Genomic DNA, 72,089 nt, shown 5'->3' with positions numbered 1-72,089 from the left:
TGAGTTTTTAACACGAACGGTTTAGAGTTTAGGGTATAGGGTTTAGGGTTTGGTGTTTTGGGTTTATTCCATAAACCCGAAACACCAAACCCTAAACTCTAAACTCTAAATCGGGCTAAATTTTACTTCACAAAACATGGAAAAAAAAACGTTCACATTCTTTACGAACAATATTATCTTGAATGTTATTTTTGTCGATCGTTTTCCCGCCTAAATAATAAAATTCATCACGAAGTGTCTTTTCTAAATGTTCATATGTTCGTGTGATCTTGATGCCGGAAAAAAAAATTTCAAAAAAAACGAAAAAAAAATTTGCTTCCCCCTGCTTCCCCCCAATTGGTTACTTCCCCATTGATCCTATCAAGGGGGAAGTAACCAATCGGGGGGAAGAAATTTTTTTTTTTTCATTTTTTGAAAAAACTTTGTTCACGAACATTATAGATTGGATGAAAATATGAACATTTAATAAAGACACTTTGTGATAAATGTTTTTATTTTGGCTGGAAAACGCTCGAAGAAGTAATATATAACAATTATCTTGTTTTTCGAGCGTATGTTGAGGTTTTAGATATTAGGGTTAATAGGGTTTAGATATTAAGGTTTAGAAATTTAGGGTTTAGATTTAGGGTTTAGATTTAGGATTTAGATTGAGTTTTTAACACGAACGGTTAAGAGTTTAGAGTTTAGGGTTTAGGGTTCGGTGTTTTGGGTTTATGGAATAAACCAAAACACCAAACCCTAAACTCTAAATCGGGCTAAATTTTACTTCACAAAACATGAAGAAAAAAAACGTTCACATTCTTCACGAACAATATTATCTTGAATGTTATTTTTGTCGATCGTTTTCCCGCCTAAATAATAACATATCGCCTCCAAATCCTATCAATTCCGATCAACTCCGTCATATTCCGATCGTCATTTAAAGGTCAGTCGTTCTCCATTCATCTAAAAATGACCAAAGCTAATGAAACTTTCGTAGAGAATGTAGAGTCCAACATAGGCCAGAAAAACATCGACCACTTAGTTAAGCAATACCCCCCTCTAGCGGGTTACAATCCGGTACCACCACTGCCTAGCCAGCGAGCCCATCAACCACCAGAGAATAAGGTGGCGATCTACGAACATGCTTTTAAGCATGGTAATTTTAGGGTTCCACCCTCCGACTTCTTTTTAGGCGTACTAGATCATTTCAAAGTAGGGCTAGGGCAATTGCACCCGTATGCTATAGGCAAAATCGTTCTATTCGAGATGTGGTGTGTTGCACTCAACACAGTACCATTGGTGAAGGTTTTTTGCCACCTATTCCGCTTAGCCAGCCACCATAAATCTTGGTTCACCTTCTTCGCACGCCAAAATTTCACAAAAACCCCGAAATCGAATGCGGGAAGTTGGAAAGAAACTTTTTTCTTCGTCGACCAGACCGTAGTAGGCACTGGCTTCCCGCAGACGCTCATTTGGTGCGAGAAGGTAGAAAAAGATGTGAACAAGATGCCAGCGTTGGATGACGAGGAGAAAAAGTTGTTGAAGCAGTGCGTCAACGCACAACTGGTGCACCGTTCGTATGGTAATGTTATGCTGCGGTTGGGGAAGATCTCCGCGTATTGGCCTTGGGAGGATGTGCGGCCGGCCATAGTTAGCCCCGATGGAAAGGGTAGGAATAGCATAAACGCGTACTTACATAAATTTTTGTATATTTTCTAACGCAGGCGTTTATTGTTTGCAGAGATGAGGATGAAGAAGGTGCTTACCGCGGAGGAGATTGCTGGGATCTCTTTCCGCAAGAAGGATGTGGACAAACAGCTAGAGCAGGCAGCTGCTAGTGAACATGTGGAGGAAACGCCGGCGGAGTCAGGCAATAAACGCAAGGCGGCTGGGACGTCCGAGGCTCAGAAGAAGAAGAAGATGACTCCTAAGCAGCTGGAGGACATGCGCAACGACAATTTTGTTGCCATCGAGCCGCGGTCCGCAGACCTACCTCCCCCCATTAATGGTGAGCGTTTATTTTTTCGCATGTATACCGCGTAGAAAAATCTGCGTACTAATCTGAGTATTTTGCAGAGCATGTGGAGGAGACGCAGCCAACAACACCGCGGGTCAACCCCGAGCTGGAGGCCACTGCCACATCCAAAGACAAGGCGATACCCGTCGAGTCTGAGTCTACATTACCTCCTCCGCAAGGCAGCTTCCGTGTTGCCAACCTCCGCCAACTTTGCCAGTCCTCTGCAGAAAATGCTGCGGAGCAATCTGCATTCTTGCAGCAAATCTTCCCAGCAGAGTTCCGCGAGCAACTGGCCGCGCTGCCGTTTAACCAGGCGCTCAAAGCCTTTGTCTAGAACGGGCTGGTATTCTTTGGGATGTTTGCGGATCAAGCCCGTCGATCCTCCAGCCTATACGATGTTGCACTGCGCAAAGAGGTGGAGTTGGGTTTGCTGCAGGCGGGTGTAGATCAGGTCAAGAAGGACAGGGACGCTGCTGAGGAGGCCCGCAAAGCTTTTGAATTGACTGCGGCCGAAACCAAGACCCTCTTGATTCAAGAAAGAAAAAAGAATCAAGAGCTTGTGGGTGCGGTTGATCAGGCAAAGGGGGAAACTGAGCGAGTGAGGCTGGAGTTGGAAAAGGTGACGAGGGAGAGGGACGATGCGGTTACCAACCGCGAGCTGGCCGAGGCAGATATGATAAAGCTGCGTACCGCACTCCCCGCAATTGCGCAGAAAGTGATGGACTCCGAGCCCGTGTCCGACCGGTTTAATGCCTATGTCGATGCGGTCAAGGACCATGAGGTGAACAAGGCTGTGCGGGAAGTGATCCAGGCATGCGGCCTAACTCCACCGTTCCCCGACATTGTCCAAAAGAAATTAAAGGAGGGAACGGCCGCGGCGCTGCTGGAGGCGGAAGAGGAAATCAAGTCCATCCCTATCCCTTTGATCAATGCGTTTGCGGCTGACCCGACGATGCCGCTTGATGGGTTTTTGAAGGAGGATTACTAGAGTAGTTTGTGCCGTAAGCCCTAATCTTAGGCAGGTAATTGTAAATGTATTTTGGAGCCCTAAGTCCCATGTTGGGCAGGCATGTGAAACAATTACTTATGTAATAATTTATTTGGATGTGTATATATGTTTGTCTGTTATGCATGCGTGATGTCCTTGTTTATATATCGCGAATCAAAAAAAATTATGAACCGCATGCGCATGCGCATAGTTAACCACAACTTATGCGTATGCGGATGGTACTGCGTAAAATAAACCAATATTTTAACTTACCTTTAATAATTTAGACTCAAAAGCTACTGCGCTATTGCTTTGTCATGTACTAGAGGTGCACTATTAGTTGTATGGTAAGCAAACGCAACTAAAAACAAACCAATGTTTTTATGCTTAGGAGTTCCTCAAGCAAACCAATGCGAGAGCGATTACGCACAAGCAAACCAATGCTTGTATTTTTTTTTTTAAAGTCGACTTTGCAGCCATCTAGTCTGCGTGGCGCTTGGCTAGGGGAAAACCAATTCCCTTCGCCTGCCGTTATTGTCTAGCCTTGTAACCAAACAGGCTTCTGCCGCACGGGGGCTAGAGGACACCCCTTAAGTAGGCAGGAACCGCATACAAAAAATATAAATGGACAACAAAAGTAGGCGCATGTAATTATTTTTATTTGGCATTAATTATGATTACAACTGCGACATATCCGAAAGGATGAAAAATACAAAAAATAATGTGCTAAACAAATTGGAGTGATCAAGTCCATCTAGCTACATGTAACATTTTTTCAATAACGTCGCATGCCAAGTGCGTTTCACAGGTTTGCCATCTAATGTCTCTAGATCGTATGCCCCGGTGTTGCTTGCTTTTGCTACCCTGTATGGGCCCTCCCAACGAGGTCCCAGTTTCCCAGTATCTTCCGCATGACTTGCATCGTTCTGGCGCCAAACCAAATCACCGCACTTATAAGTGCGTGAACGCACACGCTGATTGTAATACTTTGCGATTTTCTGCTTGTTATTTGCTTCGTTAACAGCCGCAGAGAGTCTGCGTTCTTCAAGCAGATTAAGATTTTCCCTCAGAGCTTCAGAGTTATTTTGCTCATCAAAGTTTTGTATGCGGAACGTTGGTACCCCAATCTCTGCGGGTACAACAGCTTCTGACCCATAAACCAAACTAAACGGAGTCTCACCAGTGCTTGCTTTGGGTGTGGTTCTATGCGCCCATAAAACCTTTGGAAGCTCATCCACCCAACCAACGCGGTCATGACCCAACCTTGCCTTGATTCCAGCAACTATATCTCGGTTGGTAACTTCGCACTGGCCATTCGCCTGCGGATGCGCAACTGAAGTAAAAGTTTGCTTAATATTAAGCTCCGCACACCAACTGCGAAAAGGATCGCCGGCAAATTGTGTACCGTTATCACTAACAATTTCATTGGGTATGCCGAATCGACAGACAATGTCTTCCCATACAAAATTCCGCACTCTTTTCCCTGAAATTGTTGCCAGCGGTTTCGCTTCGACCCACTTCGTGAAGTAATCGATTGCAACAATTAAGAATTTGACATTTCCTGCGTGTGCAGAGTATGCGTAAGATAATGACGTAAGTAGCATATTTAGCAAATGAATGGCAATATTACCTTGGCCTTTGGGGAATGGTCCGACTATGTCGATCGCCCATTTGCAGAATGGCCATGGTGAGGAGACCGGTATCATTGGATGCGCAGGTGCCCTGCTGATAGGTGCATGTATTTGGCATGATTCGCATTGCTTGACAATACGCGCCGTGTCTGCGTACATAGTAGGCCAATAATAACCTAACCGCATGATTTTTGACACAATGGACCTGTGTCCCGAATGAAGGGCGCATGCACCCTCATGCACCTCGCGTATAACTTCCTCTGCCTCTTTCGGACCTATGCACCTTAAATGCGGTCCCAAATAGTTTTTTCGATACAAGACGTCACCCTCAAGGGCATAAAGCGGTGCCTTTGTGCGGACTTTCTTCGCATCAGAGGAGTCCGCGGGTGAAGTGCCGTCCCGTAAAAAAGCGATGATGGGCGTCATCCACGTTGGGCTTGATTCCTCAACCGGTGCCACTAGAGGCATCATGACAATAGATTTTGCGTTGAGTTCCTCTATTAGAATTTTCTTACCCATATGATCAAAAGCCAAGGCAGCTAGTTTGCTTAGCGCATCCGCCTTCTTATTTTGCCCCCGCATTACGTGCGATATTTGAAAAGCCTCGAACTGGTCAGCGAGATTATGAACAAGCGATAAATATTGCTGCATAGCAATGTCGTGCGCTTCGAAGTCTCCGCAGACTTGATTGCATACTAGCTTTGAATCCACGTAAGCGTGCAAGATTTTAACATTTAACTTATGCGCGATGCGCATACCTGCTAGCAGAGCCTCATACTCTGCTTCATTGTTTGTGACAGCAAAATTAAACCGCAGTGCGTACGTATGTTCCTCACCGCCTGGACCTGTCAAAATTACACCTGCGCCTGCGCCAGATGCGCTACACGCACCATCGGTGTATAATTCCCATGGTGATAGAACAGGTGCGGGCGGATCTTGATGTTCTGCTGACGCTTCGACATCCGCAGGTATTTCTGCTAGGTAGTCAGCAAGTATTTGACCCTTAACCGCACTGCGTGAAGAAAAGTTTATTTCATGTTCTCCCAATTCGACTGCCCACTTGGCCATTCGGCCAGAAATCTCGGGCTTGTACAGTACCTGAATGAAATAAAATGATTGCGTTAGTCAATGCGGTAACCCCGGTCATTGCCGCAAAGTAATCATGTACCAACCTGTTTGATTGGCTGATCAGTTAGAACCACAATCGGATGTGCTTGAAAGTATCGGCGCAAACGCCGCGCTGTATGGACAAGCGCATATACTAGCTTCTCTATTGGCGAGTAGTTTACTTCGCTTGATGTCAGCGTCTTGCTTACGAAGTAGACCGGCATTTGTGTCTGAGAAAACCTCAGCGTTAAAGTTCTGCGAAATAAATAATGCAAGTAAATTGATAGGTTACCTTTTCGCGGTCTGCGATGAGAACTGAACTGATTGCTTCCTTTGATGCCGCAAGGTACAGCGTTAACGTCTCCCCAGGGACTGGCGCAGTAAGTGTTGGTAACTCTGCAAGCACCTTTTTCATCTCCTGAAAGGCTGATTCTGCTTCCTGAGTCCAGACAAAATCCTTTTTCTTCAAACAGTTTTTCAAAGTGTTAAAGAATGGTAGCTGACGCTCTGCGGCTTTTGACAAAAACCGCGTGATTGCTGCGAGCTTCCCAGTGAGACTCTGCACATCTTTCTTTGTTTTCGGAGATGGTAAATTATCAATAGCTTCAATCTTTTTGGGATTAGCCTTGATACCCCGCGCTGTCACCACATGACCTAGAAACTTGCCTTCCTCCTCTCCAAAGCTACATTTAAGCGGATTAAGCTTTATGTTGATCATTCGCAGAGACGCAAACGTTTCTAGGATGTCTGCGAGCATGTCTTCTTCGGTGTTGCTTTTGATTACCAAGTCATCGACATACGCTTCAAGATTTCTGCCAATTTGAGGCTTGAATGCTGCGTCAATTACACGCTGATAGGTCGCGCCCGCGTTCTTCAAGCCGAAAGGCATCTTTGTGTAACAATAAATACCCTGCGGCGTATGAAAAGCAGTCTTGTCTTCGTCTTCCGCAGCCATTAGAATTTGGTGATAACCTTTGTATGCGTCCAGAAAGCACTTATATCTGAATCCAGACAAAGATTCAACCTTCCAGTCTATCTCCGGGAGAGGGTAATTGTCTTTAGGACATGCTTTGTTAATGTCTTTAAAATCAACGCACATTCGCCAGTTACCATCAGCCTTTTTCACCAACACCGGATTGGCAACCCATGTTTGATAACGCACTTCGCGTAGAATGTTTGCTTTGACAAGGTTGTCTACTTCTGCGCATAGCCAATCACTGCGGTCTAAAGCCATATGCCGCTTCTTTTGTCTAACAGGTGTGAGCGATGGATTAACATTCAATTTATGTTCCGCAATGTCCCACGGGAAACCTGTCATATCTGATTCGCGCCATGCGAAAACATCTGCGTTTGCGAACAATATACCATGTAACTTAGCCTTGGTTTCAGCTGATAAACCTGCGCCGATTTTTATACCCTTATCTGGATGCAAGCGATTAGCAATGACCGCACTGCTTGCAATCTGCTCCCCGACGCTAGGGATGTTAATTTGCACAACTGACGCACATATCTCAATCGTTTGATGTGACGCCATTGTGGCAACTCCTCCCTTAGTACGAAACTTAATCAAACCGTGCACTACCGAAGATATGATGTTAAAACGCCGTATGAAATTTCTTCCCAGTAGCGCATTATATCGCGAAGTCGAGCGAACCACATAAAAGTCAACTAATTCGTTCCTTATTAACTGCGGATTCTTGTCATCTTCGAGCTCTATTAATAACTCTATCCGTCCCACGGGCCATGAGCTTTCTCCGGAAAAACCAGACAGCGTGATATCAGACGGACGTAGTTGCGCCTTCACGTGTTCGGGAAGAAATTGATAGCAATGCTCGTACATAATGTCAATGCCGCTCCCAGTGTCGACATGCATGCGCTTGACCTGCACCCCGCAAGAAGGAATGCGGCACTTGATAATGATAGGTTCATTCACCCTGTCAATTGACATCACAGGAGGGAAAGTGATTGGAAGAAGTTCCCAATCCTGATGATCGTTATACTTTCTTCGCTGACCTAATTTCTCTGCGTCAACCATGTTAATGGTTAAATCAGCATTTTTGGCCTTATCCACTTTCTGCCACGCGAAGGTTTTAGTTTTTGACCCCTCTTCTGCGGCTTTCCCTTTATCTTTCTTTGGCGGTTTGAGGTGATCCAACTTACCCGCACGGAGCGCCTCCAGTACCCGTTCCATCAAGTTTTTACACCTATTCGTATCGTGCCCGTAATCATCGTGAAATTCACAATACTTTGTCTTATCCCGCTTACCAAATTCTGTAAGCGGAGTTGGGACCGCGAAGGTCGCGCATACTGGCTCCGTCGCCAAAATTTCTTTGGGCGTTTTGGATAAGCTTTTAAGAAGCGCATAGTTCTGATTGTTGATGCCGCGCTGATTATTGCTTCGATAATTGCCATTAGATCTCCCCTTTTCACTTCTGATAGGACCGCCACTATGGTAACGCCCGCGAGAATTATTTCCGCAGTTTTGATCTCGTGAGCGGTCATCATCATCCTTTTTTTTCATTTCGCGAGCTGCTTGTGGGAACATCGTTATCTTCGCCACTCCGCATATAATCGTGACATTCTTTAAGCGCCTCAGCGTAAGTTGTTGGCACCGTATGACGCAAACGCTTGACTAGCGTTGGGTGCCGTTCTGAATTGATGCCATGTATGAGTCCTGATATCTGTTGTTCTGGCTTGAGATCTGGAATGCGCAAACATTCATTAGTATACCTTGTGAGATACTCTCCCAAAGATTCCTTGGATTTCTGCGTAATATCATGGCATTCAATGTGAGTGCGCTTGCGTGGTCTTTGATTCTGATACTGCAATAAAAACTTTGTTCGCAGATCCATGAATCCGGCAATACTGCCCGCCGGGAGTTTATTGAACCATTCGCGAGCAATGCCCTGCAAGGTCATTGGAAATATTTGGCACGCAACCGGATCCACCCAACCTTGAGTGCGCATTGCACCCTCAAAGCGCTGTAAAAAGTCATCCGGATCGGACAAACCATTGTAAGTACCTAGCGTACCAGGTATCTTTGGTGCTGCTGGAAACGGATATGCAGTTATGTGCGGAGGAAATTTGTCAAAAGTAGTCGGTAGCTCGAAAGGTGGTTTAACAGGATCCCCCTTTAAACCCGCAAAGAAACGCCGCATCATGTCCTGAACGAAGTCAGGCTGCGAAAATAAGTGAACCATGTCAGGGGGTGCGGCCTGCATAAATTGCCCTGCAAGATTAGCCTGCCCCTGAATATTTTGCCAAGGTTGACCCTGCATCTGCGGATATACCCACGGCTGCGGTGTTGGAAAAGAGGGATTACTTGAAGATGCCGAATACACAGGTTGTAAGGGGAGCGAGACCTGTGGCGCAGATGCCTGCGAAAACTGAGGATACACACTCAAGAGCCCAACCGTTTGTGCTGTGCTTTGTTGTTGCGCTGTTATTGGCGCCCAATGAGAGTTTGCGTCTGGAATGACACCAAATCCCCAGCTGTTAAGTAACGCCTGCGCATCCGCAGGGGTTAAGAATTGAGAAACTGGGCGCGGTGGTTGCCAAGGTTGCAGGGGTGTAAACGACGAGTTTTGCTGAATAGTCTGCGTCTGCAGAGGTATCGAAACAGTGGTACTGTAAATAGGTACCTGGCCGCAGCAAACTACATGTGGTCCCATGGTTTCGCCACCAGCGTTTATCGGGATAACCCTTGGATCCACCGATGAAAAATCCAACCGCGTGGTTGTGACTGGTGAGTTTGCTCTTGGCGGTGTAACCCCATCCGGATATATCGGCTTAAACCGCTGAAAGGGTTCGCCGGATACAGGTGGGGGGTACATTGTGTACCCTACTTGAGAAGCCGCCTCCGTAGTCAAAACTGGCGTTTGCTGACTACCAGACGGCGCGTGTTGAATTGCTGTTTGAGTATGCTCCGATGATTCCTCGGAAGTCATGATACTGTTAAAAAGAAAAAATTCAAAAAATTCTGTAAATAGCGAATCATAATTCAAAACCTAAAAAGAAAGAACAATTAAACAGTTTTGAATTAATTCGACTCTCAATGAAAGCACCACTTGATCATGCATATTTTAACCGAGGGGTCTTAACATGCTTGCTCAACGTAAAGGAGGGGTTTAAGGATCTTAGAACGTGGCTCTCCGGTCCGGCTACCGTGAATAACCCTGGTCGACATGATGATGTCGGCGGGGTGGCCAAGTGATTAAGTCCACCTTCGATGACGTCCGTCGATCAGAAGGCCCCAAGCAAGGTTGTAGGTACCAGTTAATAAAGAACTAACCTGTTAACCTTTAGAAGATGATAGAGGATGTAAGTTACGTAGGATGTGTGGTAGAAGATGGCTACATAACGTGGTATGTTGCTAACGACGATTAGGGTTTGTATTTATAGGCAAACCCTAATTCTAGAACCGTCATAGGATAGTGATAATCGTTTCCATAACCATCTCCCCCGAATCACGGATATAATTATGGAAAAGATATTTGCTTGTTAGCTAAGCAACCGCCGTAAAGGGACCAGATACGGATCCGCATGCCGCATGACGCATGAGAGCACCCCGCATACGCACCATAGCGCATGCCCGTGTGTATGTTACATGCGCATGCGGGCTGCGGTATCATTAGAAATGATAGATCTTTAACAACTATGCTTTTTGGTGAAAATAGGTTTGTTGCAACTAATATTCCCAGTGATTTCTTGGTTCAGATTGGTGATGTTAGTTTCCATTTGCATAAGGTAAATTATTATTGTTATTATTATTATTATTATTATTATTATTATTATTATTATTATTATTATTATTATTATTATTATTATTATTATTATTATTATTATTATTATTATTATTATTAATTATTATTATTATTATTATTATTATTATTTATTATTTCGATTTTATTGAATTGGATGTTGAATTTAGCATAATCATCTTTTTGTGCCTTTTTTTCCCATGTGAACCAACCAAATTGTTAAGTATCCCCTGCTATCAAGAAGTGGAAAAATGAACAGAATCATATATGATTCAAGAGAAAACGATTTAAGCAAAGTAGCCATGGATGAAATTACCAGGTGGTGCAGATGCGTTTGAACTTTCAGCAAAATTCTGCTATGGAATTGCGGTTGATCTCAAGGCCACCAACATCTCGGGGCTTCGATGTCTAGCCGAATATCTTGAAATGACAGAAGATTTGGAAGAAGGAAATCTAATATTCAAAACTGAAGCTTTTCTAAGTTATGTAGTGTTGTCATCATGGAGAGATTCAATTGTTGTACTCAAAAGATTCAATTGAGGTCTAGCTACAGGTTATCAACCTATTGCCAATAAACTACCTAAAATGCAATACTACTGTAGCAAAATTATAAAAATATAATCTTTCGTTGAATCTTCATAGTTTGTGTTTTAAGGTGAACACAGACGCAAGTAAGATTATAAAGTGAATACAGCAAAATTTTCAAGTATATGTATACCATCTTCAAACAAAGTTATAACTGACAGGAGATCATAACAAGCAAAAACACAACACTCAAGGTCAATGAAGAATATGGCACAAAACAGTATGCAATTCTATGTTTAGTAACCACTAGAGATGCAGGGAGCAATGGATGGTAAAAATGATCCTTCTATGTCCTGCTCGCAAAATTCTCAAAGCAAAATAATTGGATGAACAAAATACACACATGCAGCATCATATATAGAACAACTAATCATGAATATATTATGTTATATTCATATTTAAACAGAAAACTGAAAAACTCGACAGCAAACTACCACAAAGCACTACATTGTTCATTATTAACCGATATTAACAGAGCTAATACAAAGTACATCTACCACAAGAAAAAACCTTACTTGAATAATTTATCAACCAGCCTTAACCTTTTCTTCGTTCACAACAGAAAGTATCGGCAAACTGTTGAGGAACTCATCCAATCCTTCAAAGAATCCATTACCTTCAATATTATCTTCATCCCCCTCCCCTTTACCTTGATTCTTTGAGGTCGTTTTCATGATAGCAGGCTCTTCACCTTCATTGTTATCGAACTCAACATTCAAATCCAACTTCCCCAATTCTTTCGATTGCAGCCTTCTTCTTGTATTAGCACCTTCATATGTATCTTTCTGGCTAGTCTCTACTTGTTGTACATTTGTATCTAACACTTGTGCTTTCTGTTTATAACCCGAGTTTAACCTTCTATTCATCCTTTTAACCTTCTTTCTCTTTCTACTGTTACACTTATTATTATTCCATTTGTAGTGACCCGAACTTTTTCATGTATATATATATTAATTGAGATTGATATTTACATGATTAAATGTTTCCAACATGTTAAGCAATCAAACTTGTTAAGACTTGATTAATTGAAATATGTTTCATATAGACAATTGACCACCCAAGTTGACCGGTGATTCACGAACGTTAAAACTTGTAAAAACTATATGATGACATATATATGGATATATATATATATATAGTTAACATGATACTATGATAAGTAAACATATCATTAAGTATATTAACAATGAACTACATATGTAAAAACAAGACTACTAACTTAATGATTTTTAAACGAGACATATATGTAAAGATTATCGTTGTAAAGACATTTAATGTATATATACCATATTAAGAGATATTCATACATGATAATATCATGATAATATAATAATTTAAAATCTCATTTGATATTATAAACATTGGGTTAACAACATTTAACAAGATCGTTAACCTAAAGGTTTCAAAACAACACTTACATGTAACGACTAACGATGACTTAACGACTCAGTTAAAATGTATATACATGTAGTGTTTTAATATGTATTTATACACTTTTGAAAGACTTCAATACACTTATCAAAATACTTCTACTTAACAAAAATGCTTACAATTACATTCTCGTTCAGTTTCATCAACAATTCTACTCGTATGCACCCGTATTCGTACTCGTACAATACACAGCTTTTAGATGTATGTACTATTGGTATATACACTCCAATGATCAGCTCTTAGCAGCCCATGTGAGTCACCTAACACATGTGGGAACTATCATTTGGCAACTAGCATGAAATATCTCATAAAATAACAAAAATATGAGTAATCATTCATGACTTATTTACATGAAAACAAAATTACATATCCTTTATATCTAATCCATACACCAACGACCAAAAACACCTACAAACACTTTCATTCTTCAATTTTCTTCATCTAATTGATCTCTCTCAAGTTCTATCTTCAAGTTCTAAGTGTTCTTCATAAATTCTACAAGTTCTAGTTACATAAAATCAAGAATACTTTCAAGTTTGCTAGCTCACTTCCAATCTTGTAAGGTGATCATCCAACCTCAAGAAATCTTTGTTTCTTAAAGTAGGTTATCATTCTAATACAAGGTAATAATCATATTCAAATTTTGGTTCAATTTCTATAACTATAACAATCTTATTTCAAGTGATGATCTTACTTGAACTTGTTTTCGTGTCATGATTTTGCTTCAAGAACTTCGAGCCATCCAAGGATCCGTTGAAGCTAGATCCATTTTTCTCTTTTCCAGTAGGTTTATCCAAGGAACTTAAGGTAGTAATGATGTTCATAACATCATTCGATTCATACATATAAAGCTATCTTATTCGAAGGTTTAAACTTGTAATCACTAGAACATAGTTGAGTTAATTCTAAACTTGTTCGCAAACAAAAGTTAATCCTTCTAACTTGACTTTTAAAATCAACTAAACACATGTTCTATATCTATATGATATGCTAACTTAATGATTTAAAACCTGGAAACACGAAAAACATCGTAAAACCGGATTTACGCCGTCATAGTAACACCGCGGGCTGTTTTGGGTTAGTTAATTAAAAACTATGATAAGCTTTGATTTAAAAGTTGTTATTCTGAGAAAATGATTTTTATTATGAACATGAAACTATATCCAAAAATTATGGTTAAAATCAAAGTGGAAGTATGTTTTCTAAAATGGTCATCTAGACGTCGTTCTTTCGACTGAAATGACTACCTTTACAAAGACGACTTGTAACTTATTTTTCCGACTATAAACCTATACATTTTCTGTTTTGATTCATAAAATAGAGTTCAATATGAAACCATAGCAATTTGATTCACTCAAAACGGATTTAAAATGAAGAAGTTATGGGTAAAACAAGATTGGATAATTTTTCTAATTTTAGCTACGTGAAAATTGGTAACAAATCTATTCCAACCATAACTTAATCAACTTGTATTGTATATTATGTAATCTTGAGATACCATAGACACGTATACAATGTTTCGACCTATCATGTCGACACATCTATATATATTTCGGAACAACCATAGACACTCTATATGTGAATGTTGGAGTTAGCTATACAGGGTTGAGGTTGATTCCAAAATATATATAGTTTGAGTTGTGATCAATACTGAGATACGTATACACTGGGTCGTGGATTGATTCAAGATAATATTTATCGATTTATTTCTGTACATCTAACTGTGGACAACTAGTTGTAGGTTACTAACGAGGACAGCTGACTTAATAAACTTAAAACATCAAAATATATTAAAAGTGTTGTAAATATATTTTGAACATACTTTGATATATATGTATATATTGTTATAGGTTCGTGAATCAACCAGTGGCCAAGTCTTACTTCCCGACGAAGTAAAAATATGTGAAAGTGAGTTTCATTAATCCCTTTTTAAATGCTTTTGCAATATATATTTTTGGGACTGAGAATACATGCGCTGCTTTTATAAATGTTTTACGAAATAGACACAAGTAATCGAAACTACATTCTATGGTTGGATTATCTAATCGAATATGCCCTTTTTAATTAAGTCTGGTAATCTAAGAATTAGGGAACAGACACCCTAATTGACGCGAACTCTAAAGATAGATCTATCGGGCCTAACAAACCCCATCCAAAGTACCGGATGCTTTAGTACTTCGAAATTTATATCATATCCGAAGGGTGTCCCGGAATGATGGGGATATTCTTATATATGCATCTTGTTAATGTCGGATACCAGGTGTTCACCATATGAATGATTTTTATCTCTATGTATGGGATGTGTATTGAAATATGAAATCTTGTGGTCTATTATTATGATTTGATATATATAGGTTAAACCTATAACTCACCAACATTTTTGTTGACGTTTTAAGCATGTTTATTCTCAGGTGATTATTAAGAGCTTCCGCTGTCTCATACTTAAATAAGGACGAGATTTGGAGTCCATGCTTGTATGATATTGTGTAAAAACTGCATTCAAGAAACTTATTTTATTGTAACATATTTGTATTGTAAACCATTATGTAATGGTCGTGTGTAAACAGGATATTTTAGATTATCATTATTTGATAATCTACGTAAAGCTTTTTAAACCTTTATTGATGAAATAAAGGTTATGGTTTGTTTTAAAATGAATGCAGTCTTTAAAAAAACGTCTCATATAGAGGTCAAAACCTCGCAACGAAATCAATTAATATGGAACGTTTTTAATCAATAAGAACGGGACATTTCAGTTGGTATCAGAGCGTTGGTCGTAGAGAACCAGAATTTTGCATTAATGTGTCTTATCGAGTTTGTTAGGATGCATTAGTGAGTCTGGACTTCGACCGTGTTTACTTGAAAAATGATTGCTTAACAAATTTTGTTGGAAACTATATATTTTTAACATGTGAATATTATGTGATATATTAATCTCTTAACGCGTTTGATATTATGTGATAGATGTCTACCTCTAGAACAAGTCCCATTGACTCACCTAATAATAATGAAGAGTCAAATGTAAATTGGAATGATTCGTGGACTGATTCACAAGTTCCCGAAGAGGAACCGGAAGAAGAGTCGGAACCGGAAGAAGAATCGGTACCGGAAGAAGAATCGGTACCGGATGAAGAAATAGAACCGGTGGGGGAAATAATAAAACGGTTAAGTAAAAGAAAATCCTCAACCAACCGACCAAGGTTAATTATGGTCAATGGTGTTTCCGCCAAGAAAGCAAAATATTGGGAGGATTACCAATTCTCCGATGAATCGGATTCCGACGAGAATTCCGATGATGTTATAGAAATTACCCCAACTGAATTTAAAAAGGCAAAAGAAAATAATAAGGGAAAGGGCATAAAAATAGAGAAATCTAATTCCAACCCCGATGAACTTTATATGTATCGTCAACCCCCGAAGTCCTTAAGTTGTAACAATGACCCGGGAACCTCTAAACCACCAGGTTTTTCTAAACCAATGTGGAAAACTACGGCTCGTATTAGGGGAACATCATATATCCTTAGAAACTTGGCAAAACGAACCAAAACCGAAGAAGAAGAAACAAGCGAGTCGGAATAAGATAGTTGTATTCGTGTGGTGTAATATATGTAATATAGTGTGCTTATGCTTTATGATATATGTAAAAATTGCTTGTATTAATAAGTATTTTTTTTATGAATCTAACTCTTGTCTATTTTACAGTATAAAAACACAAAATGGATAGACAATCCAATATTTTAAGAGACCTACCCGGAGACATGATTGATGAAATCTTGTCTAGAGTCGGTCAGAATTCTTCGGCACACCTATTTAAGGCGAGATCAGTTTGTAAGACATTCGAAGAACGTTCCAAGAATGCCTTGGTTTATAAAAGGCTTTCATTCGAAAGATGGGGGATATCACATTGGGAAATCCATAAGTTACGATGTGTTTACTTTGACGCATATATTGCGGGGAACCCAAATGCTATTTTACGCAATGGGTTAAGAAATTATTTTGACTCAATATATCCGAATATTGGACTTCGTGATTTAGAAAAAGCGGCTAACATGAAACATAAAGAAGCATGTTATGCTTACGGATTAGTAATGTTCGCTTCTCACCAAAGTGAGAACAAGAACATCGGGCTACAACTATTAAACAAAACGTTCCCACAAGTGACGGAGTCGGTAATTGGGGTAAGAAATGAGGTTTTTAGATTGTTACGGGACTGTTGGACATTACGTAACCCTCATCCCTTTGACGACGTTACAACACGCTGTCTTATCAACGGCCATAACGGTTATGTTCCACAAGACCAAGGATGGGAAGTAGTCCTAGTAAAATGAGAATGCATGACTTGTTTCTGGACGTATGAATTACGTGTCTTTATTGCCTTTGCTGAACGACTTGTGTACTAGCTAGAATTATCTTCACAACCATCTTGTATCAAATTTATTGTGTGCTATATTTCATGCTATATGTAAAATAAGCGGTATTGTAAGTTTGTAAAATATTGTGTAAAAGTTTGAACGCGAAATATTATTATAATCAGTTTTTCATATAGAATTGTAGTAGTTGAATTGTATATTAGCTACTAAGTATGAACTTAACGGGTAGGTACTACCCGAATTTAAACTTATAAAACGCTAATATGAAGAAAAAGCTTTTATAAATGAGTTCATATTATGCTACGAAATACTATTAACTACTCTTAATATTCTGTAAGATTAACTTGTTCCATTTGACTATTTTGAAGGAAATGGCACCGACTACTCGACACACCGTGAATATGAATGAAGAGGAATTCCGTACTTTTCTAGCTTCAAACATAGCCGCAGTACAGGCTGCGCTACATACAAAAAATAACCTTGGATCTAGCAGTACATGAAATCGTGTAGGATGCACCTACAAAGAATTCACTGCCTGCAAACCTTTGGAATTTGATGGAACCGAAGGACCGATCGGATTGAAACGGTGGACCGAGAAGGTCGAATCGGTGTTTGCCATAAGTAAGTGTACTGAAGAGGACAAAGTGAAGTAGGCTACGCATACCTTCACAGGTTCTGCGTTAACATGGTGGAATACCCGTCAGCATTCAAGCACTTGATGAACGAGAAGTACCGTCTCAGAACCGAGGTCAATAAGCTCAAGACAGAACTTAGAGGGTTACGAACCCAAGGATTTGATATTACCACGTACGAAAGATGATTTACAGAATTGTGCCTATTGTGTCCGGGAGCATTCGAAGATGAGGAAGAGAAGATCGACGCGTTTGTGAAAGGATTACCGGAAAGAATCCAAGAAGATATAAGTTCACACGAGCCCGCCTCCATACAACAGGCATGTAGAATGGCTCACAAACTAGTGAACCAGATTGAAGAAAGAATTAAAGAACAGACTGCTGAAGAGGCCAATGTGAAGCAAGTCAAAAGAAAGTGGGAGGAAAACGGTGATAAGAATCACCAATACAACAACAACAGCAATTACAACAATAATCGCAACAATTATCCCAACAATCGCAACATCAATCGCAACTACAACAAAAGGCCTAACAATAACAACAACAGCAACTACAACAATCATCCCAACAACAATAATAACCGCAACAACAACAACAACAACAATCAGAAGCAGCTATGCCAAAGGTGTGAAAAGTATCACTCGGGGTTCTGCACCAAATTTTGCAACAAGTGTAAAAGAAATGGTCATAGCGCGGTGAAGTGTGAGGTCTACGGACCAGGGGTTAATAGAACGAAAGGAACAAATGGTGTCGAAACGAGTACTGGTTGAGCAAGTAGTGTCGGAGCAAGTTATGCCAATGTAGTTTGTTATAAATGTGGAAAACCGGGCCACATTATTAGAAATTGTCCGAACCAGGAGAACACGAATGGACAAGACCGCGGAAGAGTTTTCAATATTAATGTGGCAGAGGCACAGGAAGACCCGAAGCTTGTTACGGGTACGTTTCTTATTGACAATAAATCTGCTTACGTTTTATTTGATTCGGGTGCGGATAGAAGCTATATGAGTAGAGATTTTTGTGCTAAATTAAGTTGTCCATTGACGCCTTTGGATAGTAAATTTTTACTCGAATTAGCAAATGGTAAATTAATTTCAGCAGATAATATATGTCGGAATCGAGAAATTAAACTGGTTAGCGAAACATTTAAGATTGATTTGATACCAGTAGAGTTAGGGAGTTTTGATGTGATAATCGGTATGGACTGGTTGAAAGAAGTGAAAGTAGAGATCGTTTGTTACGAAAATGCAATTCGCATTATACGAGAAAAAGGAAAACCCTTAATGGTGTACGGAGAAAAGGGCAACACGAAGCTACATCTTATTAGTAATTTGAAGGCACAAAAACTAATAAGAAAAGGTTGCTATGCTGTTCTAGCACACGTCGAGAAAGTACAAACTGAAGAAAAGAGCATCAATGATGTTCCCATTGCAAAAGAATTTCCCGATGTATTTCCGAAAGAATTACCGGGATTACCCCCACATCGATCCGTTGAATTTCAAATAGATCTTGTACCAGGAGCTGCACCAATAGCTCGTGCTCCTTACAGACTCGCACCCAGCGAGATGAAAGAACTGCAAAGCCAATTACAAGAACTTTTAGAGCATGGTTTCATTCGACCAAGCACATCACCGTGGGGAGCTCCTGTTTTGTTTGTCAAGAAGAAAGATGGTACATTCAGGTTATGTATCGACTACCGAGAGTTGAACAAACTTACCATCAAGAACCGCTACCCACTACCGAGAATCGACGACTTATTTGATCAACTACAAGGCTCGTCTGTAGTGACCCGAACTTTTCCATGTTTATATATATTAATTGAGATTGATGTTTACATGATTAAATGTTTCCAACATGTTAAGCAATCAAACTTGTTAAGACTTGATTAATTGAAATAGGTTTCATATAGACAATTGACCACCCAAGTTGACCGGTGATTCACGAACGTTAAAACTTGTAAAAAAACTATATGATGACATATATATGGTTATATATATAGTTAACATGATATTATGATAAGTAAACATATCATTAATTATATTAACAATGAACTACATATGTAAAAACAAGACTACTAACTTAATGATTTTGAAACGAGACATATATGTAACGTTTATCGTTGTAACGACATTTAATGTATATATATCATATTAAGAGATATTCGTACATCATAATATCATGATAATATAATAATTTAAAATCTCTTTTGTTATTATAAACATTGGGTTAACAATATTTAACAGGATCGTTAACCTAAAGGTTTCAAAACAACACTTACATGCAACGACTAACGATGACTTAACGACTCAGTTAAAATGTATATACATGTAGTGTTTTAATATGTATTTATACACTTTTGAAAGACTTCAATACACTTATCAAAATACTTCAACTTAACAAAAATGCTTACAATTACATTCTCGTTCAGTTTCATCAACAATTCTACTCGTATGCACCCGTATTCATACTCGTACAATACACAGCTTTTAGATGTATGTACTATTGGTATATACACTCCAATGATCAGCTCTTAGCAGCCCATGTGAGTCACCTAACACATGTGGGAACCATCATTTGGCAACTAGCATGAAATATCTCATAAGATTACAAAAATATGAGTAACCATTCATGACTTATTTACATGAAAACAAAATTACATATCCTTTATATCTAATCCATACACCAACGACCAAAAACACCTACAAACACTTTCATTCTTCAATTTTCTTCATCTAATTGAACTCTCTCAAGTTCTATCTTCAAGTTCTAAGTGTTCTTCATAAATTCCAAAAGTTCTAGTTTCATAAAATCAAGAATACTTTCAAGTTTGCTAGCTCACTTCCAATCTTGTAAGGTGATCATCCAACCTCAAGAAATCTTTGTTTCTTACAGTAGGTTATCATTCTAATACAAGGTAATAATCATATTCAAACTTTGGTTCAATTTCTATAACTATAACAATCTTATTTCAAGTGATGATCTTACTTGAACTTGTTTTCGTGTCATGATTTTGCTTCAAGAACTTTGAGCCATCCAAGGATTCATTGAAGCTAGATCCATTTTTCTCTTTTCCAGTAGGTTCATCCAAGGAACTTAAGGCAGTAATGATGTTCATAACATCATTCGATTCATACATATAAAGCTATCTTATTCGAAGGTTTAAACTTGTAATCACTAGAACATAGTTTAGTTAATTCTAAACTTGTTCGCAAACAAAAGTTAATCCTTCTAACTAGATTTTTAAAATCAACTAAACACATGTTCTATATCTATATGATATGCTAACTTAATGATTTAAAACCTGGAAACACGAAAAACACCGTAAAACCGGATTTACGCCGTCGTAGTAACACCGCGGGCTGTTTTGGGTTAGTTAATTAAAAACTATGATAAACTTTGATTTAAAAGTTGTTATTCTGAGAAAATGATTTTTATTATGAACATGAAACTATATCCAAAAATTATGGTTAAACTCAAAGTGGAAGTATGTTTTCTAAAATGGTCATCTAGACGTCGTTCTTTCGACTGAAATGACTACCTTTACAAAAACGACTTGTAACTTATTTTTCCGACTAGAAACCTATACTTTTTTTGTTTAGATTCATAAAATAGAGTTCAATATGAAACCATAGCAATTTGATTCACTCAAAACGGATTTAAAATGAAGAAGTTATGGGTAAAACAAGATTGGATAATTTTTCTCATTTTAGCTATGTGAAAATTGGTAACAAATCTATTCCAACCATAACTTAATCAACTTGTATTGTATATTATGTAATCTTGAGATACCATAGACACGTATACAATGTTTCGACCTATCATGTCGACACATCTATATATATTTCGGAACAACCATAGACACTCTATATGTGAATGTTGGAGTTAGCTATACAGGGTTGAGGTTGATTCCAAAATATATATAGTTTGAGTTGTGATCAATACTGAGATACGTATACACTGGGTCGTGGATTGATTCAAGATAATATTTATCGATTTATTTCTGTACATCTAACTGTGGACAACTAGTTATAGGTTACTAACGAGGACAGCTGACTTAATAAACTTAAAACATCAAAATATATTAAAAGTGTTGTAAATATATTTTGAACATACTTTAATATATATGTACATATTGTTATAGGTTCGTGAATCAACAGTGGCCAAGTCTTACTTCCCGACGAAGTAAAAATCTGTGAAAGTGAGTTATAGTCCCACTTTTAAAATCTAATATTTTTGGGATGAGAATACATGCAGGTTTTATAAATGATTTACAAAATAGACACAAGTACGTGAAACTACATTCTATGGTTGAATTATCGAAATCGAATATGCCCCTTTTTATTAAGTCTGGTAATCTAAGAATTAGGGAACAGACACCCTAATTGACGCGAATCCTAAAGATAGATCTATTGGGCCTAACAAACCCCATCCAAAGTACCGGATGCTTTAGTACTTCGAAATTTATATCATATCCGAAGGGTGTCCCGGAATGATGGGGATATTCTTATATATGCATCTTGTTATTGTCGGTTACCAGGTGTTCACCATATGAATGATTTTTATCTCTATGTATGGGATGTGTATTGAAATATGAAATCTTGTGGTCTATTGTTACGATTTGATATATATAGGTTAAACCTATAACTCACCAACATTTTTGTTGACGTTTTAAGCATGTTTATTCTCAGGTGATTATTAAGAGCTTCCGCTGTCGCATACTTAAATAAGGACAAGATTTGGAGTCCATGCTTGTATGATATTGTGTAAAAACTGCATTCAAGAAACTTATTTTGTTGTAACATATTTGTATTGTAAACCATTATGTAATGGTCGTGTGTAAATAGGATATTTTAGATTATCATTATTTGATAATCTTCGTAAAGCTTTTTAAACCTTTATTGATGAAATAAAGGTTATGGTTTGTTTAAAAATGAATGCAGTCTTTGAAAAACGTCTCATATAGAGGTCAAAACCTCGCAACGAAATCAATTAATATGGAACGTTTTTAATCAATAAGAACGGGACATTTCAGTTGGTATCAGAGCGTTGGTCTTAGAGAACCAGAAAATTTGCATTAGTGTGTCTTATCGAGTTTGTTAGGATGCATTAGTGAGTCTGGACTTCGACCGTGTTTTCTTTAAAAATGATTGCTTAACATTTTTGTTGGAAACTATATATTTTTAACATATGAATATTATGTGATATATTAATCTCTTAACGTGTTTGATATTATGTGATAGATGTCTACCTCTAGAACAAGTCCCATTGACTCACCTAATAATAATGAAAAGTCAAATGTAAATTGGAATGATTTGTGGACTGATTCACAAGTTCCCGAAGAGGAACCGGAAGAAGAGTCGGAACCGGAAGAAGAATCGGAACCGGAAGAAGAATCGGAACCGGATGAAGAAATAGAACCGGTGGGGGAAATAATAAAACGGTTAAGTAAAAGAAAATCCTCAACCAACCGACCAAAGTTAATTATGGTCAATGGTGTTTCCGCCAAGGAAGCAAAATATTGGGAGGATTACCAATTCTCCGATGAATCGGATTCCGACGAGAATTCCGATGATGTTATAGAAATTACCCCAACTGAATTTAAAAAGGCAAAAGAAAATAATAAGGGAAAGGGCATAAAAATAGAGAAATCTAATTCCAACCCCGATGAACTTTATATGTATCGTCAACCCCCGAAGTCCTTAAGTTGTAACAATGACCCGGGAACCTCTAAACCACCAGGTTTTTCTAAACCAATGTGGACAACGACGGCTCGTATTAGGGGAACATCATATATCCCTAGAAACTTGGCAAAACGAACCAAAACTGAAGAAGAAGAAACGAGCGAGTCGGAATAAGATAGTTGTATTCGTGTGGTGTAATATATGTAATATAGTGTTCTTATGCTTTATGATATATGTAAAAATTGCTTGTATTAATAAGTATTTTTTTATGAAACTAACTCTTGTCTATTTTACAGTTTAAAAACACAAAATGGATAGACAACCCAATATTTTAAGAGACCTACCCGGAGACATGATTGATGAAATCTTGTCTAGAGTCGGCCAGAATTCTTCGGCACAACTATTTAAGGCGAGATCAGTTTGTAAGACATTCGAAGAACGTTCCAAGAATGTCTTGGTTTATAAGAGACTTTCGTTTGAAAGATGGGGGATATCACATTGGGAAACCCATAAGTTACGATGTGTTTACTTTGACGCATATATTGCGGGGAACCCAAATGCTATTTTACGCAACGGGTTAAGAAATTATTTTGACTCAATATATCCGAATATTGGACTTCGTGATTTAGAAAAAGCGGCTAACATGCAACATAAAGAAGCATGTTATGCTTACGGATTAGTAATGTTCGCTTCTCACCAAAGTGAGAACAAGAACATCGGGCTACAACTATTAAACAAAACGTTTCCACAAGTGACGGAGTCGGTAATTGGGGTAAGAAATGAGGTTTTTAGATTATTACGGGACTGTTGGACATTACGTAACCCTCGTCCCTTTGATGACGTTACAACACGCTGTCTTATCAACGGCCATAACGGTTATGTTGCGCAAGACCAAGGATGGGAAGTAGTCCTAGTAAAACCAGAATGCATGACTTGTTTCTGGACGTATGAATTACGTGTCTTTATTGCCTTTGCCGAACGACTTGTGTACTAGCTAGAATTGTCTTCACAACTATCTTGTATCAAAGTTATTGTGTGCTATATTTCATGCTTTATGTAAAATAAGCGGTATTGTAAGTTTGTAAAATATTGTATAAAAGTTTGAAAGCGAAATATTATTACAATCAGTTTTTCATATAGAATTGTAGTAGTTGAATTGTATATTAGCTACTAAGTATGAACTTAACGGGTAGGTACTACCCGAATTTAAACTTATAAAACGCTAATATGAAGAAAAAGCTTTTATAAATGAGTTCATATTATGCTACGAAATACTATTAACTACTCTTAATATTCTGTATGATTAACTTGTTCCATTTAACTATTTTGAAGGAAATGGCACCGACTACTCGACACACCGTGAATATGAATGAAGAGGAATTCCGTACTTTTCTAGCTTCAAACATAGCCGCAGTACAGGCTGCGCTACATACCAACAATAACCTTGGATCTAGCAGTACAGGAAATCGTGTAGGATGCACCTACAAAGAATTCACTGCCTGCAAACCTTTGGAATTTGATGGAACCGAAGGACCGATCGGATTGAAACGGTGGACCGAGAAGGTTGAATCGGTGTTTGCCATAAGTAAGTGTACTGAAGAGGACAAAGTGAAGTACGCTACGCATACCTTCACAGGTTCTGCGTTAACATGGTGGAATACCTATCTAGAGCAAGTGGGACAAGATGATGCGTACGCACTACCGTGGTCAGCATTCAAGCACTTGATGAACGAGAAGTACCGTCCCAGAACCGAGGTAAATAAGCTCAAGACAGAACTTAGAGGGTTACGAACCCAAGGATTTGATATTACCACGTACGAAAGACGATTCACAGAATTGTGCCTATTGTGTCCGGGAGCATTCGAAGATGAGGAAGAGAAGATCGACGCGTTTGTGAAAGGATTACCGGAAAGAATCCAAGAAGATATAAGTTCACACGAGCCCGCCTCCATACAACAGGCATGTAGAATGGCTCACAAACTAGTGAACCAGATTGAAGAAAGAATTAAAGAACAGACTGCTGAAGAGGCCAATGTGAAGCAAGTCAAAAGAAAGTGGGAGGAAAACGGTGATAAGAATCACCAATACAACAACAACAGCAATTACAACAATAATCGCAACAATTATCCCAACAATCGCAACATCAATCGCAACTACAACAAACGGCCCAACAACAACAACAACAACAACAGCAACTACAACAATCATCCCAACAACAATAATAACCGCAACAACAACAACAATCAGAAGCAACTATGCCAAAGGTGTGAAAAGAATCACTCGGGGTTCTGCACCAAATTTTGCAACAAGTGTAAAAGAAATGGTCATAGCGCGGCGAAGTGTGAGGTCTACGGACCAGGGGTTAATAGAACGAAAGGAACAAATGGTGTCGGAACGAGTAATGGCGGAGCAAGTAGTGTCGGAGCAAGTTATGCCAATGTAGTTTGTTATAAATGTGGAAAACCAGGCCACATTATTAGAAATTGCCCGAACCAGGAGAACACGAATGGACAAAGCCGTGGAAGAGTTTTCAATATTAATGCGGTAGAGGCACAGGAAGACCCGGAGCTTGTTACGGGTACGTTTCTTATTGACAATAAATCTGCTTACGTTTTATTTGATTCGGGTGCGGATAGAAGCTATATGAGTAGAGATTTTTGTGCTAAATTAAGTTGTCCATTGACGCCTTTGGATAGTAAATTTTTACTCGAATTAGCAAATGGTAAATTAATTTCAGCAGATAATATATGTCGGAATCGAGAAATTAAACTGGTTAGCGAAACATTTAAGATTGATTTGATACCAGTAGAGTTAGGGAGTTTTGATGTGATAATCGGTATGGACTGGTTGAAAGAAGTGAAAGCGGAGATCGTTTGTTACAAAAATGCAATTCGCATTATACGAGAAAAAGGAAAACCCTTAATGGTGTACGGAGAAAAGGGAAACACGAAGCTACATCTTATTAGTAATTTGAAGGCACAAAAACTAATAAGAAAAGGTTGCTATGCTGTTCTAGCACACGTCGAGAAAGTACAAACTGAAGAAAAGAGCATCAATGATGTTCCCATTGCAAAAGAATTTCCCGATGTATTTCCGAAAGAATTACCGGGATTACCCCCACATCGATCCGTTGAATTTCAAATAGATCTTGTACCAGGAGCTGCACCAATAGCTCGTGCTCCTTACAGACTTGCACCCAGCGAGATGAAAGAACTGCAAAGCCAATTACAAGAACTTTTAGAGCGTGGTTTCATTCGACCAAGCACATCACCGTGGGGAGCTCCTGTTTTGTTTGTCAAGAAGAAAGATGGTACATTCAGGTTGTGTATCGACTACCGAGAGTTGAACAAACTTACCATCAAGAACCGCTACCCACTACCGAGAATCGACGACTTATTTGATCAACTACAAGGCTCGTCTGTTTATTCAAAGATTGACTTACGTTCCGGGTATCATCAAATGCGGGTGAAAGAAGATGATATTCCAAAGACTGCTTTCAGAACACGTTACGGTCATTACGAGTTTATGGTCATGCCGTTTGGTTTAACTAATGCACCAGCTGTGTTCATGGACCTTATGAACCGAGTGTGTGGACCATACCTTGACAAGTTTGTCATTGTTTTCATTGATGACATACTTATTTACTCAAAGAATGACCAAGAACACGGTGAACATTTGAGAAAGGTGTTAGAAGTATTGAGGAAGGAAGAATTGTACGCTAAGTTTTCAAAGTGTGCATTTTGGTTGGAAGAAGTTCAATTCCTCGGTCACATAGTGAACAAAGAAGGTATTAAGGTGGATCCGGCAAAGATAGAAACTGTTGAAAAGTGGGAAACCCCAAAAACTCCGAAACACATACGCCAGTTTTTAGGACTAGCTGGTTACTACAGAAGGTTCATCCAAGACTTTTCCAGAATAGCAAAACCCTTGACTGCATTAACGCATAAAGGGAAGAAATTTGAATGGAATGATGAACAAGAGAAAGCGTTTCAGTTATTGAAGAAAAAGCTAACTACGGCACCTATATTGTCATTGCCTGAAGGGAATGATGATTTTGTGATTTATTGTGACGCATCAAAGCAAGGTCTCGGTTGTGTATTAATGCAACGAACGAAGGTGATTGCTTATGCGTCTAGACAATTGAAGATTCACGAACAAAATTATACGACGCATGATTTGGAATTAGGAGCGGTTGTTTTTGCATTAAAGACTTGGAGGCACTACTTATATGGGGTCAAAAGTATTATATATACCGACCACAAAAGTCTTCAACACATATTTAATCAGAAACAACTGAATATGAGGCAGCGTAGGTGGATTGAATTATTGAATGATTACGATTTTGAGATTCGTTACCACCCGGGGAAGGCAAATGTGGTAGCCGATGCCTTGAGCAGGAAGGATAGAGAACCCATTCGAGTAAAATCTATGAATATAATGATTCATAATAACATTACTACTCAAATAAAGGAGGCGCAACAAGGAGTTTTAAAAGAGGGAAATTTAAAGGATGAAATACCCAAAGGATCGGAGAAGCATCTTAATATTCGGGAAGACGGAACCCGGTATAGGGCTGAAAGGATTTGGGTACCAAAATTTGGAGATATGAGAGAAATGGTACTTAGAGAAGCTCATAAAACCAGATACTCAATACATCCTGGAGCGGGGAAGATGTACAAGGATCTCAAGAAACATTTTTGGTGGCCGGGTTTGAAAGCCGATGTTGCTAAATACGTAGGAGAATGTTTGACGTGTTCTAAGGTCAAAGCTGAGCATCAGAAACCATCAGGTCTACTTCAACAACCCGAAATCCCGGAATGGAAATGGGAAAACATTACCATGGATTTCATCACTAAATTGCCAAGGACTGCAAGTGGTTTTGATACTATTTGGGTAATAGTTGATCGTCTCACCAAATCAGCACACTTCCTACCAATAAGAGAAGATGACAAGATGGAGAAGTTAGCACGACTGTATTTGAAGGAAGTCGTCTCCAGACATGGAATACCAATCTCTATTATCTCTGATAGGGATGGCAGATTTATTTCAAGATTCTGGCAGACATTACAGCAAGCATTAGGAACTCGTCTAGACATGAGTACTGCCTATCATCCACAAACTGATGGGCAGAGCGAAAGGACGATACAAACGCTTGAAGACATGCTACGAGCATGTGTTATTGATTTCGGAAACAGTTGGGATCGACATCTACCGTTAGCAGAATTTTCCTACAACAACAGCTACCATTCAAGCATTGAGATGGCGCCGTTTGAAGCACTTTATGGTAGAAAGTGCAGGTCTCCGATTTGTTGGAGTGAGGTGGGGGATAGACAGATTACGGGTCCGGAGATTATACAAGAAACTACCGAGAAGATCATCCAAATTCAACAACGGTTGAAAACCGCCCAAAGTCGACAAAAGAGCTACGCTGACATTAAAAGAAAAGATATAGAATTTGAAATTGGAGAGATGGTCATGCTTAAAGTTTCACCTTGGAAAGGTGTTGTTCGATTTGGTAAACGAGGGAAATTAAATCCAAGGTATATTGGACCATTCAAGATTATTGATCGTGTCGGACCAGTAGCTTACCGACTTGAGTTACCTCAACAACTCGCGGCTGTACATAACACTTTCCACGTCTCTAATTTGAAGAAATGTTTTGCTAAAGAAGATCTCACTATTCCGTTAGATGAAATCCAAATCAACGAAAAACTCCAATTCATCGAAGAACCCGTCGAAATAATGGATCGTGAGGTTAAAAGACTTAAGCAAAACAAGATACCAATTGTTAAGGTTCGATGGAATGCTCGTAGAGGACCCGAGTTCACCTGGGAGCGTGAAGATCAGATGAAGAAGAAATACCCGCATCTATTTCCAGAAGATTCGTCAACACCTTCAACAGCTTAAAATTTCGGGACGAAATTTATTTAACGGGTAGGTACTGTAGTGACCCGAACTTTTCCATGTTTATATATATTAATTGAGATTGATGTTTACATGATTAAATGTTTCCAACATGTTAAGCAATCAAACTTGTTAAGACTTGATTAATTGAAATAGGTTTCATATAGACAATTGACCACCCAAGTTGACCGGTGATTCACGAACGTTAAAACTTGTAAAAAAACTATATGATGACATATATATGGTTATATATATAGTTAACATGATATTATGATAAGTAAACATATCATTAATTATATTAACAATGAACTACATATGTAAAAACAAGACTACTAACTTAATGATTTTGAAACGAGACATATATGTAACGTTTATCGTTGTAACGACATTTAATGTATATATATCATATTAAGAGATATTCGTACATCATAATATCATGATAATATAATAATTTAAAATCTCTTTTGTTATTATAAACATTGGGTTAACAATATTTAACAGGATCGTTAACCTAAAGGTTTCAAAACAACACTTACATGCAACGACTAACGATGACTTAACGACTCAGTTAAAATGTATATACATGTAGTGTTTTAATATGTATTTATACACTTTTGAAAGACTTCAATACACTTATCAAAATACTTCAACTTAACAAAAATGCTTACAATTACATTCTCGTTCAGTTTCATCAACAATTCTACTCGTATGCACCCGTATTCATACTCGTACAATACACAGCTTTTAGATGTATGTACTATTGGTATATACACTCCAATGATCAGCTCTTAGCAGCCCATGTGAGTCACCTAACACATGTGGGAACCATCATTTGGCAACTAGCATGAAATATCTCATAAGATTACAAAAATATGAGTAACCATTCATGACTTATTTACATGAAAACAAAATTACATATCCTTTATATCTAATCCATACACCAACGACCAAAAACACCTACAAACACTTTCATTCTTCAATTTTCTTCATCTAATTGAACTCTCTCAAGTTCTATCTTCAAGTTCTAAGTGTTCTTCATAAATTCCAAAAGTTCTAGTTTCATAAAATCAAGAATACTTTCAAGTTTGCTAGCTCACTTCCAATCTTGTAAGGTGATCATCCAACCTCAAGAAATCTTTGTTTCTTACAGTAGGTTATCATTCTAATACAAGGTAATAATCATATTCAAACTTTGGTTCAATTTCTATAACTATAACAATCTTATTTCAAGTGATGATCTTACTTGAACTTGTTTTCGTGTCATGATTTTGCTTCAAGAACTTTGAGCCATCCAAGGATTCATTGAAGCTAGATCCATTTTTCTCTTTTCCAGTAGGTTCATCCAAGGAACTTAAGGCAGTAATGATGTTCATAACATCATTCGATTCATACATATAAAGCTATCTTATTCGAAGGTTTAAACTTGTAATCACTAGAACATAGTTTAGTTAATTCTAAACTTGTTCGCAAACAAAAGTTAATCCTTCTAACTAGACTTTTAAAATCAACTAAACACATGTTCTATATCTATATGATATGCTAACTTAATGATTTAAAACCTGGAAACACGAAAAACACCGTAAAACCGGATTTACGCCGTCGTAGTAACACCGCGGGCTGTTTTGGGTTAGTTAATTAAAAACTATGATAAACTTTGATTTAAAAGTTGTTATTCTGAGAAAATGATTTTTATTATGAACATGAAACTATATCCAAAAATTATGGTTAAACTCAAAGTGGAAGTATGTTTTCTAAAATGGTCATCTAGACGTCGTTCTTTCGACTGAAATGACTACCTTTACAAAAACGACTTGTAACTTATTTTTCCGACTAGAAACCTATACTTTTTTTGTTTAGATTCATAAAATAGAGTTCAATATGAAACCATAGCAATTTGATTCACTCAAAACGGATTTAAAATGAAGAAGTTATGGGTAAAACAAGATTGGATAATTTTTCTCATTTTAGCTATGTGAAAATTGGTAACAAATCTATTCCAACCATAACTTAATCAACTTGTATTGTATATTATGTAATCTTGAGATACCATAGACACGTATACAATGTTTCGACCTATCATGTCGACACATCTATATATATTTCGGAACAACCATAGACACTCTATATGTGAATGTTGGAGTTAGCTATACAGGGTTGAGGTTGATTCCAAAATATATATAGTTTGAGTTGTGATCAATACTGAGATACGTATACACTGGGTCGTGGATTGATTCAAGATAATATTTATCGATTTATTTCTGTACATCTAACTGTGGACAACTAGTTATAGGTTACTAACGAGGACAGCTGACTTAATAAACTTAAAACATCAAAATATATTAAAAGTGTTGTAAATATATTTTGAACATACTTTAATATATATGTACATATTGTTATAGGTTCGTGAATCAACAGTGGCCAAGTCTTACTTCCCGACGAAGTAAAAATCTGTGAAAGTGAGTTATAGTCCCACTTTTAAAATCTAATATTTTTGGGATGAGAATACATGCAGGTTTTATAAATGATTTACAAAATAGACACAAGTACGTGAAACTACATTCTATGGTTGAATTATCGAAATCGAATATGCCCCTTTTTATTAAGTCTGGTAATCTAAGAATTAGGGAACAGACACCCTAATTGACGCGAATCCTAAAGATAGATCTATTGGGCCTAACAAACCCCATCCAAAGTACCGGATGCTTTAGTACTTCGAAATTTATATCATATCCGAAGGGTGTCCCGGAATGATGGGGATATTCTTATATATGCATCTTGTTATTGTCGGTTACCAGGTGTTCACCATATGAATGATTTTTATCTCTATGTATGGGATGTGTATTGAAATATGAAATCTTGTGGTCTATTGTTACGATTTGATATATATAGGTTAAACCTATAACTCACCAACATTTTTGTTGACGTTTTAAGCATGTTTATTCTCAGGTGATTATTAAGAGCTTCCGCTGTCGCATACTTAAATAAGGACAAGATTTGGAGTCCATGCTTGTATGATATTGTGTAAAAACTGCATTCAAGAAACTTATTTTGTTGTAACATATTTGTATTGTAAACCATTATGTAATGGTCGTGTGTAAATAGGATATTTTAGATTATCATTATTTGATAATCTTCGTAAAGCTTTTTAAACCTTTATTGATGAAATAAAGGTTATGGTTTGTTTAAAAATGAATGCAGTCTTTGAAAAACGTCTCATATAGAGGTCAAAACCTCGCAACGAAATCAATTAATATGGAACGTTTTTAATCAATAAGAACGGGACATTTCATCGTCTGTTTATTCAAAGATTGACTTACGTTCCGGGTATCATCAAATGCGGGTGAAAGAAGATGATATTCCAAAGACTGCTTTCAGAACACGTTACGGTCATTACGAGTTTATGGTCATGCCGTTTGGTTTAACTAATGCACCAGCTGTGTTCATGGACCTTATGAACCGAGTGTGTGGACCATACCATGACAAGTTTGTCATTGTTTTCATTGATGACATACTTATTTACTCAAAGAATGACCAAGAACACGGTGAACATTTGAGAAAGGTGTTAGAAGTATTGAGGAAGGAAGAATTGTATGCTAAGTTTTCAAAGTGTGCATTTTGGTTGGAAGAAGTTCAATTCCTAGGTCACATAGTGAACAAAGAAGGTATTAAGGTGAATCCGGCAAAGATAGAAACTGTTGAAAAGTGGAAAACCCCGAAAACTCCGAAACACATACGCCAGTTTTTAGGACTAGCTGGTTACTACAGAAGGTTCATCCAAGATTTTTCCAGAATAGCAAAACCCTTGACTGCATTAACGCATAAAGGGAAGAAATTTGAATGGAATGATGAACAAGAGAAAGCGTTTCAGTTATTGAAGAAAAAGCTAACTACGGCACCTATATTGTCATTGCCTGAAGGGAATGAGGATTTTGTGATTTATTGTGACGCATCAAAGTAAGGTCTCGGTTGTGTATTAATGCAACGAACGAAGGTGATTGCTTATGCGTCTAGACAATTGAAGATTCACGAACAAAATTATACGACGCATGATTTGGAATTAGGCGCGGTTGTTTTTGCATTAAAGACTTGGAGGCACTACTTATATGGGGTCAAAAGTATTATATATACCGACCACAAAAGTCTTCAACACATATTTAATCAGAAACAACTGAATATGAGGCAGCGTAGGTGGATTGAATTGTTGAATGATTACGACTTTGAGATTAGTTACCACCCGGGGAAGGCAAATGTGGTAGCCGATGCCTTGAGCAGGAAGGATAGAGAACCCATTCGAGTAAAATCTATGAATATAATGATTCATAATAACCTTACTACTCAAATAAAGGAGACAAAGGATGAAATACCCAAAGGATCGGAGAAGCATCTTAATATTCGGGAAGACGGAACCCGGTATAGGGCTGAAAGGATTTGGGTACCAAAATTTGGAGATATGAGAGAAATGGTACTTAGAGAAGCTCATAAAACCAGATACTCAATACATCCTGGAACGGGGAAGATGTACAAGGATCTCAAGAAACATTTTTGGTGGCCGGGTATGAAAGCTGATGTTGCTAAATATGTAGGAGAATGTTTGACGTGTTCTAAGGTCAAAGCTGAGCATCAGAAACCATCAGGTCTACTTCAACAACCCGAAATCCCGGAATGGAAATGGGAAAACATTACCATGGATTTCATCACTAAATTGCCAAGGACTGCAAGTGGTTTTGATACTATTTGGGTAATAGTTGATCGTCTCACCAAATCAGCACACTTCCTGCCAATAAGAGAAGATGACAAGATGGAGAAGTTAGCACGACTGTATTTGAAGGAAGTCGTCTCCAGACATGGAATACCAATCTCTATTATCTCTGATAGGGATGGCAAATTTATTTCAAGATTCTGGCAGACATTACAGCAAGCATTAGGAACTCGTCTAGACATGAGTACTGCCTATCATCCACAAACTGATGAGCAGAGCGAAAGGACGATACAAACGCTTGAAGACATGCTACGAGCATGTGTTATTGATTTCGGAAACAGTTGGGATCGACATCTACCGTTAGCAGAATTTTCCTACAACAACAGCTACCATTCAAGCATTGAGATGGCACCGTTTGAAGCACTTTATGGTAGAAAGTGCAGGTCTCCGATTTGTTGGAGTGAAGTGGGGGATAGACAGATTACGGGTCCGGAGATTATACAAGAAACTACCGAGAAGATCATCCAAATTCAACAACGGTTGAAAACCGCCCAAAGTCGACAAAAGAGCTACGCTGACATTAAAAGAAAAGATATAGAATTTGAAATTGGAGAGATGGTCATGCTTAAAGTTGCACCTTGGAAAGGCGTTGTTCGATTTGGTAAACGAGGGAAATTAAATCCAAGGTATATTGGACCATTCAAGATTATTGATCGTGTCGGACCAGTAGCTTACCGACTTGAGTTACCTCAACAACTCGCGGCTGTACATAACACTTTCCACGTCTCGAATTTGAAGAAATGTTTTGCTAAAGAAGATCTCACTATTCCGTTAGATGAAATCCAAATCAACGAAAAACTTCAATTCATCGAAGAACCCGTCGAAATAATGGATCGTGAGGTTAAAAGACTTAAGCAAAACAAGATACCAATTGTTAAGATTTGATGGAATGCTCGTAGAGGACCCGAGTTCACCTGGGAGCGTGAAGATCAGATGAAGAAGAAATACCCGCATCTATTTCAAGAAGATTCGTCAACACCATCAACAGCTTAAAATTTCGGGACGAAATTTATTTAACGGGTAGGTACTGTAGTGACCCGAACTTTTCCATGTATATATATATTAATTGAGATTGATATTTACATGATTAAATGTTTCCAACATGTTAAGCAATCAAACTTGTTAAGACTTGATTAATTGAAATATGTTTCATATAGACAATTGACCACCCAAGTTGACCGGTGATTCACGAACGTTAAAACTTGTAAAAACTATATGATGACATATATATGGATATATATATAGTTAACATGATACTATGATAAGTAAACATATCATTAAGTATATTAACAATGAACTACATATGTAAAAACAAGATTACTAACTTAATGATTTTTAAACGAGACATATATGTAACGATTATCGTTGTAAAGACATTTAATGTATATATACCATATTAAGAGATATTCATACATGATAATATCATGATAATATAATAATTTAAAATCTCATTTGATATTATAAACATTGGGTTAACAACATTTAACAAGATCGTTAACCTAAAGGTTTCAAAACAACACTTACATGTAACGACTAACGATGACTTAACGACTCAGTTAAAATGTATATACATGTAGTGTTTTAATATGTATTTATACACTTTTGAAAGACTTCAATACACTTATCAAAATACTTCTACTTAACAAAAATGCTTACAATTACATCCTCGTTCAGTTTCATCAACAATTCTACTCGTATGCACCCGTATTCGTACTCGTACAATACACAGCTTTTAGATGTATGTACTATTAGTATATACACTCCAATGATCAGCTCTTAGCAGCCCATGTGAGTCACCTAACACATGTGAGAACCATCATTTGGCAACTAGCATGAAATATCTCATAAAATAACAAAAATATGAGTAATCATTCATGACTTATTTACATGAAAACAAAATTACATATCCTTTATATCTAATCCATACACCAACGACCAAAAACACCTACAAACACTTTCATTCTTCAATTTTCTTCATCTAATTGATCTCTCTCAAGTTCTATCTTCAAGTTCTAAGTGTTCTTCATAAATTCTACAAGTTCTAGTTTCATAAAATCAAGAATACTTTCAAGTTTGCTAGCTCACTTCCAATCTTGTAAGGTGATCATCCAACCACAAGAAATCTTTGTTTCTTACAGTAGGTTATCATTCTAATACAAGGTAATAATCATATTCAAACTTTGGTTCAATTTCTATAACTATAACAATCTTATTTCAAGTGATGATCTTACTTGAACTTGTTTTCGTGTCATGATTCTGCTTCAAGAACTTCGAGCCATCCAAGGATCCGTTGAAGCTAGATCCATTTTTCTCTTTTCCAGTAGGTTTATCCAAGGAACTTAAGGTAGTAATGATGTTCATAACATCATTCGATTCATACATATAAAGCTATCTTATTCGAAGGTTTAAACTTGTAATCACTAGAACATAGTTTAGTTAATTCTAAACTTGTTCGCAAACAAAAGTTAATCCTTTTAACTTGACTTTTAAAATCAACTAAACACATGTTCTATATCTATATGATATGCTAACTTAATGATCTAAAACCTGGAAACACGAAAAACATCGTAAAACCGGATTTACGCCGTCATAGTAACACCGCGGGCTGTTTTGGGTTAGTTAATTAAAAACTATGATAAACTTTGATTTAAAAGTTGTTATTCTGAGAAAATGATTTTTATTATGAACATGAAACTATATCCAAAAATTATGGTTAAACTCAAAGTGGAAGTATGTTTTCTAAAATGGTCATCTAGACGTCGTTCTTTCGACTGAAATGACTACCTTTACAAAGACGACTTGTAACTTATTTTTCCGACTATAAACCTATACTTTTTCTGTTTTGATTCATAAAATAGAGTTCAATATGAAACCATAGCAATTTGATTCACTCAAAACGGATTTAAAATGAAGAAGTTATGGGTAAAACAAGATTGGATAATTTTTCTCATTTTAGCTACGTGAAAATTGGTAACAAATCTATTCCAACCATAACTTAATCAACTTGTATTGTATATTATGTAATCTTGAGATACCATAGACACGTATACAATGTTTCGACCTATCATGTCGACACATCTATATATATTTCGGAACAACCATAGACACTCTATATGTGAATGTTGGAGTTAGCTATACAGGGTTGAGGTTGATTCCAAAATATATATAGTTTGAGTTGTGATCAATACTGAGATACGTATACACTGGGTCGTGGATTGATTCAAGATAATATTTATCAATTTATTTCTGTACATCTAACTGTGGACAACTAGTTGTAGGTTACTAACGAGGACAGCTGAATTAATAAACTTAAAACATCAAAATATATTAAAAGTGTTGTAAATATATTTTGAACATACTTTGATATATATGTATATATTGTTATAGGTTTGTGAATCAACCAGTGGCCAAGTCTTACTTCCCGACGAAGTAAAAATCTGTGAAAGTGAGTTTCATTAATCCCTTTTTAAATGCTTTTGCAATATATATTTTTGGGACTGAGAATACATGCGCTGCTTTTATAAATGTTTTACGAAATAGACACAAGTAATCGAAACTACATTCTATGGTTGGATTATCTAATCGAATATGCCCTTTTTAATTAAGTCTGGTAATCTAAGAATTAGGGAACAGACACCCTAATTGACGCGAACTCTAAAGATAGATCTATCGGGCCTAACAAACCCCATCCAAAGTACCGGATGCTTTAGTACTTTGAAATTTATATCATATCTGAAGGGTGTCCCGGAATGATGGGGATATTTTTATATATGCATCTTGTTAATGTCGGTTACCAGGTGTTCACCATATGAATGATTTTTATCTCTATGTATGGGATGTGTATTGAAATATGAAATCTTGTGGTCTATTATTATGATTTGATATATATAGGTTAAACCTATAACTCACCAACATTTTTGTTGACGTTTTAAGCATGTTTATTCTCAGGTGATTATTAAGAGCTTCCGCTGTCTCATACTTAAATAAGGACGAGATTTGGAGTCCATGCTTGTATGATATTGTGTAAAAACTGCATTCAAGAAACTTATTTTGTTGTAACATATTTGTATTATAAACTATTATGTAATGGTCGTGTGTAAACAGGATATTTTAGATTATCATTATTTGATAATCTACGTAAAGCTTTTTAAACCTTTATTGATGAAATAAAGGTTATGGTTTGTTTTAAAATGAATGCAGTCTTTAAAAAAATGTCTCATATAGAGGTCAAAACCTCGCAACGAAATCAATTAATATTGAACGTTTTTAATCAATAAGAACGGGACATTTCACCATTCAGTATCTGAATCGTCATCGCTAGGCTCAGAAACTCCAACAAATATATCATCAGTTTCATCATCAATATAAATAGGTGGCCCCAAATTTTTATTCACGAAAACACCCTTGTGGGGCCCCTTATGCTCCTTAACATTGCTTGATACATCACAAAAGGTTGAAAAAGGCATCCAATTCGAATCATTCCTTTTCTGCAGATGCGACATCGAAACCCCTATTGGAAAGTACCCCCAAGAGCAGAAATAGGCTTCCTCTTCCTGACCTTGGACGATGGGAGGTGGAGATGTTATTCTCAATGCTTGATACTCCCGTTTGCAGTTGTCACAACGAAGAGTACAATTCACATAAACCCTATGATGCTCGTACATATAGAAACAATAAGGACATGTAGTCCAAAATGTAGGCGAATCGTCCGTACCCACATCCACACCCTCCTCAGCTATCTCTGTTTCAGTTTCGGTTTCATGTTCTGATTCTGGTTCTGGCTCTGGCTCTGGCTCTGGCTCAGGTTCAAGTTCAGGTTCAGGTTCAACATCAGCATGAGGTTCTGGTTCCCTTATATTAACATTGTTGAGATTAATCTGCAACGGAGACAAAGTGGTATGGTGTTGAAATTGATTGGGGTCGGATGATTGGTGATGATTAAGAGAGAAGAAATTGGGTTGGTGTTGGTAATGTGGCGTAAAACCTAGGTCGGAATCGTAAATAGATTTACGAATAGGATTTGATAAAACGGTCCAAGCAGTATTAACAAGGTTAAAGGCTTGATCGGAATAGGGAAAGTGGTTATTGTTAGGGTTTAAAACGACGGCTAATCGGTGGTATTGTAAAGTGATGGCGTTGGTGTTTTGATCGAACCGGTTTAGTTGAAGGATACCGTACAGATTCGGTTGCACAATTCGGTTGTTTACAATGACTACTTGTTCGGCGACTAACAGTGTGTCGGTGATTGCTAGTATTTGGTTAGCTGCTTCCAGTCTCGGGTCCGATTCTCGGGCTCGGATTGCGAATGTTTTGGATCCGAATAGGTCGTGTGTTGTCAAGCGCTTCTCGGCAATACCTACCCACCGCTGGGCTTCAGCTCCTGCCATCAACATACCTGGCTCCATTGTTTTGTTTCTTATCTGTCAGCGTCTCTGTGATGTGATGGTATGTTTGACTTGTGTTATCGCATGATTTATGGGACAATGGAGTATATGTTTCTTTCTTATTTCTTATTCCGTATATCTTCCTCCCATTTTAACTTTTTCAGGTTTTTTCCTTAAATATTTCAACGTTAAATATTATTTTTTTTCAAGACCACTCTCAACGGTTGTTAGTAGGGGTGAGCATGGTACGGGTTAGGGCAGTTTCAGGTCAAAACCACACTCATAACTATTATTGCGGTTAACTAGTTTTTAAACTATTGGGTGCGGTTAAAAGTGGTTGGTTAATATGGTTAAATTGGTTAATAATTAATTATAAAACAGTTAATTTGGTTAACTATTTACGGAAAAAAAAATTAAATTAATAAAAAAAATTCTATACTATATAAATAACATTTTAAAATGAGACTAGATCATTGTCTTATATTTCTAATCGAAAATAAAAGTAGATCAATGTCGTTTTTACGCTCCAAATTGGTGCAAAAGACCATAAATAATTATACAAAACATAAATTCACGTAAAGTTCTTAATAATAAACTTTCCTTCAAACTTCATTCTTCCTCCATCCGAGAGTCATAGATCAAAGTGTCTTTCATTGTTGTGTTTACCTTTGGTATAATTTATGTGTGCTTAACTTTTCTCAACTTAAAAAAGTCAAAAATAATGTTACACATTGATCTACAAGGTTTAATATTTTAACAAGTTGACGATCTTTCATAAAAATGATCATGTATAAAACACTAAACGATGCGGGTGCGGTTAATTCGGTGCGGGTACCTATTATTTTCATAACTGACCCACAAAGTGTTGTTAATTTAAAAGTGTTAACCAAACCCGCGGTTATCCATTTGGTTTGGCTAATTTGGTGCGGTTATGTCGGTTAATATGGTTACGGTTCGGTTAATGCGATTTTTTGCTCACACTTAGTTGTTACTGGCAACTATGTCATGGCACGTCTTCATCGACCCGCACTTTATTTCGTCATTGTTACGCAAAACTGAAGACGGGATTGATAGCATATATTTCTTGTACATTTGGCATTGTTACTTGTACTTGTAAATAATTAATTAATTTAGTGGATGTTAGGAGGTGTGTGATGGGTATATCATGGATATTAACAAAATGTCTTGGGTTAGTTATGAGATGAAAGTGCTGATGTTTTGTTGATGTGAGGGTCAGTCTTGAGAAGTAAGTGTGTTATGATTTCGAGTGGTCTAAAAGCCAAATATATGTGTTGATATATCACATTTGTAAAGTACAGTGGGCATGTGAGCCATGCCATGGATATATATATATATATATATATATATATATATATATATATATATATATATATATATATATATATATATATATATATATATATATATATATAGTCATAATCAAGAAGGAAGTATTTTTTGGGAGGGGAAGTAAATTTTTTTCGTTTTTTTCGAATTTTTTTCAGACATCAAGTTTAGGTGAAATATGAACATTTAAAAAAGACACTTTGTAATGAATGTTATTATTTTGGCGGTAAAACGCTCGAAGAAGAGAATGAAAACATTCAATGCATTGAATGTTTTGATTCTGAGTTTATTTGCATCGTTTTGTTTTCATCTTGTGTGAAGTGCTTTTTTTGAAATTTAGTCCGATTTAGAGTTTAAGGTTTAGTGTTTTGGGTTTAGTCCCTAAACTCAAAACCCTAAACCTTAAACTCTAAACTCTAAACCGTTCGTGTTAAAATATTCAATCTAAACCCTAATTTCTAAACCCTAAACCCTAATTTCTAAACCCAAAATCCTAATTTCTAAACCCTAATAGCTAAACCATAATTTCTAACCCCTTAGAAAAAAACTCAGAATCAAAACATTCAATGCATTGAATGTTTTCATTTTTTTTTCTTCGAGCGTTTTACCGCCAAAATAATAACATTCATCACAAAGTGTCTTTTTTAAATGTTCATATTTTCATGTGATCTTACGAAAAAATTACTTCCCCCAAAAAGTGTTTCATATATATATATATATATATATATATATATATATATATATATATATATATATATATATATATATATATATATATATATATATAACACATGAACTAGACTTTCTATCTAACATGCTAAAAATGTATAGAACGACATGAAACAACAATAACTCGAAATACTAGCGACCAGTTCAATTTAGGCTATCCATGATCATCGAAAGATTTGGGGTTTAGCAACCATTGATTCCAGTCTATAGAACGATTTCTCGAGTGGTAAGTTATCCAATCATAAGCTTTGATTTGCAAATCGTTTAACACCGTCGGACCGTTCCATTTTTTCTTTTGAAACACCCGAACATTCCTGTTTCGCCATATGAAATAGCCACAAATCCATTCTATTTTTTGCCACATTTTCGAATAAGAATTCGGCCGGTTATTTCTTTTGATTCCTTGGAACATTTCCTCCAGATTTTGATACGAAGTGTTCTTAATCGTCCCACCAACGAAAAACCCATGTCCAAAGATCATTTTCAAACGAACAATGAAGAAGAGTATGTTCTACTGTCTCAATATACGTGTCACATACCGGGAATCAGATGGAGTCCTAACCAATACCCCGCTTGTCAAGTTCCGTTTTAACAGGGAGTCTTCTCAAACGTGCTCGCCATACGAAAATTCCTAACTTTTGTGGGATGAAATTGTTGCACACATATTTTATGTTTGTTGAAACATTCTGCAATAATTGATTGTCAATGAGTGGTGCAAGGATTTTAGTAGAGAATATACCATTACTTTGGTGTTGCCATTTCCAGCTATCCCTTTCACTATCCCCGAATTGGAACGTACTCAATAGTTGTTGCAGATTCTCAAGTTCGACACTTGTTCTTCCAGTTGGTATTCGGGCCCATTTTCAGGAGGTATACCATGAAGATCCAATTTTTTTAAGCTGGTCTATGACCAACACGTTTTTATCTTGTTCCAATCTGAAAAGTCTTCCGAATTTCTTACAAATAAATTATTCGTCAACCCAATTTCAAGCCAAAACATAGTGGAGTCCCCACTATTTAGATTTTTTACAAATGAATTGACAAAGTTTATGTTAAGGTTTTCAATCTCCTAACCAATATGTCGAATAGCGTCCCAAATCGATTTTTTTCTTGATTGTTGATTCAAGGGTAAAGGACCCAAATCCCCCGTCCCGCCCAAAAATACTCAAAATTATTTTTATCCAAAACGCATCTTTTTCATTTTAATATCTCCACCACCATTTTTCCAATAAAGTCAAATTTTTTGCTCTAAAATACCCGATATTTAACCCCACGCCCTCATAATGTTAAATATTCTGAATTTTGTCACATGTGCTTTACTCCAAAATATGGTTTACAACAATAAATTTTATTAAAAATATAAACCTTATTTAAATAGTTATAACTAGAAAAATACCACCCGCGTGATGCGGCGGGTCCTTTCGGGTTACATATTCATATTTAACATAGCGTAATGTATTTACGAAATTAAGAACGCGTTGTTACGGATATGGTTGAAAACACGTGACTAGTACCTAGTATACCTAATGGATATACGTTTTCAGCGCCAGAAAAATCACATAAAAAAGGGAACAGAACCATCGATATGATTTGATTAGTTTTGGTTGTTTATTAGACCTTTTTGTAAATGTATAAAATATATCCCGGAATATATATCGTTTTTTAAAAACAGTCCGTTTTATGCGTAGCTAGTTGCGTTGTGTTCGTAAAATTATTTTGAGTTGAACAGTGAATTCGTAAAAATTAAACTCGAAGCGAGCGGAAAGATATATCCCGTTAAAAATTTGGGTGGTATTTTTTTAAGTTTTTTTTAACAAATTAATAATTTTATGTTTTAACCCCTATTTTAGGGTGTAGAGTTGTGTGTAGTTTGATTTTTTGGGGGGTTGAATTGTAAGATTTTGAAAAGCTGTTGGGGTTTTAGTATTATAAGAGTAATAATTACATTATGCATATTAACGATTGTCACAAAAGTATATATTTTCATTAGTATTTTAATCTTAGTTAACATAACTAAAAAATAATATCTTATTAAACCACTAATATATACCATGTATTATATATAACTAGTTTTATGAGCCCGTGCGTTGCACGAAAATTGTATAAATTAATATTCGATAACATTAGTATTGATACTTATCAAATATCTAATACAGTTACAATGAAAAAACCTTTCATTACTGATAACATTTGTATCGAAAACATTAGTATTGAATACTAACACATAGATTATGAGCCCGTTTTTTGGATCCATTTTAACTTCAATTGACAAATAATAGATAAAACACATGAGCCCCTAAAAAGTTTTTTTTTAAATAGATTGTTAATAATATTTAATATAACCACTCAGGCTTGCCTGAGTGGCCACCGAGTTGCCCAATGAAGCACACCACCCGGGTTCAATCCTTGGCTATGCCAAATTGTTCAAAAGGGAGTGTGACAAGAGGGTGCGCATAATGCGCAATTCACCCGGTACCAGGTCTCGCGCTCGAGGGACTTGATTACCCGAAGTTTTACCTTCTATGGAGGAGACGTTCATAGGAGGGTTTCCTTGCTTACCCAAAAAAATAATAATATTTTATATACATCTCTAACTATATATGCTTTTAGTACAAACTAATTTTATTATATCAAAATTTCAAACGAAAATGAACAAATATAGATCCAAATATATATAATGATTACCAAATAATAATTTTAACTTCAATTGATAAATATGAGCACGTCCGTTAATATTATATTAATGTAAGTTTTTAAATTTAAGTGCAAACACTAAATTATTATATTATATAAAATATCATTCATAAATAATAATCTCCCTGATTGGTTAATTTATCCAAGTCAACGATTTGTTAATAGGTGCATTTTGATTCTTCTTTATTATCTAATTAATTTATTATTTAAAAATTAACTTGATTGTTCTATAATTTCAAAGTCGGCGATTTGTTTCCAAGATGTCGGGTATCCAGTATTTGTTCTATGATTTGTTTTCAAAGTCGGGTATCCAGTATTTTATTTTGTGAATATGTTACGCACGGGCATATCTTAATTCTATATTTGTCGAATATCTTAATTTATTTTAATACTTTTAGTTTTATCTTAATAAAAATAATGATTATTTAATATTTAATTCGATTTAATAATAAATAGTTTAATTGAGAAATTGACACGTAAGATTATTTAATTCAGTTTAATTGAGAAAATGACACGTAGGATTTATATCACGCGCTTTATAATAATGTATAGATAGATAGATAGATATGACATATTACATGAATAATAAAATCTAATCGTATTTCTTCTTAAGAAGTACAAAATTAGTTATCATAAATAGTTAGCACATAATTGGTAGTCAGAAATGTTAGTGAGAAAAAAAATATTTAGTAAAAATAAAGAATATTAAAAAGTTAAAAACATGAAAGCTTTATACAACAAAGCTTCTGTTCTCTTTTTATACAACTAGTAAAGTGGGCCCGCCTGATGCCGCGAGACCTTTGGGGTGCGTTTTCATAGTTAACGAAGCGTTATTTATTTACATAAATAAAAACGTTTTGCCACGGGTGTTTTTAGATACACATAGTTAGTATCCAGTGTACCTAATGGCTTATGTGTTTTTGAAGGCAGGAAGATTGTGTAAAAAAAAAAAAAAAAAAGGAAACAAAATTATCGATATGATGTAGTTAGGTAGAAGAGTTTATTATAGATGTGTGTATGTATTGAATATAGTCCGACGTACTTAGATTTTTTTTAGAAGTGTTCATTTCGCGTATAGTTAGTCCCGTTGTGTTCGTTATTTTTTTTTTTCGAGTTGAACGGTGGGTTCGAAAAAATTTATCGCGAGTCGAGCGGGAAGATATGTCCCGTTGAGTATTGAATATAGTCCGAGGTATTTAGCATTTTTTTAGAAGTGTGTTTCGCGTGTAGTTAGTCCCGTTGTGTTCGCTTGATTTTTTTGAGTTGAACGGTGGGTTCGAAAAAATTTAACGCGAGGCGAGCGGAAAGATATGTCCCGTTGAAAATATGGGTGAAGTTTAATTAAGATTTTTAAATAAAATACTAATTTTACACTTTATACCCTTAATTTAAGGGTTTGTGGTGTAAATTAACACATTTTTTAGAAACTGATTTGTTTTTTTTTCCTCTTTTCGGTCCTCTTATAGTTTTGACCAATAATTGATTGTGGGTGGGGGGGGGGGTTAAAACGACCAAAAAACTAGTGCCCATTAGTTTTAACGCGAGGCGAGCGGAAAGATATGTCCCGTTGAAAATATGGGTGAAGTTTAATTAAGATTTTTAAATAAAATACTAATTTTACACTTTATACCCTTAATTTAAGGGTTTGTGGTGTAAATTAACACATTTTTTAGAAACTGATTTGTTTTTTTTTTCCTCTTTTCGGTCCTCTTATAGTTTTGACCAATAATTGATTGGGGGGGTTAAAACGACCAAAAAACTAGTGTCCATTAGTTTTAACGCGAGGCGAGCGGAAAGATATGTCCCGTTGAAAATATGGGTGAAGTTTAATTAAGATTTTTAAATAAAATACTAATTTTACACTTTATACCCTTAATTTAAGGGTTTGTGGTGTAAAGTAACACATTTTTTAGATACTGATTTGTTTTTTTTTTTCCTCTTTTCGGTCCTCTTATAGTTTTGACCAATAATTGATTGGGGGGAGGGGGTTTAAAACGACCAAAAAACTAGTGCCCATTAGTACATATGGGTAATGGGTAATGAGCAAAATTTTATAAAAATTATAAAGGAAAAGGATGGAAATATCCTCATGTGAGGTGCACATGTCCTACCTAACGGAATTTAACTAATGACCCACATTGTCAGAAATCAACCGGGAATCCTATAAAAACGTTTGAGACATCCGTTAAAAGGAAAAAAAACTTTATATCCATACGTTCGAACACTAACTACATAATTTTGTCTATAAACAATAAATAGGATAAATTTATCGTATTTTCTTATCGACAAACATATATATGAAAGGTGGACATCGGAGAGATAACAAAAACCTCTATCTTTAGACAAAGGGGGATGATTCTCACACACACTTTTTTGATCCTCACACACCAATTGAGTATTATTAGAAGAGTAAAAGGTTAAAATAGGTGTGTGAGGATCAAAAAAGTGTGTGTGAGAATCATCCCCCTTAGAGAAAGTTACAACATTGTTTCCTAATCTTTGTTTAAAATTTCATCGCTAAACATAAAGCATTTTTGACGTTAATGACTAATATTTGAAAATTTTGTGTCGTTTGTCCTTGCAGGTAACAGACATTAGTTCACTAACGTTAATCTTATCACGTGAAGTGCACACAATGGCTATATAGCTCCCTAACGTTAGCTTGTACACCTCACGTGATACACACTAAAAGGAACTAACCTTTGCTACTTTTAGGGACCAATGATATACCTAACTTTATTTAAAAAAATAGAGGACAAAATTGCTCATTTCGTCCCTGTATTTTTTCATTTTATCCATTTTCATCCTTGTGTTTTATTTCCTGCAATTCTCATCCTTAAAAACATTTTCAGGTCCTAATTTCATCCATCACTCTAACGAAAATTAATTGTCTGTTAAATAGGGTAAAATATGATTATATTGAGAGTTTAGAGTACTTTTGTAAATAATCCAAAGACATCTCCAAAGTTAATTATTGATTGATTATCTACTTTAAAATTAATTGATTTGTCGTTCATGAAGCCAAAAATATTGTAGAAAATGTGGTCTTAGAAATTATATATACACGATCGCGGACAATTCTGATACTTCAGTTTTTACCAAATAATTGAGTTTGAGTTTCAGTAGTTACGCTTTTTCCTCAAATACAAATACAGTGTGTTGTTTTTGAAACTCCTAATTGAGTTTGACAGATTACTCATATTGCACTAAGTGATTATTTTAAACTCAAACTTCGTGATCATGCATATTTTAACCGAAGGGTCTTAACATGCTTGCTCAACGTAAAGGAGGGGTTTAAGGATCTTAGAACGTGGCTCTCCGGTCCGGCTACCGTGAATAACCCTGGCCGACATGATGATGTCGGCGGGGTGGCCAAGTGATTAAGTCCACCTTCGATGACGTCCGTCGATCAGAAGGCCCCAAGCAAGGTTGTAGGTACCAGTTAATAAAGAACTCACCTGTTAACCTTTAGAAGATGATAGAGGATGTAAGTTACGTAGGATGTGTGGTAGAAGATGGCTACGTAACGTGGTATATTGCTAATGACGATTAGGGTTTGTATTTATAGGCAAACCCTAATTCTAGAACCGTCATAGGATAGTGATAATCGTTTCCATAACCATCTCCCCCGAATCACGGATATAATTATGGAAAAGATATTTGCTCAACCGCCGTAAAGGGACCAGATACGGATCCGCATGCCGCATGACGCATGAGAGCACCCCGCATACGCACCATAGCGCATGCCCGTGTGTATGTTACATGCGCATGCGGGCTGCGGTATCATTAAGTCTCCCCAGTTTGATGTTATATGACGCAAGTCATATGATATCAAACTATTAAGCGAAAAAGAGAAAACAAAAGGACAACGAGCATTTAATGTCCTCGCGTGCGCCTCGATGCCTGTCACAATCGCAGAAGCCCATTCGGCTGACAAGACATAAAGTAACAATGCCGCAGGCGCGTGCGTACCACGCGCGTGTTTGTAATCATTCTTAACTGACACCACGCGCGATCAGCAAATGCTACCCGTCGATTGCATTACACGTGTATGGCCACGATAACACCATTCCAACCCCCGCTCCCCCAAACTTGCCTATAAATAGCCCCAAATGACACTCATTTTCACTTTTCCGGTGTCAAGCTTCCCAAATACGCTCTCGCCTTCAAATCCTATCAATTCCGATCAACTCCGTCATATTCCGATCGTCATTTAAAGGTCAGTCGTTCTCCATTCATCTAAAAATGACCAAAGCTAATGAAACTTTCGTAGAGAATGTAGAGTCCAACATAGGCCAGAAAAACATCGACCACTTAGTTAAGCAATACCCCCCTCTTGCGGGTTACAATCCGGTACCACCACTGCCTAGCCAGCGAGCCCATCAGCCACCAGAGAATAAGGTGGCGATCTACGAACATGCTTTTAAACATGGTAATTTTAGGGTTCCACCCACCGACTTCTTTTTAGGCGTACTAGATCATTTCAAAGTAGGGCTAGGGCAATTGCACCCGTATGCGATAGGCAAAATCGTTCTATTCGAGATGTGGTGTGTTGCACTCAACACAGTACCATTGGTGAAGGTTTTTTGCCACCTATTCCGCTTAGCCAACCACCATAAATCGTGGTTCACCTTCTTCGCACGCCAAAATTTCACAAAAACCCCGAAATCGAATGCGGGAAGTTGGAAAGAAACTTTTTTCTTCGTCGACCAGACCGTAGTAGGCACTGGCTTCCCGCAGACGCTTATTTGGTGCGAGAAGGTAGAAAAAGATGTGAACAAGATGCCAGCGTTGGATGACGAGGAGAAAAAGTTGTTGAAGCAGTGCGTCAACGCACAACTGGTGCACCGTTCGTATGGTAATGTTATGCTGCGGTTGGGGAAGATCTCCGCGTATTGGCCTTGGGAGGATGTGCGGCCGGCCATAGTTGGCCCCGATGGAAAGGGTAGGAATAGCATAAACGCGTACCTACATAAAATTTGTATATTTTCTAACGCAGGCGTTTATTGTTTGCAGAGATGAGGATGAAGAAGGTGCTTACCGCGGAGGAGATTGCTGGGATTTCTTTCCGCAAGCAGGATGTGGACAAACAGCTAGAGCAGGCAGCTGCTAGCGAACATGTGGAGGAATCGCCGGCGGAGTCAGGCAATAAACGCAAGGCGGCTGGGACGTCCGAGGCTCAGAAGAAGAAGAAGAAGACTCCTAAGCAGCTGGAGGATATGCGCAACGACAATTTTGTTTCCATCGAGCCGCGGTCCGCAGACCTACCTCCCCCCATTAATGGTGAGCGTTTATTTTTTCGCATGTATACCGCGTAGAAAAAGCTGCGTACTAATCTGAGTATTTTGCAGAGCATGTGGAGGAGACGCAGCCAACAACACCGCGGGTCAACCCCGAGCTGCAGGCCACTGCCACATCCAAAGACAAGGCGATCCCCGTCGAGTCTGAGTCAACATTACCTCCTCCGCAAGGCAGCTTCCGTGTTGCCAACCTCCGCCAACTTTGCCAGTCCTCCGCAGAAAATGCTGCGGAGCAATCTGCATTCTTGCAGCAAATCTTCCCAGCAGAGTTCCGCGAGCAACTGGCCGTGCTGCCGTTTAACCAGGCGCTCAACGCCTTTGTCCAGAACGGGCTGGTATTCTTTGGGATGTTTGCGGACCAAGCCCGTCGATCCTCCAGCCTATACGATGTTGCACTGCGCAAAGAGGTGGAGTTGGGTTTGCTGCAGGCGGGTGTAGAGCAGGTCAAGAAGGACAGGGACGCTGCTGAGGAGGCCCGCAAAGCTGTTGAATTGACTGCGGCCGAAACCAAGACCTTCTTGATTCAAGAAAGAAAAAAGAATCAAGAGCTTGTGGGTGCGGTTGATCAGGCAAAGGGGGAAACTGAGCGAGTGAGGCTGGAGTTGGAAAAGGTGACGAGGGAGAGGGACGATGCGGTTACCGACCGCGAGCTGGCCGAGGCAGATATGACAAAGCTGCGCACCGCACTCCCCGCAATTGCGCAGAAAGTGATGGACTCCGAGCCCGTGTCCGACCGGTTTAATGCCTATGTCGATGCGGTCAAGGACCATGAGGTGAACAAGGCTGTGCGGGAAGTGATCCAGGCATGCGGCCTAACTCCACCGTTCCCCGACATTGTCCAAAAGAAATTAAAGGAGGGAACGGCCGCGGCGCTGCTGGAGGCGGAAGAGGCAATCAAGTCCATCCCTATCCCTTTGATCAATGCGTTTGCGGCTGACCCGACGATGCCGCTTGATGGGTTTTTGAAGGAGGATTACTAGAGTAGTTTGTGCCGTAAGCCCTAATCTTAGGCAGGTAATTGTAAATGTATTTTGGAGCCCTAAGTCCCATGTTGGGCAGGCATGTGAAACAATTACTTACGTAATAATTTATTTGGATGTGTATATATGTTTGTCTGTTATGCATGCGTGATATCCTTGTTTATATATCGCGAATCAAAACAAATTATGAACCGCATGCGCATGCGCACAGTTAACCACAACTTATGCGTATGCGGATGGTACTGCGTAAAATAAACCAATATTTTAGCTTACCTTTAACAATTTAGACTCAAAAGCTACTGCGCTATTGCTTTGTCATGTACTAGAGGTGCACTATTAGTTGTATGGTAAGCAAATGCAACTAAAAACAGACCAATGTTTTTATGCTTAGGAGTTCCTCAAGCAAACCAATGCGAGAGCGATTACGCACAAGCAAACCAATGCTTATATATTTAAAGTCGACTTTGCAGCCATCTAGTCTGCGTGGCGCTTGGCTAGGGGAAAACCAATTCCCTTCGCCTGCCGTTATTGTCTAGCCTTGTAACCAAACAGGCTTCTGCCGCACGGGGGCTAGAGGACACCCCTTAAGTAGGCAGGAATCGCATACAAAAAATATAAATGGACAACGAAAGTATGCGCATGTAATTATTTTTATTTGGCATTAATTATGATTACAACTGCGACATATCCGAAAGGATGAAAAATAAAATAATGTGCTAAACAAATTGGAGTGATCAAGTCCATCTAGCTACATGTAACATTTTTTCAATAACGTCGCATGCCAAGTGCGTTTCACAGGTTTGCCATCTAATGTCTCTAGATGGTATGCCCCGGTGTTGCTTGCTTTTGCTACCCTGTATGGGCCCTCCCAACGAGGTCCCAGTTTCCCAGTATCTTCCGCATGACTTGCATCGTTCTGGCGCCAAACCAAATCACCGCACTTATAAGTGCGTGAACGCACACGCTGATTGTAATACTTTGCAATTTTCTGCTTGTTATTTGCTTCGTTAACAGCCGCAGAGAGTCTGCGTTCTTCAAGCAGATTAAGATTTTCCCGCAGAGCTTCAGAGTTATTTTGCTCATCAAAGTTTTGTATGCGGAACGTTGGTACCCCAATCTCTGCGGGTACAACAGCTTCTGACCCATAAACCAAACTAAACGGAGTCTCACCAGTGCTTGCTTTGGGTGTGGTTCTATGCGCCCATAAAACCTTTGGAAGCTCATCCACCCAACCAACGCGGTCATGACCCAACCTTGCCTTGATTCCAGCAACTATATCTCGGTTGGTAACTTCGCACTGGCCATTCGCCTGCGGATGCGCAACTGAAGTAAAAGTTTGCTTAATATTAAGCTCCGCACACCAACTGCGAAAAGGATCGCCGGCAAATTGTGTACCGTTATCACTAACAATTTCATTGGGTATGCCAAATCGACAGACAATGTCTTCCCATACAAAATTCCGCACTCTTTTCCCCGAAATTGTTGCCAGCGGTTTTGCTTCGACCCACTTCGTGAAGTAATCGATTGCAACAATTAAGAATTTGACATTTCCTGCGTGTGCAGAGTATGCGTAAGATAATGACGTAAGTAGCATATTTAGCAAATGAATGGCAATATTACCTTGGCCTTTGGGGAATGGTCCGACTATGTCGATCGCCCATTTGCAGAATGGCCATGGTGAGGAGACCGGTATCATTGGATGCGCAGGTGCCCTGCTGATAGGTGCATGTATTTGGCATGATTCGCATTGCTTGACAATACGCGCGGTGTCTGCGTACATAGTAGGCCAATAATAACCTAACCGCATGATTTTTGACACAATGGACCTGTGTCCCGAATGAAGGGCACATGCACCCTCATGCACCTCGCGTATGACTTCCTCTACCTCTTTCGGACCTACGCACCTTAAATGCGGTCCCAAATAGCTTCTTCGATACAAGACGTCACCCTCGAGGGCATAAAGCGGTGCCTTTGTGCGGACTTTCTTCGCATCAAAGGAGTCCGCGGGTGAAGTGCCGTCCCGTAAAAAAGCGATGATGGGCGTCATCCACGTTGGGCTTGATTCCTCAACCGGTGCCACTAGAGGCATCATGACAATAGATTTTGCGTTGAGTTCCTCTATTAGAATTTTCTTACCCATATGATCAAAAGCCAAGGCAGCTAGTTTTCTTAGCGCATCCGCCTTCTTATTTTGCCCCCGCATTACGTGCGAGATTTGAAAAGCCTCGAACTGGTCAGCGAGATTATGAACAAGCGATAAATATTGCTGCATAGCAATGTCGTGCGCTTCGAAGTCTCCGCAGACTTGATTGCATACTAGCTTTGAATCCACGTAAGCGTGCAAGATTTTAACATTTAGCTTATGCGCGATGCGCATACCTGCTAGCAGAGCCTCATACTCTGCTTCATTGTTTGTGACAGCAAAATTAAACCGCAGTGCGTACGTATGTTCCTCACCGCCTGGACCTGTCAAAATTACACCTGCGCCTGCGCCAGATGCGCTACACGCACCATCGGTGTATAATTCCCATGGTGATAGAACAGGTGCGGGCGGATCTTGATGTTCTGCTGACGCTTCGACATCCGCAGGTATTTCTGCTAGGTAGTCAGCAAGTATTTGACCCTTAACCGCACTGCGTGAAGAAAAGTTTATTTCATGTTCTCCCAATTCGACTGCCCACTTGGCCATTCGGCCAGAAATCTCGGGCTTGTACAGTACCTGAATGAAATAAAATGATTGTGTTAGTCAATGCGGTAACCCCGGTCATTGCCGCAAAGTAATCATGTACCAACCTGTTTGATTGGCTGATCAGTTAAAACCACAATCGGATGTGCTTGAAAGTATCGGCGTAAACGCCGCGCTGTATGGACAAGCGCATATACTAACTTCTCTATTGGTGAGTAATTTACTTCGCTTGATGTCAGCGTCTTGCTTACGAAGTAGACCGGCATTTGTGTCTGAGAAAACCTCAGCGTTAAAGTTCTGCGAAATAAATAATGCAAGTAAATTGATAAGTTACCTTTTCGCGGTCTGCGATGAGAACTAAACTGATTGCTTCCTTTGATGCCGCAAGGTACAGCGTTAACGTCTCCCCAGGGACTGGCGCAGTAAGTGTTGGTAACTCTGCAAGCACCTTTTTCATCTCCTGAAAGGCTGATTCTGCTTCCTGAGTCCAGACAAAATCCTTTTTCTTCAAACAGTTTTTCAAAGTGCTAAAGAATGGTAGCTGACGCTCTGCGGCTTTTGACAAAAACCGCGTGATTGCTGCGAGCTTCCCAGTGAGACTCTGCACATCTTTCTTTGATTTCGGAGATGGTAAATTATCAATAGCTTCAATCTTTTTGGGATTAGCCTTGATACCCCGCGCTGTCACCACATGACCTAGAAACTTGCCTTCCTCCTCTCCAAAGCTACATTTAAGCGGATTAAGCTTCATGTTGATCCTTCGCAGAGACGCAAACGTTTCTAGGATGTCTGCGAGCATGTCTTCTTCGGTGTTGCTTTTGATTAACAAGTCATCGACATACGCTTCAAGATTTCTGCCAATTTGAGGCTTGAATGCTGCGTCAATTACACGCTGATAGGTCGCGCCCGCGTTCTTCAAGCCGAAAGGCATCTTTGTGTAACAATAAATACCCTGCGGCGTATGAAAAGCAGTTTTGTCTTCGTCTTCCGCAGCCATTAGAATTTGGTGATAACCTTTGTATGCGTCCAGAAAGCACTTATATCTGAATCCAGACAAAGATTCAACCTTCCAGTCTATCTCCGGGAGAGGGTAATTGTCTTTAGGACATGCTTTGTTAATGTCTTTAAAATCAACGCACATTCGCCAGTTACCATCAGCCTTTTTCACCAACACCGGATTGGCAACCCATGTTTGATAACGCACTTCGCGTAGAATGTTTGCTTTGACAAGGTTGTCTACTTCTGCGCATAGCCAATCACTGCGGTCTAAAGCCATATGCCGCTTCTTTTGTCTAACAGGTGTGAGCGATGGATTAACATTCAATTTATGTTCCGCAATGTCCCGCGGGACACCTGTCATATCTGATTCGCGCCATGCGAAAACATCTGCGTTTGCGGACAATATACCATGTAACTTAGCCTTGGTTTCAGCTGATAAACCTGCGCCGATTTTTATACCCTTATCTGGATGCAAGCGATTAGCAATGACCGCACTGCTTGCAATCTGCTCCCCGACGCTAGGGATGTTAATTTGCACAACTGACGCACATATCTCAATCGTTTGATGTGACGCCATTGTGGCAACTCCTCCCTTAGTAGGAAACTTAATCAAACCGTGCACTACCGAAGGTATGATGTTAAAACGCCGTATGAAATTTCTTCCCAGTAGCGCATTATATCGCGAAGTCGAGCGAACCACATAGAAGTCAACTAATTCGTTCCTTGTTAACTGCGGATTCCTGTCATCTTCGAGCTCTATTAATAACTCTATCCGTCCCATGGGCCATGAGCTTTCTCCGGAAAAACCGGACAGCGTGATATCAGACGGACGTAGCTGCGCCTTCACGTGTTCGGGGAGAAATTGATAGCAATGCTCGTACATAATGTCAACGCCGCTCCCAGTGTCGACATGCATGCGCTTGACCTGCACCCCGCAAGAAGGAATGCGGCACTTGATAATGATAGGTTCATTCACCCTGTCAATTGACATCACAGGAGGGAAAGTGATTGGAAGAAGTTCCCAATCCTGATGATCGTTATACTTTCTTCGCTGACCTAATTTCTCTGCGTCAACCATGTTAATGGTTAAATCAGCATTTTTGGTCTTATCCACTTTCTGCCACGCGAAGGTTTTAGTTTTTGACCCCTCTTCTGCGGCTTTCCCTTTATCTTTCTTTGGCGGTTTGAGGTGATCTAACTTACCCGCACGAAGCGCCTCCAGTACCCGTTCCATCAAGTTTTTACACCTATTCGTATCGTGCCCGTAATCATCGTGAAACTCACAATACTTTGTCTTATCCCGCTTACCAAATTCTGTAAGCGGAGTTGGGACCGCGAAGGTCGCGCATACTGGCTCCGTCGCCAAAATTTCTTTGGGCGTTTTGGATAAGCTTTTAAGAAGCGCATAGTTCTGATTGTTGATGCCGCGCTGATTATTGTTTCGATAATTGCCACTTGATTTTCCTTTATCATTCCTGATAGGACCACCGCTAGGATACCTTCCGCGAGAGTTGTTACCACGATTTTGATCGCGCGAACGATCATCATCGTCCTTCCTCTCGTTGCGTGTGCTAGCTGTTGGAATGTCATTATCTTCGCCACTCCGCATATAGTCGTGGCATTCATTAAGCGCCTCAGCATAAGTTGTTGGGACTGTATGGCGCAGACGCCTTACCAGTGTTGGATGACGTTCTGAGTTTATACCATGTATGAGTCCGGAAATCTGTTGCTCTGGTTTGAGATCTGGTATACGCAGGCACTCATTAGTATACCTTGTGAGAAATTCGCCCAAAGATTCCTTGGACTTCTGCACGATGTCATGGCATTCAATGTGAGTGCGCTTGCGTGGTCTCTGATTCTGATATTGCAGTAAAAACTTTGTCCGCAGATCCATAAACCCGGCAATACTACCCGCCGGCAACTTATTGAACCACTCACGAGCAATACCCTGTAGTGTCATAGGAAATATCTGACACGCAACCGGATCCACCCAGCCTTGAGTGCGCATTGCGCCTTCGAAACGCTGTAAAAAATCATCTGGATCGGTCAGGCCATTGTAAGTACCCAACGTGCTAGGTATCTTTGGTGCTGATGGAAACGGGTAGGCGGATATATGCGGAGGAAACTTGTCAAAGGTAGTCGGTAGCTCGAAGGGTGGTTTAACAGGATCCCCTTTCAAATTTGCAAAGAAACGCTTCATCATGTCCTGAACAAAGTCAGGTTGTGAAAATAAGTGAACCATATCGGGAGGTGCGGCCTGCATGAATTGACTTGCAAGATTTGCCTGCCCTTGAACATTTTGCCAAGGTTGACCCTGCGTCTGCGGATATGACCAAGGCTGCTGCGTTGGAAAAGAGGGATAACTTGAAGACGCGGAGTACACAGGTGGCTGTAAAGGAAGCGAAACCTGTGGCGCAGATATCTGCGAAACTTGAGGATACACACTTAAAAGCCCAACTGTATGCGCTGTGCTTTGCTGCTGCGCTGTTATCGGCGCCCAATGAGAGTTCGCATCTGGGATGACCCCAAATCCCCAACTATTAAGTAACGCCTGCGCATCCGCAGGAGTTAAAAATTGTGAAACTGGGCGCGGTGGTTGCCAAGGTTGCAACGGTGTAAATGACGAATTCTGCTGAATGCCCTGCGTATGCAGAGGTATTGAAACAGTGGTACTGTAAATAGGTACCTGGCCACAGCAAACCACATGCGGCCCCGTTGTTCCACCGCCAACGCCTGCAAAGATGACCCTTGGATCCACTGTCGAAAAGTCCAGCCGCGTGGTTGTGACTGGTGAGTTTGCTCTTGGCGGTGTGACCCCGTCTGAATATATCGGCTTGTACCTCTGAAAGGGTTCGCCGGATATAGGTGGAGGGTATATCGTGTATCCCGCCTGAGTAGCGGCCTCCGTAGTCATAACCGGTGTATGTTGACTACCAGACGGTGCGTTCTGAACATCTGTTTGGGTATGTTCCGATGATTCCTCGGAAGTCATGATACTGTTAAAGAAAAAATTCAAAAATTTTGTAAATAACGAGTCATACAATTCAAAACCTTAAAAGAAAAAGCAATTAAACAGTCTTGAATTAATTCGACTCTCAATGAAAGCACCACTTGATCATGCATATTTTAACCGAAGGGTCTTAACATGCTTGCTCAACGTAAAGGAGGGGTTTAAGGATCTTAGAACGTGGCTCTCCGGTCCGGCTACCGTGAATAACCCTGGCCGACATGATGATGTCGGCGGGGTGGCCAAGTGATTAAGTCCACCTTCGATGACGTCCGTCGATCAGAAGGCCCCAAGCAAGGTTGTAGGTACCAGTTAATAAAGAACTCACCTGTTAACCTTTAGAAGATGATAGAGGATGTAAGTTACGTAGGATGTGTGGTAGAAGATGGCTACGTAACGTGGTATATTGCTAATGACGATTAGGGTTTGTATTTATAGGCAAACCCTAATTCTAGAACCGTCATAGGATAGTGATAATCGTTTCCATAACCATCTCCCCCGAATCACGGATATAATTATGGAAAAGATATTTGCTCAACCGCCGTAAAGGGACCAGATACGGATCCGCATGCCGCATGACGCATGAGAGCACCCCGCATACGCACCATAGCGCATGCCCGTGTGTATGTTACATGCGCATGCGGGCTGCGGTATCATTACTTCATTAGCCTGATGAATTTTGTTCTACTTTATTTTATCATATATACTTCATTGTTATTTACTACTATAAATTATCATTGTTAGATTAGAGTCTATATTGGTCAAGGTTGCAGAAGACGTGAGACGGGGTCGAGACGATCGTGTCCTAAAAAGGTCGAGACGGGGGTCGAGACGCACGTTGACCAAAGTTGACTTTTAAATATATAAGTATATAAATGTATATATGTGTACATATTCTAAAGCCAAAAACTTTAATTGACTAATTTGTACCCATAATCGCTATCACCGTTAAAGTATATGAAAATGCATTGAACTTTCACTAAATTTCTATTGTATGTATCCAACTTTCAGATCTCCTATTGTATGCATTCAACTTTCTAAATTGTCATATTGTATGTATTTAACCTGCTATAATAGGTAACATTCTATTAAATATTTACATTATTAGTCCCTCATCTTTGTAAATTCTAATTTCATTGGTCCCTCGTCATCTTCCATTCAACTTCATCATCTTCCATTCATCTTCATCCCCATCTTTTAAACATAATCAAAACCAAAATTGTGATTATAAACATAAACAAAAAGTGTTTTAATCATCTTCATCATCCACATTCATTTTCATCATCCAAAATCATGAATCCTAATATTTCTTCACCAAATTAATATTCCTATATTTATTTTACACAATCAAAATCAAAAACCTAATTAAAAATGAAACCCCCAAAAAAAATTCAAAATCTCAAATTTGTATGTACATCCTCAATTTTACCTTCTAAAAAAATCACCAACAAATGTATCTTTGTTATAATTTACTGCTATTTAAAAATTTAATCTATAGAATTCAAAATGTATCTTTGTTATAAGTAGCAGACTCCAACAAATCCCCTAATTTATCATTTATGTATTTGATTAATTAGGTGAATTCAGGTACACATCGATTCAATACCACAATCGATCTGAAACCTTTGATCCGATTATTGATGACGTCGTCTGAACCATAGTTCCATCAACAGGAACCACAATTACCGGCGGAACCACCATCAACAGTAACATTAACCCTCACTCCGGTGCTAATATCTTTTCCGATGACCTGTTATTTATAGATTATTTAATATCTTAATTTCCAGATCTGAATTCGTAAACGAAGCACGCATTTGTAATTGATTTAGTGTCGGAATTCGTAATCGATTTGGTGCCGGAATAACGCATTTCGGCGGCGGCGCTGGTGCATAACGTATCACTTATTGCTGCTATAAATTTTTGGTGTGGGTTTATATAATTTTTGATAGATTTTGAAGTTTTTTATATTTGATGGTTTAAGTGGATCTGTTGCTGGTGCTATACAATTTGATTGTGGTTTAAAAGTAAGGATGAACTCTCAAATAGGGATGATTAAGGATGAACTCATTTAGGAATTACCCTAATAAGTTGCAGTTCTAAAAAAATTTGATAATGAATGGATGAAGATGAAGATGGACCAAGAAGGTAAAGAATTATGTTAAAAAAATTAGGATAATAAGTTACATGAGGGACTAATAAAATTAGGATTTATAAAAGTGAAGGACTAATAATGTAAATATCTAGAAGTGAAATTTAGGTGACCTGAAAGGTTACCTATTATAGCAGGTTAAATGCATATAATAGGACAATTTAGAAAGTTGAATGCATACAATAGTAATTTATTAAAAGTTCAATGCATTTTCATATACTTTTCCCTTAATATAATACAAAAAATTCAAACTAAAATACGACAAATTTGACCGATTTGACCGACTTTCCGGCTTTTCCGAATTTTGAGAGACTTTGACCTGATTATTTTCAACTTTGACCCGAATTTTGACCGTCGACTGTAATATTAGACGGTTTTCTTCGATACGGAACGGGCTAGTCACCAAACCGTCGCAACGGGCATCGCAACGGCTCGAGACGGGGTGTTTTGCAACAGTGATATTGATTGATAAGAAAATTTTAGCACTTGGGTCTATATTCTGAATGCATCTTTGTGATGACCCAGAAAATTTCATATTAATAAATTAATTACAGGATAAATGTTTCCGACACGATAAACGAACCTATTATGTTGAGTCTTAAAACTTTTTGAACTAGTTTACACATTCATGTACCTTTCGATTTTTTTTCGACGATTCACGAACGTCATAACCTGTGATAATTATAAAAACGACTTTGATACAGTAAAATACTATTTGCTACAGTGAAACCGACTTGCTACAGTAAAACACTATTTGCTACAGTGAAAACGACTTTGCTACAGTAAACACTATTTGCTACATTAAACACTATTTGCTACAGTATTTTTATGTCGACGAACTAGCAAACAAAAGCAGATCAGGCAGCCATGCGATCGCATGGCAAATACATTACAAACCCATGCGATCGCATGGGCTACAGGAAATGAAAAAGTACTATAAATATGCCAGTTTGCTCGACGAACTCTTCACACTTTTATTCTTCTGTATTCTATATTTATATTTATAATTTTAAATTTTAATTTTAAGTTTAATTATAATAAAGTATATTCGAGAGTGTTTTAATTCGGGTTTCAAACCGTTCTAAAATAAGGAAATATTGGGTATTGTTCAGGGTATTGTTCTTGAATCCAAGGCCAACCATACAGTCGTCTACTATCATTACGTCTACGCAATTTGCCTACAATATTGAATCTCAATATTGAACCGTGAGTTTATAGTCTCCCTTTTTAAATACTTTAAATATTTTTGGGCTGAGAATACATGCAATTTATTTTAAACGCAATAAGACACAAGTACATACTAAATTCTACACTGAGTTAAACCGAAAATCCCTTAGCTTTGGTAACTAGTAGTTGCCAGTACATAGGATATGGACTGGTGGGCGCGAATAATTGTATATAGATCCATAGGGCTTGACATCCTCGTCCGAGCTAGAGCGCTAGCCTTTTAACGGACGTATGTTATTTGAGTTTATGACACATTGGTTTGCGTGTATTAAAACGAATGGGGTAATTATCATTATAACGTTAAAGTTTAGTTACGAGTGTGCTCTATTACGTAGAATCTATTGATAAACTTTTGATGAACTCTTGTGGTCTATCTTTATATGTATTTATGACTCGAGCAATTAAACCTATAACTCACCAACATTCGTGTTGACTTTTTAGCATGTTTTATTCTCAGGTCCTTAGACTGCTTCCGCTGTGATGTGTAGTGACCCGAACTTTTTCATGTTTATATATATTAAATGAAATTGATATTTACATGATTAAGTGTTTCCAACATGTTAAGCAATCAAACTTATTAAGACTTGATTAATTGGAATAGGTTTCATATAGACAAATGACCACCCAAGTTGACCGGTGATTCACGAACGTTAAAACTTGTAAAAACTATACGATGACATATATATGGTTATATATATAGTTAACATGATTTTATTATAAGTATGTATCTCATTAGGTATTTTAACAATGAGTTATATACATAAAAATGAGACTATTAAATTAAGAAACTCGAAAACGATATATATAACGATTATCGTTATAACGTCTTACTAGGTACATATGAATCATATTAAGATATTGATACACTTGGTTAATTATGTTAAATTATAAGTAAATATATCATTAAGTGTATTAACAATGAACTACATATGTAAAAATAAGACTACTAACTTAATGATTTTGAAACGAGACATATATGTAACGTTTATCGTTGTAACGACATTTAATGTATATAGATCATATTAAGAGATATTCGTACATCATAATATCATGATAATATAATAATTTAAAATCTCATTTGATATTATAAACATTGGGTTAACAACATTTAACAAGATCGTTAACCTAAAGGTTTCAAAACAACATTTACATGTAACGACTAACGATGACTTAACGACTCAGTTAAAATATATATACATGTAGTGTTTTAATATGTATTCATACACTTTTGAAAGACTTCAAGACACTTATCAAAATACTTCTACTTAACAAAAATGCTTACAATTACATCCTCGTTCAGTTTCATCAACAAATCTACTCGTATGCACCCGTATTCGTACTCGTACAATACACAGCTTTTAGATGTATGTACTATTGGTATATACACTTCAATGATCAGCTCTTAGCAGCCCATGTGAGTCACCTAACACATGTGAGAACCATCATTTGGCAACTAGCATGAAATATCTCATAAAATTACAAAAATATGAGTAATCATTCATGACTTATTTACATGAAAACAAAATTACATATCCTTTATATCTAATTCATACACCAACGACCAAAAATACCTACAAACACTTTCATTCTTCAATTTTCTTCATCTAATTGATCTCTCTCAAGTTCTATCTTCAAGTTCTAAGTGTTCTTCATAAATTCCAAAAGTTCTAGTTTCATAAAATCAAGAATACTTCCAAGATTGCAAGTTTACTTCCAAGTTTTCTAAATCCATTCCAAGTAATCATCCAAGATCAAGAAACCTTTGTTACTTACAGTAGGTTATCTTTCTAATACAAGGTAATAATCATATTCAAACTTTAATTCAATTTCTATAACTATAACAATCTTATTTCGAGTGGAAATCTTACTTGAAATTGTTTTCGTGTCATGATTTTGCTTCAAGAACTTTCAAGCCATCCAAGGATCCTTTGAAGCGAGATCCATTTTTCTCATTTCCAGTAGGTTTATCCAAGGAACTTGAGGTAGTAATGATGTTCATAACATCATTATATTCATACATAAAAAGCTGTCTTATTCAACGTTATAAACTTGTAATCACTAGAACATAGTTTAGTTAATTCTAAACTTGTTCCCAAATAAAGTTAATCCTTCTAACTAGACTTTTAAAATCAACTAAACACATGTTCTATATCTATATTATATGCTAACTTAATGATTTAAAACCCGAAAATACGATAAACACCATAAAACTGGATATACGCCGTCGTAGTAAAACCGGGGGCTGTTTTGGTTGGGATAATTAAAAGCTAAGAAGAACTTTGATTTAAAAGCTATACTTCTGGAAAAATGATTTTTCTTATGAACATGAAACTATATCCAAAAATCATGGTTAAACTCAAAGTGAAAGTATGTTTTTCAAAATGGTCATCAAGATGTCGTTCTTTCGACGGAAATGACTACCTCTTTCAAAAACTACTTGTAACTTGTATTTCTGACTATAAACTTATAATTTTTCTATTTAGATTCATAAAGTTAAGTTCAATACGAAATCGTGGCCACTAGAATCACTCAAAACATATTAGAAACGAAGAAATGGCGAGTAAAACAAGATTGATAAAAACTACTCATTTTACCTACGTGAAAGTTAGTAATAAATCTATTCCAACCATAACCTAATCAAATTATATTGTATATTATGTAATCTTGAGATACCATAGACACGTATACAATGTTTTGACCTATCATGTCGACCCATCTATATGTATATTGCGGAACAACCATAGACACTCTATATGTAAATGTTGGAGTTAGCTATATACAGGGTTGAGGTTGATTCCAAAATATATATATAGTTTGAGTTGTGATCAATACTGAGATACGTATACACTGGGTCGTGGATTGATTCAAGATAATATTTATCGATTTATTTCTGTACATCTAACTGTGGACAACTAGTTGTAGGTTACTAACGAGGACATCTGACTTAATAAACTTAAAACATCAAAATGTATTAAAAGTATTGTAAATATATTTTGAACATACTTTGATATATATGTATATATTGTTATAGGTTCGTGAATCAACCAGTGGCCAAGTCTTACTTCCCGACGAAGTAAAAATCTGTGAAAGTGAGTTATAGTCCGACTTTTAAAATCTAATATTTTTGGGATGAGAATACATGCAGGTTTTATAAATAATTTACAAAATAGACACAAGTACGTGAAACTACATTCTATGGTTGAATTATCGAAATCGAATATGCCCCTTTTTATTAAGTCTGGTAATCTAAGAATTAGGGAACAGACACCCTAATTGACGCGAATCCTAAAGATAGATCTATTGGGCCTAACAAACCCCATCCAAAGTACCGGATGCTTTAGTACTTCGAAATTTATATCATATCCGAAGGGTGTCCCGGAATGATGGGGATATTCTTATATATGCATCTTGTTAATGTCGGTTACCAGGTGTTCACCATATGAATGATTTTTATCTCTATCTATGGGATGTGTATTGAAATATGAAATCTTGTGGTCTATTGTTACGATTTGATATATATAGGTTAAACCTATAACTCACCAACATTTTTGTTGACGTTTAAAGCATGTTTATTCTCAGGTGAATACTAAGAGCTTCCGCTGTTGCATACTAAAATAAGGACAAGATTTGGAGTCCATGTTTGTATGATATTGTGTAAAAACTGCATTCAAGAAACTGATTTCGATGTAACATATTTGTATTGTAAACCATTATGTAATGGTCGTGTGTAAACAGGATATTTTAGATTATCATTATTTGATAATCTACGTAAAGCTTTTTAAACCTTTATTTATGAAATAAAGGTTATGGTTTGTTTTAAAAATGAATGCAGTCTTTGAAAAAACGTCTCATATAGAGGTCAAAACCTCGCAACGAAATCAATTAATATGGAATGTTTTTAATCAATAAGAACGGGACATTTCATGATGTGCTTGTTGCCTGCATGGAGTCTCTCATGCTTTATATAAAGTTAATTGCATTCGAAATAAAACTGCGTTGTGTAATAAATAATTTGACTGTGATGTCAAACTATATGATAAAAACTTATGTATTTTGGGGAATTGCTTATACCTAAGCACTCACCCACATGTTTATAACTTTCTATGTTTAGAAAGTCACTTATTTTAATGAATGCAATATTTTATCAAAACGTATCATATAGAGGTCAAAACCTCACTGTGGAATCAATGATTAACGTGCCACGTCAATAGCGATTTTGACGGGTCGTTGCAGTTGGTATCAGAGCTTGAGGTTATACGGAACTAGAATTTGCATTAATGTGTTTAACTGGTAATTGTTAGGATGCATTAGTGAGTCTAGACTATGACCATATCTGTTTTTACCGATTTTTGCTTATCATCTTGTCAAAAACACTATATATGATATATTTATATGCTAACGTAATTGTTGTTTCAATTATGTGATAGATTACTTCTTCTAATCCTATCATTTTGTACGACTAGGAATCGGACACTGAATCTATTCTCTCCACAACTAAAAAGGACGTTCCAATACCTATTAAAGAAGAAATTGTGTTAGCTGGGAATCTCAACTCCAGGTTAACCCAGAGGAGGTCCCAGCTCCACCCAGCTCTAGTTTTTCGGAGCCACAGTATCATTGGCATGGACCCATGATCCCTGGAATAAACGAGGATCATTGATAATGCTAAAAACGAACATATATTTCATCGCATTATCCCTCAAGAAAGACAAGCTTTTAGTTGCAGTTGTCCTATTTACAAGGAATATTTGTTTAAAAATTAAAAGGTGAAGACAAAAGACAGATTCGATGAAATTGAAGACGCAAACGACCAAAAAGCTCAAAAGTACAAAGCACAATCAAAGTGGTTCAAATTATTGATGAGAAACGTCTCAAAATTACAAGAGTACAAGACGCAAAATGCAAAGTACAAGATATTAAATTATACGAAAGGACGTTCGAAAATCCAGAACCGAGACATGAACTAGCTTTCAACGTACGACGCAACGGATCGGAAATTATAAATTAATTATGTATATAAATATAATATAATATATAATTAATTATATAAATTATATATTTATATTATATTTATAATAAAAACCGTCGGCAGCTTAGGATCCTGGTTTGGTGAGCTGAAATTGTGGGCTCCGCACTCGCGGAGCTCTGAAGAGTAAAATCAACCGCACTCGCGGAGCACTCTCTGCCTATAAAAGAACATGCATTTCGACGATTTATATATACCTTTTATATTTTATATATATTTTTCTTTCCCCATTTTTATGTATTAAGTATCACTCCAAATCGTAATCTCAATTTGTAATTTTAATTTTAAGTTAGTGATAATAATAAGGATCGATTAGTCGAATATTTTAAGGGTTTGTAAGTCGAAACTCTGTCCGTGTACCACTACGCTAATAACACCCACTGTAAGTTATGTTTATGTTATTTTCATTAATGTCTCGTAGCTAAGTTATTATTATGCTTATTTAATGCCGAAGTAATCATGATGTTGGGCTAAATACTAAAATTGGGTAATTGGGCTTTGTACCATAATTGGGGTTTGGACAAAAGAACGACACTTGTGGAAATTAGACTATGGGCTATTAATGGGCTTTATATTTGTTTAACTAAATGATAGTTTGTTAATTTTAATATAAAGATTTACAATTGGACATACCTATAAATAACCATATACACTCAATCGGACACGATGGGCGGGATATTTATATGTACGAATAATCGTTCATTTAACCGGACACGGGAATGGATTAATAGTCTATGGAATTATTAAAACAATGGTGAAATTATGTACAAGGACACTTGGCATAATTGTTAACAAAGTATTAAAACCTTGGGTTACACGCAGTCGACATCCTGGTGTAATTATTAAACAAAGTATTAAGACCTTGTTACAGTTTAAGTCCCCAATTAGTTGGAATATTTGACTTCGGATATAAGGATAATTTGACGAGGACACTCGCACTTTATATTTATGACTGATGGACTGTTATGGACAAAAACCAGACGGACATATTAAATAATCCAGGACAAAGAAAAATTAACCCATGGGAATAAACTAAAATCAACACGTCAAACATCATGATTACGGAAGTTTAAATAAGCATAATTCCTTTATTTTCATATTTAATTGCACTTCTAATTATCACAATTTTATTTATTGTCATTGTATTTAATTGCACTTTTAATTATCGCACTTTTTAATTATCGCAATTTTATTTCATCGCACTTTTATTTATTGCAATTTCATTATCGTTATTTATTTTACGCTTTAAATTAAGTCTTTTATTTATTTAATATTTTACATTAGGTTTTAACTGCGACTAAAGTTTTAAAATCGACAAACCGGTCATTAAACGGTAAAAACCCCCTTTTTATAATAATAATATTACTTATATATATATTTGTATTTTTATAAGATAAAGCTAATATAGCGTTAAGCTTTGTTTAAAAGATTTCCCTGTGGAACGAATCGGACTTACTAAAAACTACACTACTGTACGATTAGGTACACTGCCTATAAGTGTTGTAGCAAGGTTTAGGTATATCCATTCTATAAATAAATAAATATCTTGTGTAAAATTGTATCATATTTAATAGTATTTCCTAGTAAAATATAAGCTATTTCATATACGCCTCGCATAACATCAAGTATTTTTGGCGCCGCTGCCGGGGAACTTAAACGCCGAAAGCGCAACGCTAAAAATAAGAGAAAAAAAAGTTTTTATAAAAGTTTTTGTTAAGTTCTTTTTATAAAAATATAAGTTTTAAAAATAATAAAAATATAAAAAGAAAAAAAATAATATATTTATATTTTTAAGAGTTTATAATATTTATAAAGTAAATAAGTATTTTTATTTTAGTTTTAAAATTAAATTTTTATTTAAGTTATATTTATATTTTTTATATTTTTTATATTTTATAAAACAGAAAAAGTAAAAAAATAAAAAAAAATCTGATCCTGCATAAAAATCGAACCTTTCTCAGCTGAAACTGAATCCTCCGCGACTCGCGGAGCTTTTGAACTGGGACTAACCGCACTCGCGGAGGTCCTCTGACAGGTCAACATAGTACGCATTAATTACAGTTTAGGGTTTTATTAATAATAATAATTATTATTAACCCTAATTAGGTTTTAAATATTTAATTAATTTGTTTTAGTTTTAATTAATTTGTTTATTTAGTTTAATTAGTTTTATTAATTTATAAAATTAATACTTTTATAAAATAAATAATATAAAAATAATATTTTTATAAAAAATATAATTTTATAAACTTTAAGTTTATTTTTATATTTTGTATCTTTTTATTTGTTTTAGCATAATTTGTATTTTTTTTATCGTTCGTACTTAGTTTTAAATATAGTATTTGCCATAGTTATTTTTATTTCTAGATTTTTAGGCTTTGCCGTAAAATCCCTTAAGTCCTTTTTCTTTAGACTAAGATCTAGGTGCTTTAGAATTTTGCGACGCCTTTTTAAGTTTTAGTACCTTTTTAAGTTATTGCCATTTGGGATATAGTATTTCTTTTAAGCTTTAATATTTTTAGACTCAACTTTTAATTTTTAGTTTTTAGTTCCTTTTTAAGTTTAGACGCGCTACTTTCTTATTTTTATTTTTCGACGCCTATTATTTTTCGCCTTTTTATTTTTCGACGTTTTTCGACGCGCTCTTTTTCTCTCTTATTTCTCGCCATTCTAGTTTTTAGGACTTAGAATTTTCTCTATTTCTTATCTAATATTTCTTTAAATTTCAAACGAAAAATTGTTTTAAGTGGTTAAATTGATAGACATCAAAATTTTCTGGTTCATAGTAATAGTTGGATTTGTACGTGGACCGGGTTATTGGAGCCAAACAGTACTCAATTATATTGAGACCAAACGAATCCTGCCCCTCTGCTGCATCTTTTGGCTATTCGAAACGTGGGCAAAATCAGAAAAGTCTATTAATTTGATAACTTATATAATTTTTCTTATTTTTAAAAACTAATAGGATATTCAGTGAATGCACCGAGCAAAACGTTCACCACCTTTTGTACGTTCACCACCTGTAACTCGATCAAGACATCTAGCAAATATTGTCGCCGTTGATTTTTCTTTAGAATCGTCATCCAGTCGACCAAGTACTCCAATTCAAATTTCCGATAATCCATTTTTTGAACCCGACCTCACAATTGAGAATCCAGAGAATATTCAGGGACGATTTCGAGATCCTGAACCACTAATCTTTCCTCCAGAACCACCAATCATTCAAACAGAGATTGTTGAGGAACCAACCATTAAATCAGAATCCTCTAGTGATTTAGATTCAACAAATTCAATCATGAAAAATCTGGAACCTCTAAGTATGGAAGACCGAATGAGAGTTAAACGCACTGGCCAAGGTCACGCAATTACTCAACCAGACATTAATGCACTAGATTATGAAATTAAAGGACAAATTCTACACATGGTGACTAATCAATGCCAATTTAGTGGTGCGCCGAAGGAAGATCCAAACGAACATCTTCGTACGTTTAATAGGATCTGCACTCTATTTAAAATTCGAGAAGTTGAGGATGAACAGATATATCTCATGTTATTTCCCTGGACTTTAAAGGGAGAAGCCAAAGATTGGTTAGAATCGTTACCTGAAGGGGCGATTGATACATGGGACGTTTTAGTTGAAAATTTTCTTAAACAATTCTTTCCGGCATCTAAAGCCGTGAGACTTCAAGGAGAAATTGTTACGTTCACACAGAAACCAAATGAAACTCTATATGAGGCATGGACCAGATTTGGAAAGTTATTGAGAGGATGTCCGCAACATGGTTTAGACACCTGTCAAATAGTACAAATATTCTACCAAGGATGCGACATCACTACAAGGAAAGACATAGACATAGCAGCTGGTGGTTCCATTATGAAGAAAACAGAAACTGATGCTTACAAAATTATTGATAACACTGCTTCCCACTCACATGAGTGGCACCAAGAAAAAGATATCGTTAGATCATCTAAAGCAGCTAGAGCTGATTCTAGCCATGACTTAGATTCTATTTCCACAAAGATAGATGCTGTCGAGAGACGAATGGAAAAGATGACTAAAGATATTCACTCAATACGAATTAGTTGTGAGCAGTGTGGAGGACCACATTTGACAAAAGATTGTCTCAGTATTGAACTAACAATGGAACAAAGAGAGAATGTTTCATACATAAACCAAAGGCCTGGAAATAATTATCAGAATAATTATCAACCGCCAAGACCGATTTACAACCAAAACCATAATTATAACCGAAATGTTCCATACAACAACCAACAAGGTCCTAGCAATCAACAAGTATCCAATAATACTTACAATCAGCAAAGACCTAATTTTCAAAACAAACCACCACAAACCGATGATAAAAAGCCAAATTTAGAAGATATGATGACGAAGCTAGTTGAATCTCAAACGCAGTTTTTTACATCTCAGAAACAAACCAATGAACAAAATGCTCAAGCATTTAGAAATCAACAAGCTTCTATTCAAAATTTGGAACAAGAAGTAAGTAACCTAGCAAGGTTAATAGGTGAAAGAAAACCGGGAAGTCTACCTAGTGATACAAATGCTAACCCCCGAAATGAAACAGCTAAAGCCATTACCACAAGAAGTGGTATTACACTTAAACCACCTGAAATACCTGTAATTTCTGATGAAGCTATTCCTACTTAACAAGAACCACAACCTGAACAAGATAAGAAAAAAGAACCGGTAGTTGAAAAGGTTAATGAAGATAACACACTTAAGACTAAACCTTATGTTAAACCATACCAACCACCACTTCCTTACCCGAGTAAAATGAGAAAAGAGAGACTTGAAGTCGAGCAATCCAAATTCTTGGATATGTTTAAACAAATAAATGTAAATCTTCCTTTCATTGATGTGATTTCAGGAATGCCTAGATATGCTAAATTTCTGAAAGATCTAATCACAAATAGAAATAAAATGGAAGATGAAACAACCCAACCCGTACTCCGTACGATAATTTTTTATTTTTTTTAAATGATACACATTTACGCGCCAATTAAATATGTAAACCATTCCACACGCTTCATTAAAACATACTACGAGTTTAATGTTTACAAAAAGGCACGAAGGCCATTAACGAATATGATACAAGTTTGACCAACTACAAAAGATAGTTTATAATCCAAATGACCCCTTGAGCATGGTTTGGGACTAAACTACCCAAAACGTAGGTCAACTTCCAAAAGCTTCACATAAACCAACAAGGACACCTAGTGCCCAATAACCCCCTTGCCCTTGTCCACACCTGCATCTAAAAAGATAAACAACGAGAGGGGTAAGCTAATGCTTAGTGAGTGCAATAATTATACGTTTACATATACAACCTACTTAATTGCAATCACTTACACATTTACCGCATACATACTAGCATTATACGTATTCCTACCATCACAAGTATAACACTAAACCTTCCACCAAACGAGCTAGCATAACAATAGCATATAGTTTAAACAATATAATATGCTACAATCCACACACACAACCATGGTTAACCAAACGAATGAGGGAACGGTGTTTAAAAACCGTCGGAGTTCATAACAACCATTAGTGCACTTAACACTTCGTACACTAACCCCACGGGTGGCATCTTAACACGTCGATACTTCACCCAGGGTGGTGCCTTAACACTTTGGCACTTCACCCCGAGTGGTGTCTTAGCACATCGACACTTCACTCGTTACATCTCTCGGAGTGGCATCTTAACACATCGATACTTCACTCCCGAGTGGTGTCTTAACACATCGACACTTCACTCGCCACGTGAGGAGTGGTGTCTTAACACGTCGACACTTCACAACTCAACTACACAAATAAATACATCATATATGCACGCATATAATTATTCCACTCACTTTAGCACTTCGGTGGTGATTATGCACTTTCGAGCTTCAAGGCAAAGTACCTAATACATTAAGTACACATTCAATTACACAACTAGTGGAATTAACCACATTACACCTACTTGAGCATTTAATGACCTTATTCGCATTAAATGACTCAAACACACCAATACCTCCCTTAAATGGCCAAGACCCGACTTTAACCACTAAAGCTAGTGCATTAAAGTCTACTAACTTCAATTAACACAAACTTAGGGTAATTCATACCCATTTCACCCAACTAGGTCAACTAGTACATTTTGACCCATTTTAAATTACTTAGCCACTCAATCAAGTCAAACTTACCCATTAACACTTCTTCCATAAATCCAAAAGTGTATTAGTGACTAACAATACCATTTGACACTTACATCCTCAAATCATAAGACCAAAACCCTAGTTTGTGGCCATTAGGGTTTCATTACAACAACATAATCCAAATTCGCCCATTTTACCCTCAAATGGGTTAAACAAGATCTTCATTAGCAAAACCCTAGCTTAAAACCAATTAAAAATCAAAACTTAGAGTTAGAACTTACCGAGACTATCAACGCGTAGCTAGAAACAAGAGGAACAACTTTAATTCTTGCTCCAAAGATCAACCCTCAATCCTTCACTCTCAAATCTCACTTTAAATCTAAATGGGTGTTGAGTTTTGGAAGAGAAAATAGAAAGAAAAGGGAAAAGAAATTAAATGAAATGGGTGTGTGGTTGGGATTTAATGCTCCCATCAGATTATACACCAAATTACCAATTTGCCCCTTAAAGTCATTTAATTTGAGCTAGAACCGGATTCTGTCCAGCAGGACT

At 37.3% G+C, this 72,089-nt stretch overlaps 2 protein-coding genes across 2 annotated transcripts; both read right to left on the bottom strand.

Moving 5' to 3' along the window:
• Window positions 1-38,136: 38,136 nt before the first annotated feature.
• Window positions 38,137-39,252, bottom strand: LOC139855143 (uncharacterized). Its single transcript, XM_071844392.1, has one exon. The coding sequence runs from the start codon at window positions 39,250-39,252 to the stop codon at window positions 38,137-38,139; it is 1,116 nt and encodes a 371-aa protein (XP_071700493.1).
• Window positions 39,253-41,461: 2,209 nt separating this feature from the next.
• On the bottom strand, window positions 41,462-53,233 carry LOC139855133 (uncharacterized). The gene is made up of 3 exons (XM_071844382.1): window positions 53,075-53,233; window positions 52,186-53,000; window positions 41,462-41,621 (listed from the first exon to the last, which is right to left on the bottom strand). The coding sequence occupies exons 1-3, from the start codon at window positions 53,231-53,233 to the stop codon at window positions 41,462-41,464; spliced, it is 1,134 nt and encodes a 377-aa protein (XP_071700483.1).
• Between the last annotated feature and the right edge of the window lie 18,856 nt (window positions 53,234-72,089).

Source organism: Rutidosis leptorrhynchoides, chromosome 1 (assembly GCF_046630445.1).
Source record: "Rutidosis leptorrhynchoides isolate AG116_Rl617_1_P2 chromosome 1, CSIRO_AGI_Rlap_v1, whole genome shotgun sequence".
Lineage (NCBI taxonomy): Eukaryota > Viridiplantae > Streptophyta > Magnoliopsida > Asterales > Asteraceae > Rutidosis > Rutidosis leptorrhynchoides.
This window is presented reverse-complemented; position numbering and strand designations above follow the sequence as displayed.

What these genes read in the sequence shown, in the direction of transcription:
- LOC139855143 (XM_071844392.1), bottom strand. Translation starts at nt 39,252, where the DNA reads ATGGAGCCAGGTATGTTGATGGCAGGAGCTGAAGCCCAGCGGTGGGTA.
- LOC139855133 (XM_071844382.1), bottom strand. Translation starts at nt 53,233, where the DNA reads ATGCCGGTCTACTTCGTAAGCAAGACGCTGACATCAAGCGAAGTAAAT. An exon ending in CTGATCAGCCAATCAAACAG is followed by an intron (nt 53,001 to 53,074) that starts GTTGGTACATGA and finishes TATTTCATTCAG; the next exon opens with GTACTGTACAAGCCCGAGAT. An exon ending in TATTTGGGACCGCATTTAAG is followed by an intron (nt 41,622 to 52,185) that starts GTGCGTAGGTCC and finishes ATGGCGAAACAG; the next exon opens with GAATGTTCGGGTGTTTCAAA.